The following is a 72089-nucleotide window of genomic DNA, read 5'->3' as shown; positions in this document are numbered from 1 at the left end:
CGACCTGTGGCACACACATGTGGGTGTGTACTGGAGCTGTCGATAAATTATGACAGCTATCCTGACTTCAGATCGGAGATGAACAGTGTGTTGGAATCAAATGTGTGGGTTATGGACATTATCTAAAGGTTTGATTCACGGACAATGGCTTAAAAGCCATTGTTGTTTTACAACAGATTATATTTGAGTTGTGAACTAAGACTAAAGTGTTCCCATGTGAATGTCACAGCAAAGGTTTCAGGTGTTTAAAAACTGAGTTCCAAGAAAAAGTCTTTGGTGAAATACCACTGTAATGCAATTTGAGGTACTTCTTTGTGTTTCTGTGTTTTCCTATTACAACTGAGGCAATATTTTTCTAAACACTTGTGAAATGCATTTCTGCAGAGGTCTCAGAGTGGCAGTCTGGAGACCATTTATAAGCATTCCCATTTCCTCAGTCAGCATGTGTGCATGTGAACAATGAAAGCAGTTTTTCCACCTTTTATTCAATTTTTCTATTATTTGAATCCAAAATCAACTTTAAAAAATGCATTAGGTTAATTTTAATTTGTCAAATTTTATTAATTTAATGTCACAAGATGACATGTATTGTAGTGGTTGTGAGACCCCTGTTGTGGTCTCACAACAGCGGTTTGCAGATGTGTTCTCCCCCCTGCCAGGCCGAACGTCTCTCATTGAGCATAATTTTGTAACGCAGCCTGGCGTGACGGTGCGTTCACGGCCCTACAGGCTTTCTGAGCATAAACGGCAAATCGACCAGAGGGAATTGGCTGAAATGCTGAAAATGAGAGTGATAGAAGAGTCGCACAGCGCCTGGTGTAGCCCCATCGTTCTTGTGGTGAAGAAGGATGGGTCTATACGGTTCTGTGTCGACTATCGCAAGGTGAATGAAGTGTCACGTTTTGATGCTTATCCCATGCCCCGGGTCGACGAGCTCCTGGATCGGCTGGGCACGGCCCGTTTTTTCACGACACTGGATTTAACCAAGGGCTACTGGCAGATTCCCTTGTCTGCCGAGTCCAAGGAGAAAACGGCCTTCTCCACTCCGTACGGGTTGTACCAATTCGTTACGCTTCCGTTCGGCTTGTTCCGAGCCCCTGCCACCTTTCAGCGCCTCATGGACCGGGTGCTGCGTCCGCACGCTGCATATGCTGCTGCCTACCTGGATGACGTGATCATCCACAGCGACACCTGGGCGGAGCATGTGCAGCGGGTGGCCACGGTCCTGGAGTCCCTGAGGAGGGCGGGGCTCACGGCCAACCCGAAGAAGTGTGCGGTTGGACGGAGGGAGGTACAGTATCTGGGGTACCACTTGGGGGGCGGGCAGGTGCGTCCACAGGTGGAGAAGACGGCGGTTATCGCATCCTGCCCGCGCCCCAAGACTAAAAACGAGGTGAGACGGTTTCTGGGGCTGGCAGGTTACTATCGCCGTTTCGTGCCAGGGTTTGCGCAGCTGACCAGCCCCTTGACCGATCTCACCCGAAAGGGTGCTCCAGATCTGGTTCAGTGGACGGGGCCGTGCCAGGCGGCGTTTGTGCAGGTGAAAAAGTCTCTCTGTGGGGAGCCGCTGCTTCACACTCCTAACTTTTCCCTCCCTTTTGTTCTGCAGACTGACGCCTCGAACAGAGGGCTGGGGGCCGTTTTGTCCCAGCAGGTAAGGGGGGGCCGACCGTCCCGTTCTTTACATCAGCCGGAAGCTGGCAGAGTGCTTGGCTATCCGGTGGGCGGTCGACTCCCTTCGCTATTACCTCCTGGGGCGCTCATTCACCCTCTGCTCGGACCACGCCCCGCTGCAGTGGCTCCACCGCATGAAGGATGCCAACGCCTGGATCACCCGGTGGTATCTGGCTTTACAGCCCTTTAAGTTCAAGGTGGTCCATAGGCTGGGGGCGCAGATGGCGGTGGCCGATTTCCTCTCTCGCTCGCGGGGGGGTGGGGGGGGGGGGGGGGGAGTAGGTTCGGCAGGACAGCTCCCCGGCCTCAGTCGGGCGGTGGGGGTGTGTGGCGGAGGTGTGGTCCCGGGCGCGGCTGCAGGGGAGGAGTGGTGCAGTGAGCTCAACGGGGCGGTGCTGGAGATGCCGGTGAAAACAGCTGATGGCGATTTGGACTGATGGTTTTTTCCTTCCCTTTTTATAGTGAGACGGAGAGGAGCAGAGGGAGAGGGAAATCAGCTGGGACCAACAGCTGTCAGACTGTGTTCAGTCATAACGCAGGGAAAACTATAAATAAATGTGGAATCTGGTGATAAAGACCTGTGTGTAGTGCATTTCACACCCCCTTTTTCAAAACTGCATAGCCGATGGGGTAGTTATTTAAAAGATATTTTCCTATATTTCTGTTTTCATGTTTAGTAAAAGCACTACTTTTCACGTGTACTTTAATATATCTGATGTTTCTATAATATGCAATATACGCTTAAAACACTCAGCAATTTGTGAATTCATGATCCGTATCTGTAATACTGTTAGCATTTCTGTAGCATTTGTAGCTGAGGGCTTCAGCTTCCGGGTAACACGGAAATGACGTCATTCACATAGATTACTGATTGGCAGAGCTAACTCGAAATTTTGAGATATTTTCTCAAAGTTTCGAGTTATTTCTCTCATAATTTCGAGTTAAGTCGAAATTTCGAGTTGCTAAGTTGAAATTTCGAGTTGCTAGGTTGAAATTTTGAGAAAATAAGTCTAAATTTCGAGTTGCTAAGTTGAAATTTTGAGAAAATAAGTCGAAATTTCGAGAAAGATAACTCGAAATTTCAAGTTCAGTATCCGTTTGTTTTTTTTTAGTGGCGGAAACGGCCTTCCATAGTTTAGTTCTCTGGAATTGTACATATTAAAACTGGGGCATCAATATTGTAGGCATAGGATGATATAAGCAGTGATCAATCATCATATAATTAGCCAGTAGAACTTGGTTTGGATTGCAAATAGTTCTGTATACAAGTAGGAATGTTGAATCTTCTGAACTATTAAGTTGTTGTGCCTGGTCTATTTCAGGTTAACTTGAGGGTGAACCCATCAATAATACATTTACCAAACAGTTTTTTTCTCTAATTTTATTCTCAACCCCAGTGTACATTAGAAGGACTTTTTGAGTTTAATTTTGATGTTATATTGAAATAAGGTGAAATTCCTGTGTTATTATTAGTTAAGAATTAGTTGAGTTCTGGCCTAGTTATGTTTCATCTGTCACCTTGGTTATGTGTCTTGTCTTCTGTGTTTTACTTTTATGTCCATGCCCTCATTTCCCTAATCTGTTTCCTTGAGTCTCCCCATGTATTTATGCGTGTTCCGTGTTCTATTTGTCAAGCTCGTGTTGTCTTGACTGCGTCCCTTTCTTGTTTCTGTTTTACTGTGAAGAGTCTGGTGGTTCCATGTTCAGTTTGTTTTGTTGTACTTACCCTGTGGCATTCAGGTTCATTTGTGTCAGCTGTGTTTCCCCGGTGTTTCCACTTCCCTCTTTTCCTTTCTATGTATTTAAGTCCTCTGTCTTCGTCTGTTCAGTGTCTATTTATCTTCATGTCAAAGTCACAGAATTTCTGCTACTGCTCAGGTTCGTGCTCATGTTTAGACATTTTTCACTTTTATGTTTGCATGTCCCTGTTAAGTTTCATGTTCTTGTCTCTCGTTATTGTTTTCAATGTTAGTTTAGGTTTTCCGCAGTTAAGGTTTTAGTTTAGTTTCACCCTTGTTTCGCCTTGCCTTGCTTTTATGTTTTTGGACATCACCCTGAAATAAACAGCTTGTTTTTGTTTGTTTGTTTGTTTTTGTGTCCACTCCATAAACACACCAGCGATCCCTGCATTACATTTTCCTTGTTGTTCCAGTTTTAATATGATGTTTGTAACTCTTTGTCTAGTTTGTATATCTATGTGATGGTATTAGCAAATGTTTAAAAAGTGGTTGTTGTTAGACCACCTGTATGTATACAGTGTTTGATAACTGATTATGTAAAAAAAAAAAAGTGACAAAGCGCTGGACAATAACGTATTATACCTATTTCTTAATCTCTCTTTTCAGGTTAAGGCTGAAACTCCTTGCTGGTGTAGAAAGATACTATTTTGGTATGTTGATTGCTAAAAATAAGAAAAAAAACCCCATTGATAGCACTTCCACAGTTACTTTAAAAAAGTTTAAAAAAAAATCATACAATAGCGTTCAAATGCAAACTTTGTAATCTTATCTTTGGAAAACAGATAAAGGTGCTTGAGCACTATCGGTTACATCATAGGAATGTTTCCTCAGTCAGTCCTTTGCCATGTCCATATGATTGCTGTATCTGTACATTTCAGTCACTGAATGCTTTGAAAATTCATTTAACATGGATACATTCTCAGAAAGTTGTGCAAAGTAGAGATCAAAGTGCAGTATTTCTTTGCCCTCTTTGTGGTTGTAGCCAACCATTCAATGATAAAAATGTCCTTAGTCACTTAAGGACACATCTAAAACAGCATGAGACATTGGATTGCCCTTTCAAAAATTGTCACTACCGTAGTCAAAGGAGCTTGCAAAGAAAAGCGTCTGGACTTCTTTAAGTTACTTGAAGACGTTTCACCTCTCATCCGACAAGCTTCTTCAGTTCTAAGGTCAAATGGTGGAGAGTCCCAGATATAAACCTAGTGGGAGTAACCCCCCACAGAGGGACAAAAGGACCCCCTGATGATCCTCTAATCGTCTGAGCCAAGGTGTGAAACTGGGTGTGGGTCCCAATCAGCCAGAGTTTCGGGTGAGTTCATTGTGAAACCTGGCCCCACCTTATCATGCGAATTCCTGAGATCAGATGGCCCAGGATGTGAGTGGGCGTTAAGGCGTCTGGGAAGGGATCTCAAAACTGGATTATAGATGGCAGAGAGTTGGTGTCGTAAACCACCGCCTCTGTTCAAAGATGGTCGCTCACAGTGGACATAGATGCTTCTTTCACTCCTCTTTCAAACCATCTGTCCTCTCTGTCCAAAATGTGAACATTGGCATCCTCGAAAGAGTGTCCTTTATCCTTAAGATGCAGATGGACTGCTGAGTCTTGTCCTGTGGAGGTGGCTCTTCTATGTTGTGCCATGCGCTTGTGAAGTGGCTGTTTGGTCTCTCCAATGTAGAGGTCTGGGCATTCCTCGCTGCACTGTACAGCATACACCACATTGTTAAGTCTGTGTTTTGGCGTTTTGTCTTTCGGGTGAACCAAGCACGACATCCCAGTGTATTTCAGACCCAGCAACACGCTCAGACAAAAACTGGTTTACCCGAAAAACAAAACGCCAAAACTAGGTTTATATCTGGGACTCTCCACCATTTGACCTTAGAACTGAAGAAGCTTGTCGGATGAGAGGTGAAACGTCTTCAAGTAACTTAAAGAAATCCAGACGCCTTTCTTTGCAAGCTCCTTTGAATATTAGCTAGTTAGTGTTCAAGGAAATGGTTCTACTGGATTTTCCTTGAATAAACAAATTCTGAACTAGTTATATACAACTCAAATTCCTATGATGCACATACTTTGTGAACACATTTTGTACTTCTAAATTGTTAGTGGCATCGTTCATCACATCATCTATAATTAGCAAATTGTTCTTGTCTTTAGGCAGAAGGGTGTCATCAGCAAGAGATTCGGGTATACCGTTAACAAAGTTTATGTCTTTTATCTTAAGAAGCTGGTCATATAGTGGCTGCCAGCATGAGTATATATACACAATGTTATCAATGCTGTGTGATATAATCCTGGAAGAGTTTTCAATGACACTTTTAACAAAAAAAAGTCTTGCCGCAGTTACTGGGACTGCTGACCACCATGCTGAACCGGTGCTGCAACCGGGCTTCCGATGTGCAGCAATGGGCTGAAGGTGAGTCTCAATATAATGCACTCGTGTATAACAATAGGACCCACCATCGCCTCATTAAAGAACTTAAGGTAGAATTAAGATATTTCTGACAGTGCCAACAAACAATGAAAAATAAGCGTTGTAAAAGCAGAATTTATGGCAGAGTTGTTGCGTTTGATCAAATTGGATTGAACCTGGGTTGAAATGATGTTGTACTGTTTGGTTTTATAAACCTGAACACCAACATACTTGTTATCTAATGATAATGCAGCACATGAAGGCTACAGATGTCTTATAATGAATATCATCAAGTCAGTGATTACAGAGTCCACTGTAGTTTGGTGACTGTTACTCATCCTATATTCTGATTAATATTCCTCTCACTTAGAAACTGATCAAACTGATGGCAGCCTTGGAGCGTTGCAGGCACGAATAGAGGAGCTTGTCGTCATCATCAAAGTACGAACACAAAGTCTTTACAGACAAAATGGTACGTCCCAGTTTCTTTGAAATGGACCGTTTGATACTTAGTTTGTACAGCTACTTTGTAAACAGAATAAAATTAGATCCAGGTTTGTTTAAGATGGATGTGATGGGTGTTCTAGCAAACAAATTGATGAGTGTAGATTAAAATGTAAATATATACATTATGTGAAGGTGTGAATTTTTTATGAATATTTACAGATAGCAACAAGAGGCGACACAGAATTCGCAAGGTCATCTTAGTTGAGAAGAAACGCTTGGCGGCTGCTGTTGACGACTACAACAAGCTCGCTGAACCAACAAAGCAAATCGTATCCAGTGATGCCCTCATGCAGACCGATATTTGGCCCTGGCAGAGCACAAGTGAACGTAAGCTCTTGATTTATAAATATCCTTTTTAAACAAGCTCCCAGTATCTGAGCAGTAGTTGAATGTTTTGTTCTTGAATCATAATATGCTACTATGTTTTCCCATCTGATGTTGTTAAACTGTAGCTGCTGCAGACCTCCAGACAAAGAGGAAGGTCTTTGAGAAGGTGATGGCTGTGAGGCGCCTGAGAGAGGAGGAGATTATCCTTTGCAGGGAGATGCGGCATCACTGGACAGTGTTGCGAATGCAATCTGTGGTGTTGGGGACAATCTCCTCAGACATTATTTATTTATAAATTTTTTGATGAATCGATTGAAAATAAGAGCAGATGCTAAAGTCTTACTGGATCTTTTACCTATATCTAGGTTGGTGGCTAACACTGCTTTCTCCCTTTAAAAAAAAAAGTTTAATTACAGGATCCTAATTCCTTGTGTTTATGAGGTGTGACAAAGTGGGTGAGAAGACCATTTGTCTATATTCTTAACATTCTTGTTTTGATTTAACCATATTTCACATGTAATCTGCAATAGGCAAACATCTACTATCCCGGGTTTATGTTTTGCACTTTTACAGATTATATAATATAACATCTTGGTTTAAATCAATTCCTACAAGTTTGTTAAGTTAACATGTTCTTTATTTCAACTGTTAATTTGTATTGTTTAGAACTTACCTTACCTACCTGTCTTCCAGAAACAAAAGGAGGAAATGTAGTTTTACTTCCTGCTTTATACCTTCTGGGTTCATCTGAGGTCACAGGAAGAGACCAAGTGCAGAAGGGGAAGAACTCTTATAATTTAATAAAGTTGATTTTAGAGGGTTTGTGAAGACATAGATTTATTGTTGTAATATGTATTGATTACACCAGAGTTTATGTTGCCAGTAAAGAGGAGTAGTAGAGGTTTGAATATAATCATGTTCATCTTACCTACCTACTGAATGGAATAGTCCAGAGGAGGAATTGTTTGGTTAAGTGGACTATTTAAGCAGAAGAACGCAGGTGTTTTGGGAGAAAGGTTCAGGTTGGTGTAGCTGTGTGCAGTTTGACTTTAATTTCTGTTGATTTAAGTTCAGTTATGTTTATTTGAATTGAGTTAATTATAGAGTTGAGTTTCTTATTTGTTTCTTTGTAAATATTGTTTGGGCCACAAAATGGTGAATAAATCACTTGCTACACTGGACAGCATCGGTCTCCTGCACTTCTTTGACCGCTTAAGTCGAGTCCTACCACATGAGGTGAGGTTTTTTGTTTGTTTGTTTGTTTGTTTGTTTTTTTGCTTTACTCATATTTATTTGTTTTGTTCTTTTTACAGCCTCCCTTGTTGGCATGTCGGAGGATGCACAGAAGGGACTCCGTAGCCTGGTTTTAAAAAAACGAAATGAACTGAAAGCTGAAATGCTCAAAGTAAAGGACACGTAAAAGAGAATCCTCAGCCACCAACCACTCCTGGAAATGGACTCTGAGGAGGAGGAAGACATTCCAGACGATGCCACTGAGAGTGATTTGAGCACTTCTGATGAAGACTGATTGTGTCATCATTGATGTTATGTTTGGTAAAATAAAAGTTAATCACATCTGTTTAATCTGATTTTTACAATGTCTGTTTTAGAAATTGCTTATCATCAACAGACATTTTACATTTTAAGAAGAAAAATGGAAATTCCTTGGTGCAGTTTACCCTGAATCATTCTTTCCCATCTAATTTAATGACAACTGTACATGTTCACATACAATAACATAATTTAATTCATGGAATGCTTTCTGGACTGCTCAAATTATCACAAAATTTAAAAGCACCAGGCAGCACACTCATAAGGAAATTTTTTGTTCAGTGTTTTGTCGAAGAAATCAACAAGTACAATTGAGATGTTTGCTGTAGTGGTGTGTTTGTTAAGAAGCATGCCAGCACACTGGTGAACTGACAGTCCCAGAATGCACCCGAGCCAGTGACTCGCCCCAGAGCAAATGAAATTGCTTATCTAGAAAGACAACCGTCATCAAAGAATAAGTAAAAGAGTAGAAAACAAATGGTAAGGGAAGGTACTGTGGGGTAGGAAAGAAAGGCCAGAGCCGTGCAAAATGACCTCCAGCAGGCCACAAATGTGCACATGTCTGCTCAAGCGGTCAGAAACGGACTCCATGAGGGTGTTATGAGGGCCCGACGTCCACAGGTGGGGGTTGTGCTTACAGCCCAACACCGTGCAGGATGTTTGGCATTTGCCAGAGAACACAAAGATTGGCAACTTTGCCACTGGCGCCCTGTGCTCCTCACAGATGAAAGCAGGTTCACACTGAGGACTTGTGACAGAGTCTGGAGACGCCGTGGAGAACCTTCTGCGGCCTGCAACATCCTCCAGCATGACGATTTGGCAGTGGGTCAGTTTTGGTGTGGGGTGGCATTTCTTTGGGGACAACACAGTCCTCCATGTGTTCGGCAGAGGTAGCCTGTGTTGTGGAACTTTTCCAATTAAATAAAGCCTGTAGACGAGTGGTGAGCGGTAGCTAACATTCTTTAATCCAAACACACAAAGAACAGAGACAACCAAGCTTGTGGAGAGCCTACATGACCGCGGGGCAGGGTCAGCAGTCTCACTGAGCCTAGCATGGCTCTCAGTTAAATACCTTCTCCAGGAACAAAAGGCAGTACACAGCTGTTTCACACCTTAAGGTTGACACTCCCTTGCTACCTCCCAGAGTTCTCGAAGAGACAAAAGACTCTTCCTGTGGAGTGTTTGCTTCCCCCCCAACTTCCTTACTAGACTCCCACCATTTGTCTTACTGTATGAGTGTCAGACATGTTAAACTCCAGTGGCACCAAGGCATTATACAATAAAATAATGTGATTAATACATAAGTAAAAGAAATTGCTATACACCTGACTGCCATTAGGTGCTGAGATGCGATCCTCAGGTTCCTTGTGAGACCATATGCTGGTGCGGTTGGCCCCGGGTTCCTCCTAATGCAAGACAATGCTAGACCTCATGTGGCTGGAGTGTGTCAGCAGTTCCTGCAAGATGAAGGCATTGATGCTGTGAATTATATCCCCTGTCAAGAATATAATAGAATAGAATAATCCTTTAATTGTCCCACAAGGGGAAATTAAAGGATTGAAATGAAAACACAGTTCCGAAAGCAAACACAGTTGGTCGATGCTAAGAGTGTTCCTGTTGCTGAGGTTGGTGTCATCCTGTAATCTCTTACGGACTACCTCCAACGCTTCCGTGACTGGGATACAAGTGAAGAGAGATGTAATGTCGTATGAGACCATGGTTTTATCTGCCTCCATAATGACATCTCTCACCTTCTCAACGAAATCCAGGGTGTTCTGGATATGGTGTTCAGAGCTGCCCACCAGCGGGTTGAGGATTGAAGCCAGAAACTTGGAAATGTTACTTTCTTCCTGTAGCCACTTCCTGGGTCTCGTTTCATTGGCTCATAAGTATTTTCATCACTGAGTAGTGACAACATTTTCTCATGATAGTCTTTCTGGTTTAGCAATACTGTGCACCTACCCTTGTCTGCTGGAAGGATGATAATGTTGTTGTCATCACTAAGTGATGTGAGTGCCTTCCTCTCCTCCATGGTGATGTTGGATGCTGGGGGATTTGCATTGCTGAGACAGGCCGAAACTTTCGTCCGTAGTTGCTCTGCTTCCACTTCTGCAATATTGGTGTTACGAACTGTTGTTTCTGTGGCTGTGATCAGCATCACTAGCGGGATTTGTCTCGATGTGACAGCAAAATTCAACCCTATGTTCCTTCAGTGGGCTGGTTTCAGTCATTATGCAAATGTACTGTTTATAAAGGGGAAACTGCAGTCAGCCGAGACTGAAGAAGTCACTGGGATGAGTGATGAAACGTTTCTCCCACAAAACGCTTTGTCCAGATGAACAGAATCAACTTTTGGAGATTTGCTTTCCTGGAGAATTGAGAATGCATCAAGACGTTTCAGGATTTAAGTGTATATATTTATTTAGCATTAGTAGGAACAACTTAAAGTCAAATCCAGTTCATGAATAGTTGTAATGAATTTAATGATATCAGACCAATATGCTTACCTCAGCAGATTTGAAGAATGCCTGATGAACAAGAGCAAATAAACCTCAACATCCTTCCATATCACAGCGTCTGGAAACTCGTGCCGGGCAGTACAGCATGACTCATCCACAGCAGAAAGCCTTCACAAAGGCATTATTTTTAAATGAGTTGAATATTGGTTGAAACCTGACCCTGTCTATTGTGGAAAAGAAGAGTTTTCAGCAGTTTCTGAAAGTAGTTGACTGCAAATAGAATAATAATAATAATGGAGTGGATTTATATAGCGCTTTTCAAGGCACCCAAAGCGCTTTACAATGCCACTATTCATTCACTCTCACATTCACACACTGGTGAAGGCAAGCTGCAGTTGTAGCCACAGCTGCCCTGGGGCAGACTGACAGAAGCGAGGCTGCCATATCGCACCATCGGCCCCTCTGGCCAACACCAGTAGGCGGTAGGGTAAAGTTTCTTGCCCAAGGACACAACAACCAGGACAGAGAGCCCGGGGATCAAACCAGCGAACCACGGTGGCCCTAGAAAAATTACATCAAAAACAGAGAACTTGTTAAAAACCCAGCTGAGCGACACTGATCATGTTTCAGTCACTGTGGACTTCTGGTTGGACTGAAGGATGAGGGGTTACTTTGGTATCACTGTGCACTGGATACAGAAAGAGACATAGAGGATACGGCTGAAGTCCAAACTGCTTCATAGGCTTACACACAGGTGAGAGAATCTGTGAGAAATTTGAAGTTATATGTGACGAATACAAAAATAAACTATATTATTATTGACAATGTTGCCAATATGCCGAAAGCATTAACTCTGTGCTTCCACGCCGAGCAAGGTGAGACACATGATGATGATCATCTTGATGACCCAGAGCTCTGGCATGACTTAACCTTGGAAGATCATGTTAAGTCGTGGTGCTGCTATGACAAAGACAGCACCAGCAGTGTTTTGGTGGTTTCTGGTGGTGAGAGATGGCTTGTCAGAGACCAAAGTGACATCTACTTCTCTTTCAAAGTTATCTAAGCTCAGCTCTTTACTGCACACAAGCACAACATTCATAGATGTGTTTGAAGCTTAATTTGAACAGAAAGCAATCCCAGCGGCTGTGATCACAAGATCGAATTCAACACTGAGACAAGAGAAGGCAGTTCTCCAATGTGAACATCTTCAACTCTGTGCTGTTCTCAAAATGGCTGGGCAAAATGAGTTATTATTCACAGCACAAGAGTGGAACCTGCTGAAGGAGATAGCAGACATCTGGAAGCCTTTCAGAGAAGCAACAGATTTGACACATAGTGAGAAAACAGTCACGATCAGTAGTGTTGTTCCATCCGTGCTGTCTCTCAATTACCACCTTGAGAAACTGACACCTCAAGTCCGTTTCCTGAATGGCCTGGTCAGGAGTCTCCAAGCATCATTCTATGTCTCATCGTGCACAAATGACTGCCAGACTTTTGGCCAGTTTGGTCTTTTGGAAATGCAATGAAATAACATAAAGTGCACATTATGTTCATTGTTTAATTCATATTTATTTATTTATTTATTTTCGCTGTCACTCACACTTGGACACATACAAACACATGTTCACACAGAGACTAGATAAGACAGACGGGACATGCTAATCACACTGCACTAAATTTACTGTGATGGTTCTTTGCTTTGTACAATCTCAGCACTTTTTGTCTGAAGAGAAAGTTCTGCTTTTGCATTTTTCATTGAATGTTTCTTCTGTGACTATTCTTGCAGCTAAGTTTCATTGAGCTGTACATTATAGAGGTACAATTTCAGAATTACTTGGTGTATATTTTGTAAGTTCACTTGTTTCATTATGTGTTGAGATACATACAGATTAAGAAAGAGAAAACATGATCTATTATTTACATTTAATATGTACCTGCAACATTGTTTAAAAAAGACTTGAAAGAAATTCAAAGTTTAGGGCTTGAGAATTGAGGATAAAGATTGGAGACTTACTTGAGTCTTGGAAAACAATGACTTTGTCCCACATATGGCTCGTAACCACAAAGATCTTGAATTTTCTTACACACTGCTGGGGTAGCATTATACGATCTCCCAGTATCAGACCACACAGTATCAGACCACATGGTATCAGACCACACACTAGCCACTTGTTCTCTCTCAGAGCTCTGAGCACTGAACCCCAGACTGACTGAGGCCTTCTCCCATAGTATGACTGTCCGCTGTCACAGATTTTATCAATCTTCTGCAGCAGCTCTTTGACCTGATCCCTGTTTTCCATCTTGTTGTTGAATACGTGGTACACACCGCTGCAGCTTTGCAGGAGCTGCTGGATGTTTCTGTCCTCTCTGGTGAACATCTCAATGTCCATGTCGGTGTCTTCCAGTCGGTCTCCGTAGGTGAAAAGCAACATGGTGTGTTTGGAGACATTAGCGCTAAGCATCTTCTGCAGAGCTTTCAGTCCTTCCTGCTCCTGTGGAGTGAATCTTCCGAGCTGGAGGACGAGGATGAAGACGTGAGGACCTGGGGCCCGTTCTTCGTACGTCGCTCACTACATCCAAGATCAAATGACACATCCAAGATCAAACCATCGCGCTAACTGTGAGCTCGCTAATCCGGTTCTCCGAACACACCTTCCGTTGACGATTAGTACAGCTGGACGCAGTAATGTGACATCACTGGGTGTCGTAAAAGGGGCTACGCATCGATAGTAGAAACATTGATCGGCAACCCTCTGATTGGTCGGCGAAAATGTCGAAGGAGCGCGCTCGGCTCGGTATTTTTCGGCAGCAGAGCAAGAACTCCTGAGTGAGGGATTTCAGGAGTTTCAGAGTTTAATCAGAACGCAAGGGAACACTGCAAAGGCTGCAAAAGCAAGGAGAGAGGGCTGGCAGAAAGTTGCTGACAAATTAAACTCGTAAGTAATTTAATAATAATAATAATAATATATTGGATTTATATAGCGCTTTTCAAGGCACCCAAAGCGCTTTACAATGCCACTATTCATTCACTCTCACATTCACACACTGGTGGAGGCAGCTACGGTTGTAGCCACAGCTGCCCTGGGGCAGACTGACAGAAGCGAGGCTGCCATATCGCGCCATCGGCCCCTCTGGCCAACACCAGTAGGCGGTAGGGTAGATTTATCATATCACACTATATTATCCAATATTATATTACATTATATTATATTGTTATATTATATCCTCTTTCACATTAGAGCCACAACAGGACCCACTAGAACATGGGAACAAGTAAAAGTGAAATATAAGAATATTCTATAGAATGGTAATATTTATCACTTATATTGCTTTTCGTCTCTTGGAAAGAGACCCTGAAATAATCTGTTTGTTTGTTTATAACAGCAACCAAGAAAAGGGCAGAGCAAAAAAAGACAGGTGGTGGTCCTGCACCCCCTCGTCAACAAGTTGGTTAAGTAAATAATATCCTCACCGGAAAATCGATATCTCTCAATGAGCACACTGTCGCGCTGAGCTAAAGGATCCTGTCTGTCCCGCAATATATGCTGAATTCTGAGGACTCTCCTTATCAATCTTGCACCTTCCGCAATGGGTTGCTCGCGTAAACGGACAGGACATGGCTGCGACAGGCTTCCCAAATCCACCTTCGCTTTTATAGCCGTGGTCTCTCATCTTGATTACACGAAGTAATTTACAATTACTACTCTGAAATATGAATTACATCTGTAATAATCACATACATGTAATAGGATGTTAATGGTACATTTCCCTTTTTTAGGAAATGACCTGTATGTATCTGTGTGACATCAATAAAAGGATCAAGTGCTGCATTATCTTCAGTTACATTGATGTTATTTATTTATCGCTGTTGCTTTCGTATAAATGAAGCGGACATACCTGCGTGGCCGCGATCTAATCCTGTTTACATAAAGTAAACCTGCTCCCGAGCAGGTTTACGCTTACGGCTCTGTTGCTATGACAGCAAGTCCCGGATGAGCTTCGGGGAACCGAACGATCCAAGATCACGCGAAATCGTCAACAATCTAATCCAGCTAACTTACTTAGCGAGGTACGAAGAACAGGCCCCTGGAGAGCTTAGCTGGAGAGCTTTTTCCAGCTCTGCTTTCACCTCGTCTGCAGATAGCCGAGTGCTGAAGAGTCCGGGGGTGTCGACCACAGAGACTCTATGATCGTCAATATCAACTTGTTTCTTCTCACTGCTCAAAGTCAGAGGGCTCAAACTGATCCTACAGTTAAACTCCTTCTTTCCCAGGATGGTGTTTCCTGCTGAGCTCTTCCCCACTCTCTCCTGACCCACCAGCACCACCCTCAGGTCAGAGCCTGAAACAACACACGGCATCAGCAAGGAGGTATGGATTGAATAGTGTGCATCAGCATTAGTGCAACCAAAAAAATGGCAAAATTGGAATTTAGTTTCTTTAAATAAGTTCAGCTTTATTTTTATTGCACCACCTCACAATTGCAGTCCTCTCAATTTAGAGACTCCACAGCATTAGAGAGAAACCCCAAAATCACATCATCACCTATGAGTGGCAATTGGTAACAGTGGGAAGGAAAACTCCCTTTCAACAGGAGGTAACCTCCAAGAGAACAAGGCTCAGGGAAGGGCAGCCATCATAGAGACCCATTGGAGAAAAAGGAGAGCACAGAGAAACAAGACAAAGTTATGAGAGAGAACACAAAATGAAATGAGTGGTGTATGAACACCAGAGGAAACTCTCAGAGCGTCATGGGAATCCCCCAGCAGCCTGGGATTCAGGCAAGGGCGTAGATTTGGCATGGACGGAAGGGACATGTCAGCATCAATAATTTGATTTCTTAGAGTAAAGAAAAACAAACCCGATAGTAAGAAAAAAACAATCTGTCAACGTCTCATTCACCCAGCGGTGCAGAAAGGGTTAAATTACGTTCTCTACTGGAGTCCTACGTCATATGAAAAATATGGCCAATGTGATTGGCTGTGCTTTTCAGGGAGCTCTGTTTAGTTTTAGCAGAAGCAAGCCTGATCTGCGAGGAGGAGAGGAGGATGGCAGCACAAAGGAAGAAACTGGATCTAAGAAAGTATTTTTCAAAGAAACCTGTAAGTCACTTAAAGTCAATTTCACTCAACAAATGTGTGGCTATGGTAGGCTTTGGCCCACATCAGTCTAAAATTGTATGTAACCATGAATAACTGGTTGGGAAACTAACTGCACAACAGGCAGCACTATTAGTTCTCTCAGTCTCCTAGAGTAGCATTTCTAATTTTGATTGAAACTGTCAGAGAAAACAGCAGCCTTGAGCAAGTCAGGATATTAGTTTACAGAGGCTGTTAAAATTATACGTCTAACGTTAAAATGTTGGTGACACAATAATTTCATCCTAATGGTACTGACATATTCATAGGGTTAATTCTTGAGACAAAATTTCACAGAGTAGTCATGATTTTGCAAATATTCCACCTTGTGGTGTAGTTTGCACAAATTGTTTTAAAAATGCACTCCCCCTACAAACATTACTGATGAGCAGTGTTGGGTAAGTTACTTTAAAATAGTAACTTAGTTACATTACTAGTTACTTCACTCAAAAGTAACTCAGTTACTTCAAGTTACTTGTTACTTTCAAAGTAACTAGTTACTAGGGAAAGTAACTTTGGTTTTACTCAGAATTCTCTTGTTAATGTGTTTCTTCCATAACTTTGCCAGTCTTCTAGCTTGCTTACTTGCCACAAGTGCACTGTGCCACCTACCAACAGAAAGGAAAAGATAATGTGCATATTTCCACGAGAGAAATCCCACGCCTGGACCGTCATTGACTGCTGCCATGATTCTAGCCTACGTCACAGCATCATGTGCGCCTTTTACATCCAACACAAAAACTGCAGTCGTGGTGCTTTCGATTGTACTCAGAACTCGGAAATTCTGCCTTCTGAATAGGAAGATGTAGGTAACACCAGACTGCAGATGAGCTGCATACAGAGCTGGACTGGGACAGAAAATTGGCCCGGACATTTTGACTAGAGACTGGCCCACCATTATAGGAAAAATCATAAAGCCTTTGAATGAAAATAAACACTGTTGTGACAGTGATGTACACTGTTTTGATGGTATATATGCATCAATCTATCAATCGTTTGTTGTAAGATTCAGATAATTATTTTTTTAAAAGCTAGACATTTTTTTTTTTTTTTTTTGCCTGTCCCGTTTGGCTCTTTTGCCATCAGAATTATTGTCTAAAGGCAAAGGAAGATGCCCAACGGATTTACTTTACCAAATTGACCATCCCAGCCTTGCCATAATGGTCCATTTGATTCACCTTTTATTGTTTATTTTATTTTCACTTGCTGAATACGGGACAGACTTGACTGGAGGAAAGAAGGGGAGAAAGAAAGAGGGAAAGAGAAACAGCTGAGAAGAGGGACGGGGGAGAAGGGCAAAAAACAAAAACCAACAGAATGGGCAGCAAAAAAAAAGAAGAAAAAAAAAGCATATATCGATCACCTGGATCACCTGTTGAGAAAGAAAAAAGAAAACTAGAAAGCGAAAATTTCTGAAGAAATTTTAAGTGTGCCTATGCCGCCGCTAATCAGTATAGTTTGCCATTCAAACAGCTACAGAGAGCAAAACTCAGCAGAGCAGCCATTCTCCACCATGAACTATGGTAAAACCAAACACCGCTCGCGCCTCACAGATGACAGCTTACAGTTTTGTGTAAAGATGAGGTGACTTCGTACAGCCCCAATTTGTAGACGCTGTGCGCAGAGGTTCATAAGCAGACCCGACAATGTTTGCATGAACACACTTTGAAGCATTACGTTATGGACCACTTTTCACACATAGTTGCTGTACCCACACAGCCGGCTGTAGCTTTTCATCTCATAGCCCGACACATACACAAAAAAAAAAAAAAAAAAGCAGAGAGAGCACAGACTTTACACCTGAGAGGCGTGATTGCAGATGCCGCTGAGGTGGGTCCACCTCCCCTGCAGCGGCACTGCAGACCACGCCCTGCCACACACATCAAACACGTAAAATAAATATTTATGCACTTTTCATTCACTTTTTGTTTTTTGTTATTTTTACACAGTGTTCTGAATGATTAACAATGGTCTACAGCCAATCTTGTGTATTATTATACAAACTTTGGTTGTAAGATTCAGATAACTATTTAATAAAAGCTAAATATTTTATATGAGAGTAAGAAAGAAAAGTATATCTTTGTCTCATACTCTCATCAGACAATACATGAACCTCTCAATAAACAAAATATATGCTCGGCTTAAATGACAAACCGCTATTTTACACAGTGGAACACTTATTTTTAAACAAAACCAATGCAGTTCGCCACTGACAGTGCTTACCTTTGCACATCACAGTAAACACTGAACCAAGATGGCGCCCACGCGAACGAGAAATCTGAACTACAGTGTCCTGCAGAGGACAAATGGTCAAAATTGCTAAAATTTACAACATATATGCAGCTCAACAGCGACACCTTGTGACTTATTCCAGTCACTACCTTACATATACATAACGTCTTACCTGACATTCAGTTCACCGGACACTCATACTGAATCACCAGCCCATATAAATGAAAAATAAGTCCAGCAGCCAACCAAGAGTCATCACGAAAGACTAGGGGTGACACGACAGCGTGAGCGGGCCTGGGTGTCAGCCAGCCCAGCCTGGGTGTCAGCCAGCCCGACCTGGGTGGCAGCCAAGCCGCGCTAGCCAGCTAGCCGGCTAGCTGCCATGCGGCGGTGAAACGAGAGCCCGGCCTAGGTGTCAGCCAAGCCGCCCTAGCCAGCTAGCTGCCATGCGGCGCTAGCAGTAACATCGTGAGAGATATGGGACTTCTTGATAAAATATGGGACTTCTTGATAAAATTAAGTGTGCCTTTGCATAGGCACGCTTAACGAGCAGATATTTGAAGTTTACACCCCTACATTCTCGCCTGAAAATAGGGGAGGCTGTCATAAAGTTCAAAATCAGTAACTTAGCGCGCACAGCTGTATAGAAACTCCGTCGTGCTAGCTAGCACGCAGTACAGTTATTGTAACTGTCAGCACAACGAAAATAAACTACACCTAAACTCGGTTTATATCTGACCCAAATAGAGTGCAGTTAATAACGTCTTACCTGAAATTCAGTTCACCAGCCGCCTGCTTCTCCTGCATTGGGTTTCCCTTATCCACGATTGAGCTCCGCGTTAGCCACCACCAGTCGATCGGTGTTTCTTTCCCCGCATACGAGGGGAAGAGACATATACCGGTGGCTAACGCGGAGCTAGCTAGCCACCGGTATATGAACAACTCAGTTATTTTTTCCACATCGACCAGCATCATCGGCCCATATAAACGAAAAATAAGTCCAGCTAAGACAAAGACTGTTTGCGGAGCGATCGGGGGTGAAAGGAGTTAGAGACGCCTCACTGAAAGCCAAGCCTGGGTGCTTTTGAGCGAAGCGGCGCTAGCTAGCCGGCTAGCCGGCCGGCCGAACTAGCTAGCCGGCTAGCAGCAACATCGTGAGAAATCTGTTGCTAATATGGGGTGTTTTGACAAAACGAGCAGATATTTGACGTTTACACACCTACATTCTCACCTGAAAACCGGTCGATCGGCGGCCGCCTCACATGTTTCTTTCCCAACATATGAGGGGAAAGAGACACATACCGGTGGCTAGCTAGCTCTGCGTTAGCCACCACCAAACAACTCAGTTAGTTTTTCCTCATCGACCAGCATCATCGGCCCATATAAACGAAAAATAAGTCCAGCTAAGACAAAGACTGTTTGCGGAGCTATCGGGGATGAAAGGAGTTAGAGACGCCTCACTGAAAGCCAAGCCTGGGTGCTTTTGAGTGAAGCGGTGCTAGCCGGCTAGCTAGCCGCGCTAGCTAGCCAACATCGTGAAAAATCTGTTTCCAATATGGGATGTTTTGACAAAACGAGCAGATATTTGACGTTTACACACCTACATTCTCACCTGAAAATATCTTAAAAGTTTACTTTGTGACCTAGAAACACAAATAAGAGGAATATATTAAACCAAGTGGCAGCCGCCATTGTTTGACTGGTAGAGGCGTGCTTTGAATTGTGGGATATGCAGTTTTCCACCAAGCATACACCCTTGCCGTTACCGTAACTATTCAATGCTTCGTGCAACCTTAAGAATTCCAATGGTTCCTGAAAGCACCGACGCTGTGCGCGCCATTCATATTGTTGTCATTATGGTAATCCAAATACGGGGACATACCACTAGAGTGAGCCAACACACCACAAATTAAGTGAGTGAGCAAACACACCACAAAGTAAGTAAAGTTTCACTTTCGTTCGTTCCCATTCATTTGAATGGGCAAAAACTTGCATTAAAATATTCATATTTAAAAAACTATAGAAGTAATAAACACCAAAAGTCATAGCACACCATTCCTGATCCAGCCGCACAAAATGATATAACATATATGAAGCTTGTGTCAAAACTGTGGGATGAGTTACGCGCGGAAATTTCAGGCTGAAAAAGGAAAATAATAATAATAACTAGAAAGCGAAAATTTCTGAAGAAATTTTAAGTGTGCCTATGCCGCCGCTAATCAGTATAGTTTGCCATTCAAACGGCTACAGAGAGAAAAACTCAGCAGAGCAGCCATTCTCCACCATGAACTATGGTAAAACCAAACACCGCTCGCGCCTCACAGATGACAGCTTACGGTTTTGTGTAAAGATGAGGTGACTTCGTACAGCCCCAATTTGTAGACGCTGTGCGCAGAGGTTCATAAGCAGACCCGACAATGTTTGCATGAACACACTTTGAAGCATTACGTTATGGACCACTTTTCACACATAGTTGCTGTACCCACACAGCCGGCTGTAGCTTTTCATCTCACAGCCCGACACATACACAAAAAAAAAAAAAAAAAAAAAAAAAAAAAAAAAAGCAGAGAGAGCACAGACTTTACACCTGAGAGGCGTGATTGCAGATGCCGCTGAGGTGGGTCCACCTCCCCTGCAGCGGCACTGCAGACCACGCCCTGCCACACACATCAAACACGTAAAATAAATATTTATGCACTTTTCATTCACTTTTTGTTTTTTGTTATTTTTACACAGTGTTCTGAATGATTAACAATGGTCTACAGCCAATCTTGTGTATTATTATACAAACTTTGGTTGTAAGATTCAGATAACTATTTAATAAAAGCTAAATATTTTATATGAGAGTAAGAAAGAAAAGTATATCTTTGTCTCATACTCTCATCAGACAATACATGAACCTCTCAATAAACAAAATATATGCTCGGCTTAAATGACAAACCGCTATTTTACACAGTGGAACACTTATTTTTAAACAAAACCAATGCAGTTCGCCACTGACAGTGCTTACCTTTGCACATCACAGTAAACACTGAACCAAGATGGCGCCCACGCGAACGAGAAATCTGAACTACGGTGTCCTGCAGAGGACAAATGGTCAAAATTGCTAAAATTTACAACATATATGCAGCTCAACAGCGACACCTTGTGACTTATTCCAGTCACTACCTTACATATACATAACGTCTTACCTGACATTCAGTTCACCGGACACTCATACTGAATCACCAGCCCATATAAATGAAAAATAAGTCCAGCAGCCAACCAAGAGTCATCACGAAAGACTAGGGGTGACACGACAGCGTGAGCGGGCCTGGGTGTCAGCCAGCCCAGCCTGGGTGTCAGCCAGCCCGACCTGGGTGGCAGCCAAGCCGCGCTAGCCAGCTAGCCGCCATGCGGCGGTGAAACGAGAGCGTGAGCCGGCCTGGGTATCAGTCAGCCCGGCCTAGGTGTCAGCCAAGCCGCCCTAGCCAGCTAGCTGCCATGCGGCGCTAGCAGTAACATCGTGAGAGATATGGGACTTCTTGATAAAATATGGGACTTCTTGATAAAACGAGCAGATATTTGAAGTTTACACCCCTACATTCTCGCCTGAAAATAGGGGAGGCTGTCATAAAGTTCAAAATCAGTAACTTAGCGCGCACAGCTGTATAGAAACTCCGTCGTGCTAGCTAGCACGCAGTACAGTTATTGTAACTGTCAGCACAACGAAAATAAACTACACCTAAACTCGGTTTATATCTGACCCAAATAGAGTGCAGTTAATAACGTCTTACCTGAAATTCAGTTCACCAGCCGCCTGCTTCTCCTGCATTGGGTTTCCCTTATCCACGATTGAGCTCCGCGTTAGCCACCACCGGTCGATCGGTGTTTCTTTCCCCGCATACGAGGGGAAGAGACATATACCGGTGGCTAACGCGGAGCTAGCTAGCCACCGGTATATGAACAACTCAGTTATTTTTTCCACATCGACCAGCATCATCGGCCCATATAAACGAAAAATAAGTCCAGCTAAGACAAAGACTGTTTGCGGAGCGATCGGGGGTGAAAGGAGTTAGAGACGCCTCACTGAAAGCCAAGCCTGGGTGCTTTTGAGCGAAGCGGCGCTAGCTAGCCGAGCTAGCTAGCCGGCTGGCCAAACTAGCTAGCCGGCTAGCAGCAACATCGTGAGAAATCTGTTGCTAATATGGGATGTTTTGACAAAACGAGCAGATATTTGACGTTTACACACCTACATTCTCACCTGAAAACCGGTCGATCGGCGGCCGCCTCACATGTTTCTTTCCCCACATATGAGGGGAAAGAGACACATACCGGTGGCTAGCTAGCTCCGCGTTAGCCACCACCAAACAACTCAGTTAGTTTTTCCTCATCGACCAGCATCATCGGCCCATATAAACGAAAAATAAGTCCAGTGTGAAACAGTCGCTTGGCGAGCGATCGGGTGGTTTAGCGAGTGTCAGCCTCTTAAGTTTAAGACAAGCCCGGCTGCTTTTTAAGCGACGCGGCGCTAGCTACCCAGCTAGCGTCAGTACACAGGAACTACTTCCGGTAGTTATACAAAATAAAAGCGTCCACAGGGACACAGCGGCCGCCTCGCATTACTCCCGACATACCACTAGAGTGAGCCAGCACACCACAAATGAAGTTTTCTTGTTCTCCATTCATTTCAATGGGAAAAAACTTGCATTAAAATATTCATATTTAAAAAACTATAGAAGTAATAAACACCAAAAGTCATAGCAACTCATTCCAGCTCCAGCCGCACACAATGATATATCATATGTGAACCTTGTCTCAAAACTGTGGGGCGAGTTAAGGTCCAAAATTTCAGGCGGAAAAAGAATAATAACTAGAAAAATTTGCATTTCCTGCGAAAATGCAGTGTGGATGCTTAAAGCTGAAGCTGTATGCAAAAACTAGCTGAAAAAGCTGAAAAGTTGCAGAAATTGTAAAAACTTTGCAGAAGCAAAAGAACTTTGCTAAAATGGAATAACTTAGCAGAACTGCAATATCTTAGAGGAAACATAATACTTGGCAGAAATACAATAGCATAGCAGAACTTCGCAGAAATATTGTAACTTACCAGAAACATGATAACTTCTCAAAAATACAAGAATTTAGGAGAAATAGTATAAGATAACAGAAAGAATATATTTAGCCAAAAATACTTAAACATTACAGAAACACTATGATTTAGAAAAATAGTACAACATAGCAGAAATACTGTGATTTACCAGAGACACTGTGATGAACTATGAATATTGTAATTTTAAATTAATACTATGTTTTAGCACAAATACTATAATTTGACAGAAATACTATCATTTGGCAGAAATACTATATTAAGCACAAATCCTATAAAAAGCAGAAATGGTATGAATAAGCACAAATACTACATTTAGTAGAAATACTTTGTTTTAGCACAAATCCCATAAAAAGCAGAAATACTGTACTATGATTTAGTAGAAAAACTATAATTAATCAGAAATACTACATTTAGCAGAAATACTATATTAAGCACAAATCCTATAAAAGCAGAAATAGTATATTAAGCACAAATCTTATAAAATAGCAGAAATAGTATGATTTAGCACAATAGTAATAAGTTAAACAGAAAAATTGGAAAAGCAAAATGGACAGCTGAAAAAATGCTGAACATGCTGAGGGTCCCTCAAATATACTTGTTAAATGACAAAAATCTGCAAAAAAAATTTATTACAGCCACACAATCACAAATATGTACACATGAGGAAACACACATGCACAGAGAGACCCACACACAAGATCCAATTCAGTCAACCAGTCTAAATATATTGAATTTAAATCTTAGAATGAGATCATCCCATTAAAAGCCTTTCTCTCTCTCTCTCTCTCTGTCTCTCTCTGTCACACACACACACACACACACACACACACACACACACACACACACACACACACACAGGGAGAGAGAAGTAAGTTTCTAGGTCAGCCTGGGAGCTGGTGAATTTGAATCCACCAATCAGAGAGGCTGTGCACTTTTCCCCACCAAAACAGGTGCATCTGTTTACACACGCAGCAGCACAGAGAGACACAGGATTTTTGCAGTCTATTTCTCATAGTGACGACTCCCCTCAAACAAATGTCCGTAATTTCCTAACCGTAGGGGCTAGAACGGTCATTCTTACACCGTTTTGTTCAGAAGAGATGGGGGAATCTTCAAGTGTTGGCAATTTAATATTAAAATATGAATTTTTAGAGATATATGACATGGATGACTTGTTGACTTAGAAGCCACGAATTCCCCAATATGCAAATTTGAATGCCTGAGACCACATATGTGATTGGCTGGCTGGGAAGCTGTGCAGGCCCTGATTTGTGGATTTGAATTCCTCAGCCCTCAGATATGATTGGCTGGCTTAGAAGCCAGGAAGGCCCCAATATGCAAATTTGAATGCCTCAGGACACTTATTTGATTGGCTGGGAAACTGTGCAGGCCCTGATTTGAAAATTTGAATGTCTCAGTCCTCACAGAGGATTGGCTGCCTGGGGACCTGGCAGAAATATATAGAAATACTATTATTAAGCATAAATACTACATTTAGTAGAAATACTATGTTTTAGCACAAATATTATAAAAAGAAGAAAAACTATAATTTAGCAGAAATACTATATTAAGCACAAATCCTATAAAAAGCAGAAATACTATAATTTAGAACAAATAGTATAAAAAGCAGAAATACTATAATTTAGCAGAAATACTATGTTAGGCACAAATCCTATAAAAAGCAGAAATACTATAATTTAGCAGAAATACTATGTTAGGCACAAATCCTATAAAAAGCAGAAATACTATAATTTAGCAGAAATACTGTGTTTAGCACAAGTACCGAAAAGTACCAGAAATACTATGATTTAGCAGAATAGTAATAACTTATTGAAACACAAATGCACAGAGGGACACACAAACACAGGCTCTAATCCAGTCAACCAGTCTAACTATGTTCAATTTAAATCCTACAATGACATGCTGTCAAATAAGGGCAGGGTCCTCTCTCTCCCACTAAACACACACACACACACACACACACACACACACACACACACACACACACACACACACACACACACACACACACACACACACAGGGAGAGAGGAATAAGTTTCTAGGTCAGCCTGGGAGCTGCTGAATTTGAATCCACCAATCAGAGAGGCTGTTTACGTTTTCCCGCCAAAACAGGTGCATCTTTTTACACACGCAGCACAGAGACATAGACCTGCTTCTTTCAGTTTATTTCACATAGTGAGGATTCCCCTCAAACAAATGACCATAATTTCCTAACCATAGGGGCTAGAGTGGTCATTCTTACACCGTTTTGTTCAGAAGAGATGGGGGAATCTTCAAGTGTTGACAATTTATCATTAAAATATGAATTTTTAGAGATATATGACATGGATGACTTGTTGACTTAGAAGCCACGAATTCCCCAATATGCAAATTTGAATACCTGGAGCCCACATACATGATTGGCTGGCTGGGAAGCTGTGCAGTTCCTGATTTGTGGATTTGAATTCCTCAGCCCTCAGATATGATTGGCTGGCTTAGAAGCCATGAAGGCCCCAATATGCAAATTTGAATGCCTCAGGACACATATATGATTGGCTGGGAAGCCGTGCAGGCCCTGATTTGAAAATTTGAATTTCTCAGTCCTCACAGAGGATTGGCTGCCTGGGGACCTGGCAGAAATATATAGAAATACTATGATTAAGCATAAATACTACATTTAGTAGAAATACTATGTTTTAGCACAAATACTATAAAAAGCAGAAATACTATAATTTAGCAGAAATACTATATTAAGCACAAATCCTATAAAAAGCAGAAATAGGATGATTAAGCATAAACACTACATTTAGTAGAAATACTATGTTTGAGCAAAAATCCTATAAAAAGCAGAAATACTATATTAGGCACAAATCCCATAAAAAGCAGAAATAGTATGATTAAGCATAAATACTACATTTAGTAGAAATACTATGTTTTAGCACAAATACTATAAAAAGCAGAAATACTATAATTTAGCAGAAATACTATATTAAGCACAAATCCCATAAAAAGCAGAAATAGGATGATTAAGCATAAACATTACATTTAGCAGAAATACTATGTTTGAGCACAAATAGTATAAAAAGCAGAAATATTGTAATTTAGCAGAAATACTATATTAGGCACAAATCTTATAAAATAGCAGAAATAGTATTATTTAGCACAATAGTAATAAGTTAAACAGAAAAATTGGAAAAGCAAAATGGACAGCTGAAAAAATGCTGAACATGCTGAGGGTCCCTCAAATATACTTGTTAAATGAAAAAAATCAGCAACAAAATGCACAGGGAGAGAGAAGTACGTTTCTAGGTCAGCCTGGGAGCTGCTGAATTTGAATCCACCAATCAGAGAGCCTGTGTACTTTTTCCCGCCAAAACATGTGCCTCTTTTTACACACGCAGCACAGAGAGGCACAGGATTATTGCAGCCTATTTCTCATAGTGACGACTACCCTCAAACAAATGACCATAATTTCCAAACCGTAGGGGCTAGAGCGGTCATTCTTACACCGTTTTGTTCAGAAGAGATGGGGGGATCTTCCAGTGTTTACAATTTATCATTAAAATATGAATTATTAAAGATATTTGACTTCTAATGCACCATAACTGAGTAGAGCGAAGCAAAAACTGCCTTGACTTGCCCTCAAACAACGCTTTGTAACTTGAAATCTATTTGGAGTATCGATATCATTCTTTCACCGTAAGAGACAGCAGGCTTTGGTGAACAATCATGGAAATTTTCAGGTCTCTGTGGAAATCCAACAAAAAGTTATGACGAGAGAAAAAAGTGGTTCATTTCCACAGTTTGAAATCTGAAGAAATCTGAGCGAAGGACGAATTTCCTACCCTCAAACAAGTCCAACTCATTTCAGAACGGTAATAGGTGAGAAAGAAATTCTTGAATTGTGAGCGTCAGGGGTGTCTGAAGATATTCGGGGACAAGCCTCATGTCTTAACTTTGCTTCGTTAAGGAGATATGACGATTCGAATATGCCTCTCATTACAGAAATCCAGCGGTGATTTTGAACAAGCTCTCCATTCACTTTATATGGAGAGTTTTCTGACCTTGTGTTAGTCTGAGGAGATTTGCAAAAATTCTATAAATCCCACAACAATGATGGTGACATTTTCTGAAAGCCAGCAAAAATACCTACGTTTTGATGTATAATTTGTGGAAGTTGAGTGAAAATTGAGCAAGTAGCAGGAAGTTGTTCGGACATGAAGTGAAAATTGCAAAACCTTCAGTGGAACACTGGAAGCCAAGAGCATAGCAACCATAACAACACATGTATTTTGTGAAAAATCACAATTTTGCAACTCAAAACTTTAAGAGGCATAAAAGTAAAACAGTAAAAGATTTGAAAAAGCTGAATCATACCTGAATAGCCCAATAATTTGTGAACATTTTAAAGTTTGAATGGTTGTTCTAGGTGAAAATATGAGGAAGTAGTTAAGTTTCAAAAACAAGCAAATTTTAGCAGAATTGCTGAAGTTTCCCATTCATTTCAATGGGACAAATTAAAGGAAAAAAGTGGAATATTTTAAAAAGTATAATAGTTAAAAATAGCAAAAATCATAGCGTAAATTAGCAGAAATAGCAGAATAGTTTAAAATTTGAACGGTGAAAATCGGCTGAAAATTGTGGAAGTAGTTAAGTGCCAAAAAGTGTACGGAAGCAACTAGAATAATAACTAGAAAAATTTGCATTTCCTGCGAAAATGCAGTGTGGATGCTTAAAGCTGAAGCTGTATGCAAAAAGTAGCTGAAAAAGCTGAAAAGTTGCAGAAATTGTAAAAACTTTGCAGAAGCAAAAGAACTTTGCTAAAATGGAATAACTTAGCAGAACTGCAATATCTTAGAGGAAACATAATACTTGGCAGAAATACAATAGCATAGCAGAATTTAGCAGAAATATTGTAACTTACCAGAAACATGATAACTTCTCAAAAATACAAGAATTTAGGAGAAATAGTATAAGATAACAGAAAGAATATATTTAGCCAAAAATACTTAAACATTACAGAAACACTATGATTTAGAAAAATAGTACAACAGAGCAGAAATATTGTGATTTACCAGAGACACTGTGATGAACTATGAATATTGTAATTTTAAATTAAGACTATGTTTTAGCACAAATATTATAATTTGGCAGAAATACTATAATTTAGCAGAAATAGTATATTAAGCACAAATCCTATAAAAAGCAGAAATGGTATGATTAAGCATAAATACTACATTTAGTAGAAATACTTTGTTTTAGCACAAATCCCATAAAAAGCAGAAATACTGTACTATGATTTAGTAGAAAGACTATAATTAATCAGAAATACTAAATTTAGCAGAAATACTATATTAAGCACAAATCCTATGAAAAGCAGAAATAGTATGATTAAGCATAAATACTACATTTAGCAGAAATACTATATTAAGCACAAATCTTATAAAAAGCAGAAATACTATATTAAGCACAAATCCTATAAAAGCAGAAATAGTATATTAAGCACAAATCTTATAAAATAGCAGAAATAGTGTGATTTAGCACAATAGTAATAAGTTAAACAGAAAAATTGGAAAAGCAAAATGGACAGCTGAAAAAATGCTGAACATGCTGAGGTTCCCTCAAATATACTTGTTAAATGACAAAAATCAGCAAAAAAAATTATGACTGCCACACAATTACAAATATGTACACATGAGGAAACACACATGCACAGAGAGACACACACACAAGATCCAATTCAGTCAACCAGTCTAAATATATTGAATTTGAATCTTACAATGGGATCATCCCATTAAAAGGCTTTCTCTCTCTCTCTCTCTCTGTCACACACACACACACAAACACACACACACACACACACACACACACACACAGGGAGAGAGAAGTAAGTTTCTAGGTCAGCCTGGGAGCTGGTGAATTTGAATCCACCAATCAGAGAGGCTGTGCACTTTTCCCCACCAAAACAGGTGCATCTGTTTACACACGCAGCAGCACAGAGAGACACAGGATTTTTGCAGTCTATTTCTCATAGTGACGACTCCCCTCAAACAAATGACCGTAATTTCCTAACCGTAGGGGCTAGAACGGTCATTCTTACACCGTTTTGTTCAGAAGAGATGGGGGAATCTTCAAGTGTTGACAATTTAATATTAAAATATGAATTTTTAGAGATATATGACATGGATGACTTGTTGACTTAGAAGCCACGAATTCCCCAATATGCAAATATGAATGCCTGAGACCACATATGTGATTGGCTGGCTGGGAAGCCGTGCAGGCCCTGATTTGTGGATTTGAATTCCTCAGCCCTCAGATATGATTGGCTGGCTTAGAAGCCACGAAGGCCCCAATATGCAAATTTGAATGCCTCAGGACACTTATTTGATTGGCTGGGAAACTGTGCAGGCCCTGATTTGAAAATTTGAATGTCTCAGTCCTCACAGAGGATTGGCTGCCTGGGGACCTGGCAGAAATATATAGAAATACTATTATTAAGCATAAATACTACATTTAATAGAAATACTATGTTTTAGCACAAATACTATAAAAAGAAGAAAAACTATAATTTAGCAGAAATACTATATTAAGCACAAATCCTATAAAAAGCAGAAATACTATAATTTAGAACAAATAGTATAAAAAGCAGAAATACTATAATTTAGCAGAAATACTATGTTAGGCACAAATCCTATAAAAAGCAGAAATACTATAATTTAGCAGAAATACTATGTTAGGCACAAATCCTATAAAAAGCAGAAATACTATAATTTAGCAGAAATACTATATTAGGCATAAATCCTATGAAAAGCAGAAATAGTATGATTTAGCAGAAATACTGTATTTAGCACAAGTACCGAAAAGTACCAGAAATACTATGATTTAGCAGAATAGTAATAACTTATTGAAACACAAATGCACAGAGGGACACACAAACACAGGCTCTAATCCAGTCAACCAGTCTAACTATGTTCAATTTAAATCCTACAATGACATGCTGCCAAATAAGGGCAGGGTCCTCTCTCTCCCACTAAACACACACACACACACACACACACACACACACACACACACACACACACACACACACACACACAGGGAGAGAGGACTAAGTTTCTAGGTCAGCCTGGGAGCTGCTGAATTTGAATCCACCAATCAGAGAGGCTGTTTACGTTTTCCCGCCAAAACAGGTGCATCTTTTTACACACGCAGCACAGAGACATAGACCTGCTTCTTTCAGTTTATTTCACATAGTGAGGATTCCCCTCAAACAAATGACCATAATTTCCTAACCATAGGGGCTAGAGCGGTCATTCTTACACCGTTTTGTTCAGAAGAGATGGGGGAATCTTCAAGTGTTGACAATTTATCATTAAAATATGAATTTTTAGAGATATATGACATGGATGACTTGTTGACTTAGAAGCCACGAATTCCCCAATATGCAAATTTGAATACCTGGAGCCCACATACATGATTGGCTGGCTGGGAAGCTGTGCAGGCCCTGATTTGTGGATTTGAATTCCTCAGCCCTCAGATATGATTGGCTGGCTTAGAAGCCATGAAGGCCCCAATATGCAAATTTGAATGCCTCAGGACACATATATGATTGGCTGGCAAACCGTGCAGGCCCTGATTTGAAAATTTGAATGTCTAAGTCCTCACAGAGGATTGGCTGCCTGGGGACCTGGCAGAAATATATAGAAATACTATGATTAAGCATAAATACTACATTTAGTAGAAATACTATGTTTTAGCACAAATACTATAAAAAGCAGAAATACTATAATTTAGCAGAAATACTATATTAAGCACAAATCTTATAAAAAGCAGAAATAGGATGATTAAGCATAAACACTACATTTAGCAGAAATACTATGTTTGAGCAAAAATCCTATAAAAAGCAGAAATACTATATTAGGCACAAATCCCATAAAAAGCAGAAATAGTATGATTAAGCATAAATACTACATTTAGTAGAAATACTATGTTTTAGCACAAACAGTATAAAAAGCAGAAATATTGTAATTTAGCAGAAATACTATATTAGGCACAAATCTTATAAAATAGCAGAAATAGTATTATTTAGCACAATAGTAATAAGTTAAACAGAAAAATTGGAAAAGCAAAATGGACAGCTGAAAAAATGCTGAACATGCTGAGGGTCCCTCAAATATACTTGTTAAATGAAAAAATCAGCAAAAAAATGCACAGGGAGAGAGAAGTAAGTTTCTAGGTCAGCCTGGGAGCTGCTGAATTTGAATCCACCAATCAGAGAGCCTGTGTACTTTTTCCCGCCAAAACATGTGCCTCTTTTTACACACGCAGCACAGAGAGGCACAGGATTATTGCAGCCTATTTCTCATAGTGAGGACTCCCCTCAAACAAATGACCATAATTTCCAAACCGTAGGGGCTAGAGCGGTCATTCTTACACCGTTTTGTTCAGAAGAGATGGGGGAATCTTCCAGTGTTTACAATTTATCATTAAAATATGAATTATTAAAGATATTTGACTTGTAATGCACCATAACTGAGTAGAGCGAAGCAAAAACTGCCTTGACTTGCCCTCAAACAACGCTTTCTAACTCGAAATCTATTTGGAGTATCGATATCATTCTTTCACCGTAAGAGACAGCAGGCTTTGGTGAACAATCATGGAAATTTTCAGGTCTCTGTGGAAATCCAACAAAAAGTTATGACGAGAGAAAAAAGTGGTTCATTTCCACAGTTTGAAATCTGAAGAAATCTGAGCGAAGGACGAATTTCCTACCCTCAAACAAGTCCAACTCATTTCAGAACGGTAATAGGTGAGAAAGAAATTCTTGAATTGTGAGCGTCAGGGGTGTCTGAAGATATTCGGGGACAAGCCTCATGTCTTAACTTTGCTTCGTTAAGGAGATATGACGATTCGAATATGCCTCTCATTACAGAAATCCAGCGGTGATTTTGAACAAGCTCTCCATTCACTTTATATGGAGAGTTTTCTGACCTTGTGTTAGTCTGAGGAGATTTGCAAAAATTCTATAAATCCCACAACAATGATGGTGACATTTTCTGAAAGCCAGCAAAAATACCTACGTTTTGATGTATAATTTGTGGAAGTTGAGTGAAAATTGAGCAAGTAGCAGGAAGTTGTTCGGACATGAAGTGAAAATTGCAAAACCTTCAGTGGCACACTGGAAGCCAAGAGCATAGCAACCATAACAACACATGTATTTTGTGAAAAATCACAATTTTGCAACTCAAAACTTTAAGAGGCATAAAAGTAAAACAGTAAAAGATTTGAAAAAGCTGAATCATACCTGAATAGCCCAATAATTTGTGAACATTTTAAAGTTTGAATGGTTGTTCTAGGTGAAAATATGAGGAAGTAGTTAAGTTTCAAAAACAAGCAAATTTTAGCAGAATTGCTGAAGTTTCCCATTCATTTCAATGGGACAAATTAAAGGAAAAAAGCTTAATATTTTAAAAAGTATAATAGTTAAAAATAGCAAAAGTCATAGCGCACATTAGCAGAAATAGCAGAATAGTTTAAAATTTGAACGGTGAAAATCGGCTGAAAATTGTGGAAGTAGTTAAGTGCCAAAAAGTGTACGGAAGCAACTAGAATAATAATAAAGAACTAGAAAAATTTGCATTTCCTGCGAAAATGCAGTGTGGATGCTTAAAGCTGAAGCTGTATGCAAAAAGTAGCTGAAAAAGCTGAAAAGTTGCAGAAATTGTAAAAACTTTGCAGAAGCAAAAGAAGTTTGCTAAAATGGAATAACTTAGCAGAACTGCAATATCTTAGAAGAAACATAATACTTGGCAGAAATACAATAGCATAGCAGAATTTAGCAGAAATATTGTAACTTACCAGAAACATGATAACTTCTCAAAAATACAAGAATTTAGGAGAAATAGTATAAGATAACAGAAAGAATATATTTAGCCAAAAATACTTAAACATTACAGAAACACTATGATTTAGAAAAATAGTACAACAGAGCAGAAATATTGTGATTTACCAGAGACACTGTGATGAACTATGAATATTGTAATTTTAAATTGAGACTATGTTTTAGCACAAATATTATAATTTGGCAGAAATACTATAATTTAGCAGAAATACTATATTAAGCACAAATCCTATAAAAAGCAGAAATGGTATGATTAAGCACAAATACTACATTTAGTAGAAATACTTTGTTTTAGCACAAATCCCATAAAAAGCAGAAATACTGTACTATGATTTAGTAGAAAAACTATAATTAATCAGAAATACTAAATTTAGCAGAAATACTATATTAAGCACAAATACTATGAAAAGCAGAAATAGTATGATTAAGCATAAATACTACATTTAGCAGAAATACTATATTAAGCACAAATCCTATAAAAGCAGAAATAGTATATTAAGCACAAATCTTATAAAATAGCAGAAATAGTATGATTTAGCACAATAGTAATAAGTTAAACAGAAAAATTGGAAAAGCAAAATGGACAGCTGAAAAAATGCTGAACATGCTGAGGGTCCCTCAAATATACTTGTTAAATGACAAAAATCTGCAAAAAAATTTATTACAGCCACACAATCACAAATATGTACACATGAGGAAACACACATGCACAGAGAGACCCACACACAAGATCCAATTCAGTCAACCAGTCTAAATATATTGAATTTAAATCTTAGAATGAGATCATCCCATTAAAGGCCTTTCTCTCTCTCTCTTTCTCTCTCTCTCTCTCTCTCTCTCTCTCTCTCTCTGTCACACACACACACACACACACACACACACACACACACACACACACACACAGGGAGAGAGAAGTAAGTTTCTAGGTCAGCCTGGGAGCTGGTGAATTTGAATCCACCAATCAGAGAGGCTGTGCACTTTTCCCCACCAAAACAGGTGCATCTGTTTACACACGCAGCAGCACAGAGAGACACAGGATTTTTGCAGTCTATTTCTCATAGTGACGACTCCCCTCAAACAAATGACCGTAATTTCCTAACCGTAGGGGCTAGAACGGTCATTCTTACACCGTTTTGTTCAGAAGAGATGGGGGAATCTTCAAGTGTTGACAATTTAATATTAAAATATGAATTTTTAGAGATATATGACATGGATGACTTGTTGACTTAGAAGCCACGAATTCCCCAATATGCAAATTTGAATGCCTGAGACCACATATGTGATTGGCTGGCTGGGAAGCCGTGCAGGCCCTGATTTGTGGATTTGAATTCCTCAGCCCTTAGATATGATTGGCTGGCTTAGAAGCCACGAAGGCCCCAATATGCAAATTTGAATGCCTCAGGACACTTCTTTGATTGGCTGGGAAACTGTGCAGGCCCTGATTTGAAAATTTGAATGTCTCAGTCCTCACAGAGGATTGGCTGCCTGGGGACCTGGCAGAAATATATAGAAATACTATTATTAAGCATAAATACTACATTTAGTAGAAATACTATGTTTTAGCACAAATACTATAAAAAGAAGAAAAACTAATTTAGCAGAAATACTATATTAAGCACAAATCCTATAAAAAGCAGAAATACTATAATTTAGAACAAATAGTATAAAAAGCAGAAATACTATAATTTAGCAGAAATACTATGTTAGGCACAAATCCTATAAAAAGCAGAAATACTATAATTTAGCAGAAATACTATGTTAGGCACAAATCTTATAAAAAGCAGAAATACTATAATTTAGCAGAAATACTATATTAGGCATAAATCCTATGAAAAGCAGAAATAGTATGATTTAGCAGAAATACTGTATTTAGCACAAGTACCGAAAAGTACCAGAAATACTATGATTTAGCAGAATAGTAATAACTTATTGAAACACAAATGCACAGAGGGACACACAAACACAGGCTCTAATCCAGTCAACCAGTCTAACTATGTTCAATTTAAATCCTACAATGACATGCTGCCAAATAAGGGCAGGGTCCTCTCTCTCCCACTAAACACACACACACACACACACACACACACACACACACACACACACAGGGAGAGAGGACTAAGTTTCTAGGTCAGCCTGGGAGCTGCTGAATTTGAATCCACCAATCAGAGAGGCTGTTTACGTTTTCCCGCCAAAACATTTGCATCTTTTTACACACGCAGCACAGAGACATAGACCTGCTTCTTTCAGTTTATTTCACATAGTGAGGATTCCCCTCAAACAAATGACCATAATTTCCTAACCATAGGGGCTAGAGCGGTCATTCTTACACCGTTTTGTTCAGAAGAGATGGGGGAATCTTCAAGTGTTGACAATTTATCATTAAAATATGAATTTTTAGAGATATATGACATGGATGACTTGTTGACTTAGAAGCCACGAATTCCCCAATATGCAAATTTGAATACCTGGAGCCCACATACATGATTGGCTGGCTGGGAAGCTGTGCAGGCCCTGATTTGTGGATTTGAATTCCTCAGCCCTCAGATATGATTGGCTGGCTTAGAAGCCATGAAGGCCCCAATATGCAAATTTGAATGCCTCAGGACACATATATGATTGGCTGGGAAACCGTGCAGGCCCTGATTTGAAAATTTGAATGTCTAAGTCCTCACAGAGGATTGGCTGCCTGGGGACCTGGCAGAAATATATAGAAATACTATGATTAAGCATAAATACTACATTTAGTAGAAATACTATGTTTTAGCACAAATACTATAAAAAGCAGAAATACTATAATTTAGCAGAAATACTATATTAGGCACAAATCCTATAAAAAGCAGAAATAGGATGATTAAGCATAAACACTACATTTAGTAGAAATATTATGTTTGAGCGAAAATCCTATAAAAAGCAGAAATACTATATTAGGCACAAATAGTATAAAAAGCAGAAATACTATAATTTAGCAGAAATACTATGTTTGGCACAAATCCTATAAAAATAATAAATACTATAATTTAGCAGAAATACTATATTAGGCACAAATCCCATAAAAAGCAGAAATAGTATGATTAAGCATAAATACTACATTTAGTAGAAATACTATGTTTTAGCACAAATAGTATAAAAAGCAGAAATATTGTAATTTAGCAGAAATACTATATTAGGCACAAATCTTATAAAATAGCAGAAATAGTATTATTTAGCACAATAGTAATAAGTTAAACAGAAAAATTGGAAAAGCAAAATGGACAGCTGAAAAAATGCTGAACATGCTGAGGGTCCCTCAAATATACTTGTTAAATGAAAAAATCAGCAAAAAAATGCACAGGGAGAGAGAAGTAAGTTTCTAGGTCAGCCTGGGAGCTGCTGAATTTGAATCCACCAATCAGAGAGCCTGTGTACTTTTTCCCGCCAAAACATGTGCCTCTTTTTACACACGCAGCACAGAGAGGCACAGGATTATTGCAGCCTATTTCTCATAGTGAGGACTCCCCTCAAACAAATGACCATAATTTCCAAACCGTAGGGGCTAGAGCGGTCATTCTTACACCGTTTTGTTCAGAAGAGATGGGGGAATCTTCCAGTGTTTACAATTTATCATTAAAATATGAATTATTAAAGATATTTGACTTCTAATGCACCATAACTGAGTAGAGCGAAGCAAAAACTGCCTTGACTTGCCCTCAAACAACGCTTTGTGACTTGAAATCTATTTGGAGTATCGATATCATTCTTTCACCGTAAGAGACAGCAGGCTTTGGTGAACAGTCATGGAAATTTTCAGGTCTCTGTGGAAATCCAACAAAAAGTTATGACGAGAGAAAAAAGTGCTTCATTTCCACAGTTTGAAATCTGAAGAAATCTGAGCGAAGGACGAATTTCCTACCCTCAAACAAGTCCAACTCATTTCAGAACGGTAATAGGTGAGAAAGAAATTCTTGAATTGTGAGTGTCAGGGGTGTCTGAAGATATTCGGGGACAAGCCTCATGTCTTAACTTTGCTTCGTTAAGGAGATATGACGATTCGAATATGCCTCTCATTACAGAAATCCAGCGGTGATTTTGAACAAGCTCTCCATTGACTTTATATGGAGAGTTTTCTGACATTGTGTTGGTCTGAGGAGATTTGCGAAAATTCTATAAATCCCACAACAATGATAGTGACATTTCCTGAAAGCCAGCAAAAATACCTACGTTTTGATGTATAATTTGTGGAAGTTGAGTGAAAATTGAGCAAGTAGCAAACAGTTGTTCGGACATGAAGAGAAGACTGCAAAACCTTCAGTGACACACTGGAAGCCAAGAGCATAGCAACCATAACAACGCATGTATTTTGTGAAAAATCACAATTTTGCAACTCAAAACTTTAAGAGGCATAAAAGTAAAACAGTAGAAGATTTGAAAAAGCTGAATCATACCTGAATAGCCCAATAATTTGTGAACATTTTAAAATTTGAATGGTTGTTCTAGGTGAAAATATGAGGAAGTAGTTAAGTTTCAAAAACAAGCAAATTTTAGCAGAATTGCAGAAGTTTCCCATTCATTTCAATGGGACAAATTAAAGGAAAAAAGCTTAATATTTTAAAAAGTATAATAGCAAAAAATACCAAAAGTCATAGCGCACATTAGCAGAAATAGCAGAATAGTTTAAAATTTGAACGGTGAAAATCGGCTGAAAATTGTGGAAGTAGTTAAGTGCCAAAAAGTGTACGGAAGCAACTAGAATAATAAAGAATAAAGAGAAACAGGAACTCAATAGTGTGGATGCTTAAAGCATCCACACAATAAAGAGAAACAGGAACTCAATAGTGTGGATGCTTAAGCATCCACACAATAATAACTAGAAAAATTTGCATTTCCTGCGAAAATGCAGTGTGGATGCTTAAAGCTGAAGCTGTATGCAAAAAGTAGCTGAAAAAGCTGAAAAGTTGCAGAAATTGTAAAAACTTTGCAGAAGCAAAAGAACTTTGCTAAAATGTAATAACTTAGCAGAACTGCAATCACTTAGAGGAAACTGTAAAGCTGAAGCTGTCTGCTGAAAATAGTTGAAAATAGCTGAAGAAGCTGAAGAAATCAAAGTCAGTGTTTAAAAAGTTGCTGAAATTTTAATAACTTTGCAGAACAATATCAAGTTAAGAAAAATGTAATAACTTAGCAGAAATGCAATAATTTAGAATAACATAACTTAACATAACATAACAAACAAAAGTAGTGTAACCTAGCAGAAATAATATAATTTAGTAGAAAATTAAAAACTTGGCAGAAATATTACAACTTATCAGAACTGCTAGAAATTTGCAGAAATGTAATAATTAGGCAAAACTGTCAACAGATAACAGCTGAAAATGCTGAAGTAACCTCAAAGTTACTTGTTTAACTGTGAAAAATTACCAAAAACATTAGAAAAGGAAGAAAACGTGCCGGCAGATAAACTAATGTGGAACAAAACCAAGGTAAAATTGCGAGTTTGCACAGCTGGTGAAATCTAAAAATGGCAAAAAAACATAACAAAGGCAAGACCCACACAAACAACATTTAGGTAATAAATGCACAAGATGCTGCGGTCAGAGATTAAAACACCCAAAAATAATGTTATTGAAATGCCAAAAAGTGGCAGAAAGTTTAGAAAGTAGAAAACCAGTAGTAGAAAAGTAGAACATTCAAATATTTTTAGAAACATATGATACAAAATATTTACTCAGTTGTTTCCAATTATTACAATAATGGCATAAAGAAATAAAAATACCATTTGGGACAAATAGAAAAATATTAATAGAAAATGCAAATCAAATTGATCTAAAATCTATACAAACAATTGAAGCATCTGTTGGAATTGTGAACATATCCTTGTTTGCCATGTTTATGTTTATGGCCCTAAGATGCGCAGACACATGATAGGCTATTAACTGCAAAAATATACACATATATAGCAAGTGAGAGACAAAAATATATCCTCTGATTTGCTGGAGTTTTGTGTAAATACCATTTGGCAAGGATAAACAACATGTTCCTATGCCACATTAAAATTTTCATAAGCTTAATTTTTTCAATTAGTTTACAGTTTCCTGATTTGATGATAAATATGGTACCAATCTACAAAATACTGTCAAAATGAAGTCCACATTGTGATATATTTGAGGTGTGGAGAGTCACACAGCTGAACAATCGATTTGCATATTTAAAGAAACAAGGATCAAATAAAGAACATCGTTGTGGAATAAATTACAGTGAAAAATAATCACTGCTTTGCGTTAGAGAGTGACTTATGATGAGGTATTAATTGGCTTAACTTTACCTCTAACAGCTTTTCACATAGTGCTGTGACCAGGGTGAAATCCATCATAAAGTAACTGTAAACAGTAGAACCATTAGCATGAATGTTATGGTTCTACTCTGATCAAAACTCAAGTCAGCTGTTTGACCTGATATAAAATGATAAAGAGGAACACATATAAATGACCTTTATGAACTTTTCAAAATGACTTTATATGTCTGACCCATTATCTATATATATTACAGCAGCGGTCCCCAACCCCCGGGCCTCGGACCGGTACCGGTCCGTGAGTCGTTTGGTACCGGGCCGCGAGAGATGAGGCTCAGGTGTGAAATGTATAGTTTTCAGGGTTTTTATCGGTTTTCAGCGTTATTTTGTTATCGTTTTTATCGTTTACTTGGTTTTCCTGGGTCTTTTCACGTGTGTTATGAATAAATTTTCTTTTTTTCAGTACCGGTACTAGTTTTATTTTGTTGTATTTATCCGCGACACCTTAAAGGCCGGTCCATGAAAATATTGTCGGGCATAAACCGGTCCGTGGCGCAACAAAGGTTGGGGACTGCTGTATTAGAGCAGATGTGGAAAACCACTGTTAGACCTACTCTATACTAATGTAGTTACTGACACCCCATACTAAGGCAGGATTCATACAAACACACATTATTTATTCTCTTAAACACTTTCTTTTTTCACATTTTGAGATTGTGTAATTTCTAAAAAGAATACATGTAATGGTTCAATAGATATAGTTATTTAAATGTCCATAATAATCACATGATCATTTTTGTACATCCTACAATCCAGGATTTAGAGCTGTGTGTCTGTATGAATTCAGCTTGCTATACTTATAGACTTAGATATATTAATCCACTATTTACCCAAACAAGTTACATTGTTTGGGTAAATAGATTGGGTTTGTTCTACAAAATAATTATTCAACAATAAAAAAAAAACACAAAAAAAATCTGCACATTAATCCAGAGTTCAGTTTCATATGTCTGATATTGTTAGTTAAATCTGATGACACAAACACAGTCAATAATTCATTGCTAGTGTGACATGTGGTCCTTTTTGCCTTTGACCAATGATATGCTGGGTACTTGGACCAGTTTAGTATTTGCTGTCACAGAGGAATGTTAACCAGAAATCCAGAAGATAAAACTTAAAAAAAATATGTTAATTGCAAACATGTTTTTGCTTAGTAAAAGGATTGAAATTACATGGAAACTGTCACCTTAAAGCCTCATTGTAAATATCATCACAAACAGATGTTTTCCACACAGTTAACAAAGCTCCACCACATCCGATCAGTGCACATAAATCTAAAAGAAAACAAAAACAAATAAAAAAAATAAAATTAACACAAGGGAAGACTTTTGACTTAATAACTACGCTTAAAATAAGTGTTACCTTTGAATATTTGTGGGAAAAATCTGATGCTACCCCAAGAATACAAAGCCACACTGGAAACGATGACAGGCTTGCAGCCCTCTGTCTTCCTGGAGTCAGGTGCCTGATCAGTAGTAGTGAGTTGACAGAAGTCGGTGTCTGTAAGAGTGGCCAAACACTGATACTCTGTCCACTTGAGTAGAGTCTAAGAAGCTGGAATGCAGGCACACTGGACGAGCTTGTTCTAAAAAATACAGAAAAAGGAACATTTTATTTGTGTTAAGGCCTAAAAACTACAAATAAGTTATGCAATGAACAATGTTGAAATACCTTATAGGTGCTGCAGGCCACATAACCAGAATCCAGAGCAATCTCACACTCACATGATGGTGAGGAAAGACATGAGCTCTGCAATGAGGTTTGAATGTCTCAGTTGGGACACTGAAGAACTCAGAAGACAGCAATACCTGCACAGAGAGACAGAGTAGAAAAAGCATAGATTTGTAATCCATAATGTGAATTAAAACTCAAAAAGTGTCAACAAGTATAATCATTTGAGTGTGGAATTATTTATGCACTAAACAGGATTTTAATTAATTAATTGAATTAAAAACACTGACATTTTTTATCAAAGATAAAGAATCATACCTCTCTCTGCTCTGAGGATCACTGAGCATCTCTGACAGGAAATACAGTTTCCTCAGTAGGAGTCATCATTCATGGTCTCAGAGGTGTGTAGTGTGGCAGCATGATGATGGTCTCCAGATCAGGCAGGAGGTCAGGTGATGGGTGTGTCATCTTCTCCATTGAAGACATACTGGTATGGCAGTTCATAAAACAGCAGTCTCTGTGTGGCATGTAGTTATCTGTGCAGTCCAGCACTGATGGATCAGGTTTGGCTCAGCAGTTCATGAAGATGGTGTTAAGATGTTGTTGTTTCAGCTGAGGATGGTGAAGTTTGAAGGTTTTCCCACAAAGGAAACAGGACTGTGTGTGCCCTGTCTGAAAAAAATACATCTACAAAACATAAAGTGCTTTTAACACCACCCACCCCCCCTCCCCACCCACCCATCTCAGCCCCCAAGTGTCTATATAATGCTGGTATGGGGTGTCAGTTACTAAATCTAATTAGTGCGTCAGAAAGCGGGGGCTACACCTAAAGCCCCCGCTTTCTGATGTCTTTGTTTATTAGCAGCTTTTTCCAGCTGCTCAGAGAATTCTGACTTGGCCTTTATCCACCCAAACCCAAACCCACCCGGATAAAGGCCAAGTCAGAAAATTGATGCAGAAACTTTCCATGTACTTCTAAATCAGTTTTTATACAAATTCTGTAAGCTGTGAAAATGTTTTTCTCTACATAATGTATCATTATAGACATCTCTGGTAGCCTAAAGATAGTTTAAAACTTTTAACATTTTTTACCTGTAAAACATGATAAGCAAAACCTCATTCATCCAAAAAACATTTGATTCTACAAAATTTACTATAATCAAGAAAATATAATTGTCTGTATTTATTCATGTGACCCATAATAAATACCTGCATTTATCTGTGATTTATTTATTTACTATTTCATATTTGAAAGCATCTTGGAGGGGAAGATCTCGTTTGTTGAGATACATACGTCAGAGTAAAAAAAGTATCAAAAAAGGAGATGACAATTAACATCCATGAAAAAATGTATAAGTAGATTTAGTCATTTAAAACATGAGAATAAAAAATAAATTATGTCCGTTTAATGCAGTATATTTCAGATCTGAGGTGCATGATAACAGAAAGCAGATCTCCCGGCTCTGCATGAAGTTCAGCCATGATTTGGTGACATGATTAATAACATTGCAATAAGAAAGGGTCTTCTTACAGACAGAGTAGGGAAGACAATTTTTTCCAATGAAAAATATTTTTCATACTCTACAATCAGTAAACTCTGTAACAAACATGATCTGTAATTGTTTCAAAACTCACCAGACGACTTCATGATTGGCTCGAGGACAGGACACAAAACACAGGGTTGTGGTAACTGTAGTATGATCTCAGAACACCGGAATGGAGACATTGATCTGGCTGAGAAATAAAAATGAGGTCAAGCAGGGTGTTCTTGTCTGTAGTGGCAGAAGTGATCAGCTGTGAATACCCTCTCGACTGAAACTGCTCCAGAATCTGTTTTCTTCCACTCTGCAACTGGTTCTCATTAAAATCTCCACACACAATGATTGGGTGACAGTCCATTATTTCAAGGGAATCTAAAAGACTTACCAGGTTTTGCATGAATGGTGTCAAACTGTAGTCAGGGGGTCTGTACACAACAGCAATGAGCGCAGGGAATGGAGCCTGAACCTTCAACACTAAAAACTCAAGATCAGTGACATTATGCAGATACTGTTTTACCTGAACCTGAAAATGATTCCTCAAATACACAACAACTCCACCACCACTTCTGCTGGCCATGTGAGGAAAGTTTGTGTAGGACACATGTCTGTTGCGTTTGAACATGGTGTAGCCATCCAAATTAAGACTGTCTGCAACAAAGGAGCCTTGAAGGTGAGACTCTGTGAGACACAAAACATCTGCTAAACACATTTCATGATGACTCTTGATGTCACTGATGTGAGATGGCAAACCCTCTGTATTGTGATGGATCAGTGTAAGAGTGTCAGGTCTGCTGGCTGTTTCTCTGACCTGAAGAAGAGGCATCATTTCCTCAACGCTGGCTTGTCTCATGGTTTGGAGTGCTGCAGTTACCTCGGGATTGGAGTAAATCTTTTTCTCATCCAAGTCCTGCAAATAGAGTCCACTGAGAGACGTCACCCTGCTGAGAGCAACATAAGCCATACCTGGTTCAAAGATGTTCTTCATTGAAACTACAGCTGTCTGTGTTGTAAGACCCTGAGTTTTGTGAATTGTGCAGGCGAATGCTAGCTTTACAGGAAACTGTCTGCGTACTGCTCCTTTAAACTTCAGACTCTCCTCTGCTCTCTCAATGTAAACCAGATCATCAGATGCTGCATTAGCACTGCGGTTGTGTCTCATAGGCTGCCGGTTGTCCATTCTGAGCCCCAGTTTGATTATGTGTCCATCATTTTCAGATCTCACCACCTTTACCAGTATACCAAAAGCACCGTTGACTAAACCGTTTAGTGTGTCCAAGTTTCTGGTCAGCATGACTCGAGCTCCTTCAGCAACATTCAGAGTGTCAGGTAAATCATTTCTCCCACCTGTAAATGGTTTGTCTCTTCGTTCCATTCTGCCTGTACGTTTATCCTTCTGGAAATCGTCTGCAGTGATGATTATGATGTTTGAATGAAGCTTCTTCAGGGTATCTGTGTTATGGGATTCCACATTCTTGTTGGTGGCATAAATGTGTAAGACCTCAGTTGGACATTCTTCTGGTGCAGTCACAGCCTGTGACAACAAATCTCTGTCGCACTGAGAAAGCTCATCCGTCTTTTCTTTCACTCTAATCCTGTTCAGCATCTCTGCAAAGGCCACATCATCTTTCTGACGCATGATCTCGGTTAGAGTGATCATCTGAAAATGTTCCTGCCATAGGTCAATCTGTTCTGGATCGTAAACGCAGAGAGGTTTAGACTGTCGCACTGGTGGCAGCTGGTAAAAATCTCCAACAGCTAAAACTGACATTCCACCAAAAGGTCTCTGAGTGCCTTTGATTTGTTTCAGTCTTGCATCCACATAGGCAAAAAGGGGTTTTGAAACCATTGAAATCTCATCAATAACAATAATTTCTGCATTCATCAGCTCAGATCTGACTTCATCCAGTTGGTTACCAAGTCTTTGAATGGGTGGTTTCAGACTCCTGGGTAGTTTCAGTAGAGAATGTAATGTAGAGCCATTGATAGAGAAAGCTGCTGTCCCGGTAAATGAAGTAAGTAAAACAGTTGGATTTGATATGTCAGCTTCTTCTGCATTAGCAGGCAGTCTGCTCAGGATCTTTGATGCTTCAGAGTGAATACATTTAATCAGATGTGACTTTCCAGTTCCTGCACCACCGTTGATATAGAAGAAAAATGGATCTGGGTTCAAACCACAAACTCGCTGAATACACCAGTCTCTTATAGTATAGAACACGCAGGCCTGCTTCTGGTTCAGATTCTGATACATTACACGTACCACGGCTGGATCGACTGCAGGTTGTTCTCTGATGGCTCTGATCTCTGTTACAGCATCAGACTGACGACTGTAGTCGGGGACATTCTCCTGTTCGTTCTCATCATCAGAATGTCTCTCAGGAAGATTCTCATCACATTGCAGCCTCACAACTTCAGATTCAGGAGCAAGATTACACCATTCATCGATCACAACATCCCTATTTTGTTCAAACTCTTCCAGTGCACTCTCAATATCCTCAGAGTTCTTCTCATACTTGTCTTTATTTCTCTTCACAATCCGTTTCACAGACTCACTGTGGTCTGAACATGGAAGTCGCACAAAACCTGAGTTGTAGAAGGACTGATAGGTTTGGAAACATTGTGGTTTCAGTTCCTGCTCTGATCTGTGTGGAAGGTAAAGTCTCAACAGTCGACCATAATATTGCTCAGGATCTTTTTCCTGTGAACAGTGGTAATACCTGATTATAGCTGGTTTATCATTCTTTCGCCTTTGTACAAATCCAAGCTGGTTTAGAAGAGGAAGCACATCTTTTCCTTCATTTGGACCACTCACCAACCGGCACAGGGCAGCAAAATCAGCCAGCGACATTTCCTCATATTCTGGGGTCTCAGGTCTGCATTTGTATTTATCACTCAAACTTGTCATCCAAATATTACAGCTGTCATGTGTTGTGCTTTCCAGGAAGCTCATGGGCCGACTCATTTTTACTGGGTTATCATCTGTTGGTACAAATACAACACTGCGGGAACATTTTTTCATTTTTAGGCCACAGACTCGAGTCACACACTCCTGTGCGCTGATCTCTCTCTTTTTTGAGTAAGCCTGCATCACAGCTCTCATTTCATCACATTCATTGACGGTGTTCTTATCAGAGTTATCGATAACTGTCTTCAGGTATTCAGAGAGGCCAGATTCTTTCTTTGTTATATATTTACAGAGGTATTCTACACATGAATAGGCATTCAAAATGAATGAGACATCTAAATTAGAGTTCCAGGCTTCAAGCAGATCTGGGTTGTAATTGTTGATCCAACAGTCCTTTGGGTCACGTTTCAGAATCAGAGCTGTTTTCTTGTTTATGTTCTGGAGGCATTGTTCATACTCATTCATTGTCAAGTTGCATCGTGACAGAATCTGCTCTATGGTGAGGGAAGCAGCTTCAGGTTCCTTCAGCAGGTTCAACAAAGGTCTGAGTTTGGCTTTTGCAGCTTCAGTGTCTGAATCCTCATCCTGTCTCACAATCATTGTTCTTGTGGATGGTGGTTTTGGAAACCCAAATCTACAACCAGAGTTCACACTCTTAAAGCATGTCTTTGTGTGGTTCTTGCTGTGCTTTTGTAGTTCAGAGACTTTTTTGTGCAGTTCAGGTTGTTTTTCTGGATCAGGGAGTTGAGCTGAGATGTATCTGTCCACAAAGTCACAGACAGTTTGGTCATCATCCACATCTGCTTCTACCTTTTCTCGAATCCACAGCAACATGTGTATATGCGGACTACCTCTGTGCTGGAACTCAACTCTGTAAAAGTAATCAATGATCTCACCAAGGGGCTGTGCAGGAGAAAAAAGCAAATCTCTGAACAAAGCCTCAACACGCTTATCAAACATCCGCATGGTGGTTACTGGATTTGATCTTAGAATTTCACACTTTTCTGACCAGTCCAGGGCTTCAAAATCAACCTCTTCACCTTGCTGTCTCTTTATTGCTTGAATCACTTCAGGCCATCTCATCTCAGCAGCAGAGAAAGTGACAAAGAACTGAGGTGTTCCTATTTGACGAATCATACTGAATAAATCTTTGGTAGTTTTCTGCCAGTAAGCTGGAGTTCCTCTGAGTGGCTGCATAAATCTGATTGCATCTTTATTTCTTACCAGCTTCTCTACTTCTGTCTTACTTTGTAACATTCCCGATGTGATTTTGCGTCCATCTTTGGTCATAGTTTTACCTTTCCTTAGCTGTATTGTCATGCTGGAATTAGCCAAATGTATTTCAGTGACAAACTGTGAGAAAAACAGGTAATTTGTGTCTTTAGCAAATCTTGCATCAATGTTGAAAAGCCTTGACTTGAAGTAAGCACTTGGTGTGAGTTTAAGAAGTCTCTTTTCATCCAGTGTATTCTGACCGGTAGGAAACTGCACAGGAAATGCCATGGCTTCCAAATGAGGAGTTCTGAAGAAGCTAACAGGATTGTTTCTTTCTGCAGGAGCCACACAATATGTGTTATCAGTGAAACAGAGAATCTCTTCTGAAATGTCAACAGGCTGCAGACAACTTTCTAGAGCAAAACCTCCATTGTTCAAATCACTTTCTGGTTCATCTGGATTTTGTTCCTCTGGTTGTTCATCACAGGATTGCATATTAATAGCTTGGTCACTTTCAGACTCACTTTCGCACAAAAGGGCATCTTTTTCATAGTTGTCAATTTCCATTAAATCTGCTTCATCATAATCATCACTTCCCATGCTGGCTTCATCACTGCTGTCATCATCAGGTAACGTTGGATCACAAAGCAATGCATCATCTCTGATAATAATATCTGTGTACTGTGGATGAATTTGTTTGAGTTTACGCAGGGCTTGAATGAGTTTAGACCAGGTGACAGTCTGGAACAGCTGATGGCCTTTGTAGCACAGTCGTCTTTTCAGCTTTATCCTCATGATCTGTGATTGGCTTCTGATCCTCGGTAAACTGTCAACTGTTTGTTGGACCTCAGATGGTACACACACCACATTACCACGTATGAGTCTCTGTCTGCCCTTTGGAAGAGGAATAATCTTAGCAAATGGTATGCATTTGGCAATCAGATGTCTCTCCAGAATGTTGAGATCACACAGTTCAGCTGGAATATCCTGCAGTTCTAAACCGTTGACAGCAGCAAGTCTTGGCATGCGTCCACTTTTGAGGGAACTGTGACACGTGTGACAGATATACTCCTTTTTTCTCTCAACAGGAAAGCTGCAGTGATCATGACATGCTTCATCACACACATGAACAAATTTACCAGTTAGACACTGCTGAGCTACAATTTGGTGTTTTGAGTAATTTTCTCTTTTGCAGATTTTCACCTGATTAGGAAAAGAAGCTTTTAGACAAACAGTACAAACATAAGATGGTGCTGACTTAATGTTGGATCTGAAACGAGATATGGCCTCATTCATTAAAGTGTTCTCTGGATGACACTGTAAACTGTCAGCTGGTCGATGCATCTGACGATATTTTCTTTTTATTTTCATTGCACATCTGATATTATGCATCTGTCTAAAAGAAATACTGTTCCAATATTTTACTCTCATTCGTTCTCTCATATTGTCCTTGTGTTGCTGCTGAAATTGTCTCTCTTCTCCATAACGTTTAGTGATGTAACATTTTTTTTTCTGTCTAAATTCTACACTTTCTTTATATAGGTTAGAAACATATGACCTCATGTAAGCTTTATGTTTCTCTCTGAATCCAGCACAAGTTCTGTAATTTCTTCTTATACGTTCCTTCTGCTGTTCTTTGAATATAGGAGATTGTCTATAAGATTCTTTATATGTTTTTCTCATACGTTCCTTCTGCTTTTCTCGAAAAATGGGAGATTCTCTATATGTTCTTGTTATACGTTCCTTCTGCTTTTCTCGAAAAATGGGAGACTCTCTATATGTTCTTGTTATACGTTCCTTCTGCTTTTCTCGAAAAATGGGAGACTCTCTATATGTTCTTGTTATACGTTCCTTCTGCTTTTCTCGAAAAATGGGAGATTCTCTATATGTTCTTGTTATACGTTCCTTCTGCTTTTCTCTGAATAAAGAATCTTCTTTATACATCCTTATGACACGTTCTCTTTTTCTCTCTCTAATTTTAGCACTATCTCTATAGATTTTTCTAAAATGTTCTCTCTGTTTCTCTCTATATGTAGCATTGAGTTTACACAGATTATTTTTGTACACACTCTTCTTCTGTCTGTGATCAGGATCATGAGACTTTCTGCTAGAATCTTTTTTCTTTGCCTTAAAGCTTTCATCAAAAGCGTACATCTGTCTTTCTTTCTTTTTCTGATTTTCCCTTCTCTGTGGTAGTTTTTCTTGGACCAACAGTCGTCTCCTAATCTTTCTCCTTTGCTGTTTATTATGCTTCAACAGTTTATGTGAGAGTTCATCTGTTGTCATAGTTAAACAGGAGGCAGTGTTTAAATCATTCAGAGGAACAGAATCTTTTGTTACCTGAGTGTCTCTTACAGAAGATGCAGAGGTTTCTATTTCTAAATAATCAGAATTGTTCAGCTCAGCAGCTGGCTCATTTGAATAATCCACTCTGGATGACATCACTTCAGTAGCTAAAGTGTCGGCCACAGTTTTCTGTGTTTTCTCAGTGGATTTGGGGGTTTCAAATTTAGGTTCATTTAAAGCTGGTGCTGGAACAGTTGTAGCTGTTTGTCTGTTTTCATCAGCATTTCTTTGGTCAGCAACGTTTTCACTGTGGAACTCAACAGGCTGTAGTTCATAAGTGCAGCTTGGTGCGATGCTGAACATTCTGTACAAACGTTTGATCCTGTCAATCATGTCGTTAAGACGTGTGAATTTTAACATAACTGCAGTTCCACCACTTACACTTAGCGACAATGGCATTCCTGTAGACTTACGTGGGTGAGGATCAAAATATGCGTATTCACCTGAAGTCAGCCTGGAAACTGCAATGGCTGTTCCTCCCATGACTAGCAAAGCATAGCAAATGTCTGAAGCCAAACACTGTAGTCCCTGTTCAAGGCTCGGAAGATGATCTGTACCGTCAAATGTGCCATAAAGAGCAAACTGAGACATGTCGACTTGATACTCGTGTCTGCGGCTGATGATCACAGTGGGAAGTTCATCACAGGCTAGAAACACGCTGTTCACAAACCTCTTTCTGGCATCTGAATACACGGCATGGCCTTTGTCCAACACACGGTTAAGATCTGCTCTGGTAATGAATTCATCCTCGTGTAAGAATGACAGGAAAACCAAACTGTTCGCCATGCATTGCTGATTCCGGTACTTTCCATACTTAGCATTGGCCTGGCTTCGGGATGCACAGATGCTACTCACTCGTGGACGACTTTCACTGTTTGTAACCTGTACATGAGACGGTCCTGGAGCTTCTCCATCATGCTGCGTTTGCACAGATAGCTGGGGTTCAGTCTGGATTACCTGTTGTTCTTTAGCATTTGGCACAGATGATGAGCAAACACCTCTCTTTACCACATCTGCATAAGACACTGCGGCCGTCTGAACGCTGAGCTGCACTTCTGGACTGGGAATACTTGTAACAGACACCTTTACCTGCTCACCGGTCTGAGAAAGATTTACCTGTTCCTTCTGCTTTTGCCATCTAAGCTTCTGGGACTGTGACCTTTGACCTTTCCTTGGCATTTTGTGCAAGTACAAACTGGACCTTATATGTATTTATACACAAATGTATACAAAACTCAACCTGTAAACACTGAAAAACTCCTCAAGTTTCTATTAAATGGATCAACTATACAAATGGTAAAGTGTTCTTATGACCGTTTAATTGATGTAAAAGGCTGGCTTAAATACAAACTCAATATAAAAGTTATTGAAAGATCCTTAAAAACGTTTTATTGTAGCTTTTTCAACAACTGTATATTATTACTTCTTTTTTTTAACCAGACTGGTTAATGAATAGGTCTATACTTCTGTGAAGTAATATGCAGAATAAATCTCAACAATCAACAGGCTATAATAAAACTCTTAGCTTTGAAGTAGACTTTGTGTAAATCTTTGAGATATCTAAAATCTAAAGCAAATATAAGGAGCTGTGGTGGTGTGGTGATCAGATGACAGGCGATGAGGATTCTTCAGCTGGATGTTCTGCAGCAGTCAGGAAACAGGAAGTCTGGGTCCTCAGGGCAGCTTCTCAATGACAATTGTAACTCAATACTTACACTGAGTAATAGAAATGGGTTTGTCCTTAAATAATATTAGTATAAACTTACTGTAGTCAAATGTTATACTCAATGAAACAGACTTGAAAAATGTATTTGAATCTAATTTAATATTTATGTAAATAGAGCAGTCTGAATGTATATATTACAAAATAACCAGATTGTCTTATTACAAATAAACCTTTAAGAGGTGTATATTTTATATAATTTATCAAAGCAATTGCACCTGTAAGCCAATCAATGTTTATTCCAAAGTGTAATGCAAAATTAAAATGACAAATGTAGGGCTGTGTAAGTAGTTTCTACAGTGACTTCTACTGTACTGTATATTCAACTTCTTACTTGTAATTTCCAGTAAAATGAGTGGATATGAGAGAGTTTAACGACAGGAAAGAAGGAGCAGTGAGAGCAGAGATCTCTCAGATTTCTGAAAACAGATCGTCGAAGTTGCGGTAACTTCAATTTCCAAAAACTTGGTTTGTTGTCAACCTTGGTTTGTTGTCAAACTTGGTTTCTTGTCAAACTAGGGCTTATGCTTGTCAAAATTAGATAGAGTACATGGCGGAGAATGGATAGAAGATAGAATGGCTTGTCAAAAAAGATGGAGCAGGGAGAGGGAGAGTGATAGGACAGACTGAATTTGCTTGTTAATGGCTTGTTAATGATAGAGGGAGAGGGTTTTCTGCAGCAGGTCACCTGTAAGACAGAAAGAAAGTGGAATTAGACACACTTCCAATAAACCTGGCTTTACCGTATTTTTCAGACTATAAGGCACATTTAAAAGCCTTTAATTTTCTCAAAAATAGACAGTGCACCTTCTGTATGGTTGTGCTTACTGATTTCAAACCAATTCTATGTGGTACACGGCACTCTGTCAAATGTTTTAGTATGACTTTGGTAAGCTACAAAGCAGCACCACTTGATGTATTGTCGGAGCATGGCTTTTCTTTTTTTTTTTCTTCTTTTTTTCTAAGGAGCATGGCTAACATAGTCAGCACCCTCATAGAGTAATTCGTACTGTGCTTCAACATAATATGGTGTGTGTGTGTATAAGGGCCTGGCACCTGTTGAGAGCCATGCTTATGAAGCAGATTTCAAACTGATCAATCCACATTCATCAGTCCATAAATCCTGAAAAGTGAGTGTATTGTTCTGTATTTTATGTCTTACAACTGAACAATTTTGAGAGTTATTGTAAATGAGTTGAATAAAGTTTGACTTATCTGTTTTGTTTGGCTTAATGTGCCTTAGAATTTAGTGCGCCTTACAGTCCGAAAAATACAGAACATATATATCATTACACACTGAAGAGTCGTACAGTACATTATTAGATTCAACTGAATGAAAATGTTTATCATATGGTGGTGGAACATTTCTAAGGACATTTTTGCATTCTATTAACACAATAAAAACAAACACAGTCTGTAAACCAAGATGTGGTGCTACAGTAACTTACTATAAACATTATATGGTCAAGCTAAACCCACACAATGAAGTCAGAGCAGACAGTTTCAGACCACCTGCTTTAAACACTTCACAGCACTCAACTCACATGATCCTAAATGCCCAAAGGTCTCAAATTCCCGTTTCTGTGTGTACTTACCTGGTTCAACAGTATATCATAATGTCTGGGGAGCCGTTAACATAAAAGTAAAAAATAATTTACTCAGTATGACTTTTGGCAAAATGAAAAATTTGGAGACAGATGACTCCTAAACAGCAGTTTCTACATTTTTCAGTCAAATATGGGGCATGTTTAATACACACTCCACTAAATCTACAATAAACTTAGCATGGCCGATATTAGGGCCTAATTAAAAATGTACTATGATGATAAGAGAGATCTGTAAGTCTGGAAATGTTTACACAGACTTTTCTACGATCTGATTATTCCCAAGAGCTGTGCTGACTCACTCCACTAAACTGAATGTCCTATAATGAGAAACATTTCCCAGCACTGTACCTCAGACAAACCTTTACTTACCAGACTGGAGACGATCAGATCAGCAGTCTAGAGAAAGGAAACAATTCATCAGATCACTGTTTGATGATTCAGACTGTTGAGCCTCTTCACACACAATCCAATTTACTGTGACATAAATTAACTAGTAAAATTCTTAATTTATTTAAGGCTTTATGAGCTTACTGTAGTCTAAAGAGGAGATAAATGAACTGCAGCGTCTCACATGGCTGTAGCAAGTGTAATAAAAGCATTCATTACTACAGAAATATAAAGAATAGCCACCAATATTTGTTGGCACAAGTGCAGGATATACCAAATATTTCCTACACAGAAGCTTTGTGGCTCCAACATTTTCTACAACAGGTCAGTACTACTAAAGTGTGAAAGCCAAAACTTTTAAAAATGTTAGATACAAAATAATTATATAAATCAGAAGCAACAGAAAACCTCGTCATGTCTGATATGAATATGTAAATCTTAAAATAGTTTTAAATATTGACATGTTACAATAGCAGAGGTGCACCATGTTTTGTAATTAAAATTAAATGTCTTAAATTTTTACACTAAAAAGTCCTTTCATTATACCTGTTGCTAGGAATATTTATGTATTTTGCAGTGTACCTTTTTGGCAACTTTTCTATTAAATTTTAAAACACATTATATTCACCAAATAAGTGATAAACTAATTAGACACACTGGCTGTAATGTACCTAACAATGTCCACTCACACCTCTGGTTTTCTTAGTTTTTCATTATTGCTTAACTGTACAAAATACTTCTACAGTGTTCTGACTTTAATGTAACACATCAGCAGAATTTGAGAGACAATATGAATCAATACCTGTGCAGCTCTTAAGTGTTTGAGCAACCACTTATACTGACTCCCCTAAAACACTTTCATTGTTTTGTCTGCTACTTAAATCCACAAACATAAGGAGAAAATGAACAACTGACATTTAGCTATGTTTGGATTCAATAAGCCATAAGAAATTTAAATCATACATAAATGGGCTATTAAACTTCAGGGACATTTTCAGGGACAGTCAGAGGTCCTGTGTGAGGGCTTTGCTGCTACAGGTAATAAATCCTGACTTTGTGTTTTTGCCCATCAGTAAATGGAAACATATCACAAAAAGTCAAACTACTGTATGTAAGTTGCCAAATGTGCTACGCAATGCCAGGTTCATACTGCCTCAGTTACAATCACTGTTTACTTACCAGCAAAGGCAAAACCAAAGATCTCTTTCACTCTGTGTAACAAAAGACAAAGCACAAAAATACAGAATGAGACAACTCAAATCAGCATCACAGTCAATACTGCATCACTCTGTGTAGTACAAAAGATTCAGTACATTCTTTGTTTACCACAGCAACAAACAACTCACCTTTTTCTACACCTTATTAAAGATTACTGTCTTCATTAAGGTAAAATATGGTTTCATCCATTTGTAATAAGCCACACACGTCTCTTAGTTATGTGATAGCTCTATTAGTTTGGTGCTATTAGATAACACAGTAGATTTAATAAGCAATGATTTGCTACACCTAGCTCTGCACACTTTATCAAATTCTGACATCACAATTTCAAAGCATGAACAATCATAAATGAAAGCTTGGATGATATTTTTGTAGGCTTCAACATTTGAGTTCGTCTGCATTCAAATTCTGCTTCCTAAAAATATTATCACCTGCACACAGTATCATTTAATATGCTGTTGTTTTAAATATCTACATATCATATTTATAATATTAATGGTGCACTGCTGCATTTTATTTATTTGAAGGTGGACTTTTTTATATTTCGTTAGTTTTTCACAAAGTGAGAAGTTAAACAGAGCTGCAGGTGTAGGTTTCATTAAAAAAAAAAAAAAAACCTGCACAAACAAGTGTTTGTTAAACAGTTCTTAAAATTTAACTAAAAAACTAAAATTACCTAATTAAAAAAAAAACTTCTTGTTAAGAGATGTTATTATTCTTATATTATGTGTTTCATCCTCACTCTCTCTCTCCCTTCTGTTAATTAACCCACAGCACAAAAACACACCGGTACAGGCACGTGACTCTTTTTCTCCCGGCTTTCAGTCAGAAGCTGTGTCCCAAAATGTCGGCTGCATCCTCCGGAGGCCGCATTTGAAGGCCGATTATGTCACAGCCAGTCGTCTCAAATGCGGCCGACAAATGAGTCCTTCATTTCCCTGAATAAACTTTTAACATATTTTTAGGCGAGAAAGTAGCGGTGTAAATTGCAAATATCTGCTTGGTTTATCAAGACATCGCATATTTGCAAAAGTGTGCCGACGTTTTCAGAGACGTCTGTCACCCACCGGCTCGATGGCAAGCTGGGAGGGGGGTTCAGACCCCCGCTCTTTCGCTACTCAGGTTAAACATGATATACAAGTCACTCTGATAACTTAAAAATGTAATTGTTTGCCTTTTTCTGTGTTTTATTTGTTCTGGAGTAAATCGGTTTGGCTGAGATCAAAGTTATTAGATTATTAGATTAAATAAAGCTTTATTAATCAATCCGGTGGGTTCCTCCGGGATTTTCACACAGCTCAATAAACGTTAAACGGTCGAGAATTTACGCCAGTGTCCTGTTATATTTTAAATAGCAAGGAGCAGACGGCCGAGTTTATTAAACTCCAGCGAGACAGCGGTGACGCAAATCTGAAGGCTAGACCGTCCAGTTTCACAGCCTTCTTGGTCCACGTAGACCGCGAAGGCTGGGTCCTCCGAAAGATGCAGCCGACGTTTTGGGACACAGCTAATGGCGGTAAAATGGCTCCTTTGAAGTTGCCGACCCTGCTGCTTCAGCAGCTAATCAGTGGTTCTAAAATGACGGCTCATTACCTTACAACCGAAAGAATGAGGCCGTTTTTAACTGACTGATTTGTGAAGAGAATTAACTTCAGCTTCCCTAACAGACTCAGAAACACTAACACACCGAATGAACCAAATACAACACAATAACTGTAATAAACAATCAAATGAACCATATTAATTTCACACTGGGCCTATAGCAGCTAGGCTAGGCGTTAGCACTTAGTGCTAGCATACCAAACACTCCTTTTAAATAGTAAAATTACAACGTTTCACTAAAAAAGCAGCCATTGTGTTACTTTAACATGACTTATACTTCGACTGGCTTCATAAGTCACTAACAACAACTGGGTAAATCCCTCATACAGCTTATAGACATTTCATTTCAGAAAAGAGAGACAGAGAAGCAGCGCTTACCGGTGGGGATCGAGCTGAGAGTGGACGGAGATTCAGGAGTCAGGCAGAGACGTTAAAAAAAGAGGCATTCACGGGTAGTGGGAAACTCCGCAATTACACAAAATTGGCATGGAAAACGTGAAAAATATATGTAAATTTAAATATTATTATACTAGATTTTTTTGCAACAAAAAGCAACTAGCAGAAATTTAATTCTATAAGTTTAATAAATGTTTCAAACAGGATTCTTTGAATTTGAAATAATGGTTAAAAGACATAAATAAACATAAGGTCATTATGTTAAAATGTACTTTATTATGATAGATTTATTTAACTGACTGCAGTAATAAGAACAGTCTTCTGCTGAACACCAACACCAAGGAGCTGGTGTTGGTGATCGCCTAAGCATCCTCACAGTAGGAGCTGCAGAGGTTCATCTCACTCCACTGCAGGACTCAAGAGGTTCAGGAGGTCCCTTAACCCCACTGCTATGAGACTTTTTAACAGCGACTCCTGATATGTTCATTGCACATTTGTTTCTTTTATTCTACTACATATTGGTTGTAATCATGAATTCTGAATTGCTTTAAAGCTGAAGCTGTCTGCTAAAACTAGCTGAAAAAGCTGAAAAGTTGCAGAAATTGTAAAAACTTTGCAGAAGCAAAGGAACTTTGCTAAAATGGAATAACTTAGCAGAACTGCAATATCTTAGAGGAAACATAATACTTGGCAGAAATACAATAGCATAGCAGAACTTAACAGAAATATTGTAACTTACCAGAAACATGATAACTTCTCAAAAATACAAGAATTTAGGAGAAATAGTATAAGATAACAGAAAGAATATATTTAGCCAAAAATACATAAACATTACAGAAACATTATGATTTAGAAAAATAGTACAACATAGCAGGAATACTGTGATTTACCAGAAATACAATTATGGAGGACTAATACTTTAAAATGGGAGACATATTGATACACACACACATACACAGAGCCTAAAGGGAAGAGTATTTGTGCCATGGAGTCTTAACAAGAATGTGAGGTCCATATTAGAAAAGCTGGTAAAATCATAAAAGTTTGCAGAATTGTAATAAATGATGAATATGAATTACTGGTCTGTGACAGTGTATTAATTTGTAGGGAAAAAAACATGTTGACCAAGGTGGAATCGAACCCACGATCTTTGGCTTGCAGACCCATGTCATTACCAACTGCGCCACTGGGAAAGAGAGGAGCCGTTTTGAAAAACAGGGTAATGAGGAGTCAGAATTAGATCGCGGCGAGAGGCGAAAAACGCCGTTTTTTGGAGTTACAAAACGTTGTGTAACTCAAAACCTAGGTGGACTAGAAGCATATTTCTTGTACTGGGTGAATCAGCGGACTTTGGTGTACTTTGACTGCGATTTTCATTGCTCTATGTACATCCGTCGCTGAGATATGACGAGAGAGGAAACGGAAAACCTCAGATATGATTGGCTGGCTGGGAGGCCGTGCAGGCCCTGATATGTGATATGTGTCTGAGTCCTCACAGAGGATTGGCTGCCTGGCAGAAATATATAGAAATAGTATGATTAAGCATAAATACTACATTTAGCAGAAATACTATATTAAGCACAAATCCTATAAAAAGCAGAAATACTATATTAAGCACAAATCCTATTAAAAGCAGAAATAGTATGATTTAGCACAATAGTAATAAGTTAAACAGAAAAATCGGAAAAGCAAAATGGACAGCTAAAAAAATGCTGAACATGCTGAGGGTCCCTCAAATATACTTGTTAAATGAAAAAAATCAGCAAAAAAAATATATAACAGCCACACAATCAGAAATATGTACACATAAGGAAACACACATGCACAGAGAGACACACACACAAGATCCAATTCAGTCAACCAGTCTAAATATATTGAATTTGAAGCTTAGAATGAGGTCATCCCATTAAAAAAGCCTTTCTCTCTCTCTCTCTCTCTCTGTCACACACACACACACACACACACACACACACACACACACACAGAGGGAGAGAGAAGTAAGTTTCTAGGTCAGCCTGGGAGCAGCTGAATTTGAATCCACCAATCAGAGAGGCTGTGCACTCTTTCCCGCCAAAACAGGTGCTTCTGTTTACACACGCAGCACAGAGACACACAGGATTTTTGCAGTCTATTTCTCATAGTGACGACTCCCCTCAAACAAATGACCGTAATTTCCTAACCGTAGGGGCTAGAAGGGTCATTCTTACACCGTTTTGTTCAGAAGAGATGGGGGAATCTTCAAGTGTTGACAATTTATCATTAAAATATGAATTTTTAGAGATATATGACATGGATGACTTGTTGACTTAGAAGCCACGAATTCCCCAATATGCAAATTTGAATACCTGGAGCCCACATACATGATTGGCTGGCTGGGAAGCCGTGCAGGCCCTGATTTGTGGATTTGAATTCCTCAGCCCTGATATGATTGGCTGGCTTAGAAGCCATGAAGGCCCCAATATGCAAATTTGAATGCCTCAGGACACATATATGATTGGCTGGGAAACCGTGCAGGCCCTGATTTGAAAATTTGAATGTCTAAGTCCTCACAGAGGATTGGCTGCCTGGGGACCTGGCAGAAATATATAGAAATACTATGATTAAGCATAAATACTACATTTAGTAAAAATACTATATTTTAGCACAAATACTATAGAAAGCAGAAATACTATAATTTAGCAGAAATACTATATTAAGCACAAATCCTATAAAAAGCAGAAATAGGATGATTAAGCATAAACACTACATTTAGTATAAATACTATGTTTGAGCAAAAATCCTATAAAAAGCAGAAATACTATATTAGGCACAAATCCCATAAAAAGCAGAAATAGTATGATTAAGCATAAATACTACATTTAGTAGAAATACTATGTTTTAGCACAAATAGTATAAAAAGCAGAAATACTGTAATTTAGCAGAAATACTATATTAGGCACAAATCTTATAAAATAGCAGAAATAGTGTGATTTAGCACAATAGTAATAAGTTAAACAGAAAAATTGGAAAAGCAAAATGGACAGCTGAAAAAATGCTGAACATGCTGAGGGTCCCTCAAATATACTTGTTAAATGAAAAAATCAGCAAAAAAATGCACAGGGAGAGAGAAGTAAGTTTCTAGGTCAGCCTGGGAGCTGCTGAATTTGAATCCACCAATCAGAGAGCCTGTGTACTTTTTCCCGCCAAAACATGTGCATCTTTTTACACACGCAGCACAGAGAGGCACAGGATTATTGCAGCCTATTTCTCATAGTGAGGACTCCCCTCAAACAAATGACCATAATTTCCAAACTGTAGGGGCTAGAGCGGTCATTCTTACACTGTTTTGTTCAGAAGAGATGGGGGAATCTTCCAGTGTTAACAATTTATCATTAAAATGTGAATTTTTAGAGATATATGACATGGATGACTTGTTGACTTAGAAGCCACGAATTCCCCAATATGCAAATATGAATGCCTGAGACCACATATATGATTGGCTGGCTGGGAAGCCGTGCAGGCCCTGATTTGTGGATTTGAATTCCTCAGCCCTCAGATATGATTGGCTGGCTTAGAAGCCATGAAGGCCCCAATATGCAAATTTGAATGCCTCAGGACACATATATGATTGGCTGGGAAGCTGTGCAGGCCCTGATTTGAAAATTTGAATTTCTCAGTCCTCACAGAGGATTGGCTGCCTGGGGACCTGGCAGAAATATATAGAAATACTATGATTAAGCATAAATACTACATTTAGTAGAAATACTATGTTTTAGCACAAATACTATAAAAAGCAGAAATACTATATTAGGTACAAATCCTATAAAAAGCAGAAATACTATATTAGGCACAAATCTTATAAAAAGCAGAAATACTATATTAGGCACAAATAGTATAAAAAGCAGAAATACTATAATTTAGCAGAAATACTATGTTAGGCACAAATCTTATAAAAAGAATAAATACTATAATTTAGCAGAAATACTATATTAGGCACAAATCTTATGAAAAGCAGAAATAGTATGATTTAGCAGAATAGTAATAACTTACAAAATTACAAATATGGAGGCATATTGAAACACAAATGCACAGAGGGACACACAAACACAGGCTCTAATCCAGTCAACCAGTCTAACTATGTTCAATTTAAATCCTACAATGACATGCTGCCAAATAAGGGCAGGGTCCTCTCTCTCCCACTAAACACACACACACACACACACACACACACACACACACACAGAGAGGGAGAGAGCTGCCGAATTTAAATCCACCAATCAGAGTGGCTGTTTACGTTTTCCCGCCAAAACAGGTGCATCTTTTCAGCACAGAGAGGCACAGGATTATTGCAGCCTATTTCTCATAGTGAGGACTCCCCTCAAACAAATGACCATAATTTCCTAACCGTAGGGGCTAGAGCGGTCATTCTTACACCGTTTTGTTCAGAAGAGATGGGGGAATCTTCCAGTGTTAACAATTTATCATTAAAATATGAATTATTAAAGATATTAGACTTCTAATGCACCATAACTGAGCAGAGCGAAGCAAAAACTGCCTTGACTTGCCCTCAAACAACGCTTTCTAACTCTAAATCTATTTGGAGTATCGATATCATTCTTTCACCGTAAGAGACAGCAGGCGTTGGTGAACAGTCATGGAAATTTTCAGGTCTCTGTGGAAATCCAACAAAAAGTTATGACGAGAGAAAAAAGTGGTTCATTTCCACAGTTTGAAATCTGAAGAAATCTGAGCGAAGGACGAATTTCCTACCCTCAAACAAGTCCAACTCATTTCAGAACGGTAATAGGTGAGAAAGAAATTCTTGAATTGTGAGCGTCAGGAGTGTCTGAAGATATACCGGGACAAGCCTCATGTCTTAAAGTCGCTTCGTTAAGGAGATATGACGATTCGAATATGCCTCTCATTATAGAAATCCAGCGATGATTTTGAACAAGCTCTCCATTGACTTTATATGGAGAGTTTTGAGACCTTGTGTTGGTCTGAGGAGATTTGCAAAAATTCTATAAATCCCACAACAATGATAGTGACATTTTCTGAAAGCCAGCAAAAATACCTACGTTTTGATGTATAATTTGTGGAAATTGAGTGAAAATTGAGCAAGTAGCAAGAAGTTGTTCGGACATGAAGTGAAAATTGCAAAACCTTCAGTGGCACACTGGAAGCCAAGAGCATAGCAACCATAACAACGCATGTATTTTGTGAAAAATCACAATTTTGCAACTCAAAACTTTAAGAGGCATAAAAGTAAAACAGTAAAACATTTGAAAAAGCTGAATCATACCTGAATAGCCCAATAATTTGTGAACATTTTAAAGTTTGAATGGTTGTTCTAGGTGAAAATATGAGGAAGTAGTTAAGTTTCAAAAACAAGCAAATTTTAGCAGAATTGCAGAAGTTTCCCATTCATTTCAATGGGACAAATTAAAGGAAAAAAGTGGAATATTTTAAAAAGTATAATAGTTAAAAATAGCAAAAAATCATAGCAAGAAAGAGCAAAAATAGCAGAATAGTTTAAAATTTGAACGGTGAAAATCGGCTGAAAATTGTGGAAGTAGTTAAGTGCCAAAAAGTGTACGGAAGCAACTGGAATAATAATAATAATAAAGTATAAAGAATAAAGAGAAACAGGAACTCAATAGTGTGGATGCTTAAAGCATCCACACAATAACTAGAAAAATTTGCATTTCCTGCGAAAATGCAGTGTGGATGCTTAAAGCTGAAGCTGTATGCAAAAAGTAGCTGAAAAAGCTGAAAAGTTGCAGAAATTGTAAAAACTTTGCAGAAGCAAAAGAAGTTTGCTAAAATGGAATAACTTAGCAGAACTGCAATATCTTAGAGGAAACATAATACTTGGCAGAAATACAATAGCATAGCAGAATTTAGCAGAAATATTGTAACTTACCAGAAACATGATAACTTCTCAAAAATACAAGAATTTAGGAGAAATAGTATAAGATAACAGAAAGAATATATTTAGCCAAAAATACTTAAACATTACAGAAACACTATGATTTAGAAAAATAGTACAACAGAGCAGAAATATTGTGATTTACCAGAGACACTGTGATGAACTATGAATATTGTAATTTTAAATTGAGACTATGTTTTAGCACAAATATTATAATTTGGCAGAAATACTATAATTTAGCAGAAATACTATATTAAGCACAAATCCTATAAAAAGCAGAAATGGCATGATTAAGCACAAATACTACATTTAGTAGAAATACTTTGTTTTAGCACAAATCCCATAAAAAGCAGAAATACTGTACTATGATTTAGTAGAAAAACTATAATTAATCAGAAATACTAAATTTAGCAGAAATACTATATTAAGCACAAATACTATGAAAAGCAGAAATAGTATATTAAGCACAAATCTTATAAAATAGCAGAAATGCTATGATTTAGCACAATAGTAATAAGTTAAACAGAAAAATTGGAAAAGCAAAATGGACAGCTGAAAAAATGCTGAACATGCTGAGGGTCCCTCAAATATACTTGTTAAATGACAAAAATCTGCAAAAAAATTTATTACAGCCACACAATCACAAATATGTACACATGAGGAAACACACATGCACAGAGAGACCCACACACAAGATCCAATTCAGTCAACCAGTCTAAATATATTGAATTTAAATCTTAGAAAGAGATCATCCCATTAAAAGCCTTTCTCTCTCTCTCTCTCTCTCTCTGTCACACACACACACACACACACACACACACACACACACACACACACACACAGGGAGAGAGAAGTAAGTTTCTAGGTCAGCCTGGGAGCTGGTGAATTTGAATCCACCAATCAGAGAGGCTGTGCACTTTTCCCCACCAAAACAGGTGCATCTGTTTACACACGCAGCAGCACAGAGAGACACAGGATTTTTGCAGTCTATTTCTCATAGTGACGACTCCCCTCAAACAAATGACCGTAATTTCCTAACCGTAGGGGCTAGAACGGTCATTCTTACACCGTTTTGTTCAGAAGAGATGGGGGAATCTTCAAGTGTTGACAATTTAATATTAAAATATGAATTTTTAGAGATATATGACATGGATGACTTGTTGACTTAGAAGCCACGAATTCCCCAATATGCAAATTTGAATGCCTGAGACCACATATGTGATTGGCTGGCTGGGAAGCCGTGCAGGCCCTGATTTGTGGATTTGAATTCCTCAGCCCTCAGATATGATTGGCTGGCTTAGAAGCCACGAAGGCCCCAATATGCAAATTTGAATGCCTCAGGACACTTATTTGATTGGCTGGGAAACTGTGCAGGCCCTGATTTGAAAATTTGAATGTCTCAGTCCTCACAGAGGATTGGCTGCCTGGGGACCTGGCAGAAATATATAGAAATACTATTATTAAGCATAAATACTACATTTAGTAGAAATACTATAGGGTTAGGGTTAGGGGTTAGGGTTAGGGGGTTAGGGTTAGGGGTTAGGATGAGTGTTTGGGCCCCTCCTCCAATTGGAGGCGGGCGGTGCACGGGCCATCCCTCGGTAAGGGGCCTGGACCTTGGATTGTCCACGGCGTCCGCCATGGCGCACCAGGGTCCAGTCAGAAGTCCATCCAACCATGGTGAGTTGGATGGAGGCAAGTGTTTTTTTTAATTGGTTTTTCTACCAAAGTTTAAATTAAATTTTTAAAGTAAATTTTTAAAGCTTTAACTTAAATATGTAATTTTTAACTTAAATTTTTAAAGAAATAAAATAAAAAAATGAATTGGTTTTGAAAAAAACCTTTTAGTTATTAAAGAAAAAAGAAATCAAATTTTAATAGGCCAAATAAATGAATTTGTGTGCCTATGTGGCAACGTTTCGACCTGTGAAGGTCTTCTTCAGGCCAGGCACACAGAAAAACAAATGAAAAACAGGCTTGCTCTCAGAGGTCTGCTCTGTCCGATGGCTTGGAATGAAATGAGCAGCGAGTGCCTTCCCCTTCTATTTATACCCTCCCACTTTTTTTTCAGTTTGAATTTAGTTTTAGAAAGCCAAATTAGTGTTTTTACCCTTTCGCTTTTAATTTTTCGAATAGAATTTTTACAAATGTATTTTTTAATCACTCCTCACTGGCGAAAACATATTTTTAGAAAGATTCTAACTTTTTAACCATGTAAATAATTTATAATCGTAGAAACAATTTTTTAACCACATTTAACCATGTCTACTGTATTTTTTTATTATTGTGTATGTAGTATTTTGTTGTAAGTCATGAATTGAGTGTTTTTAATTAATTGTAAATAATTTTTATCCAGTAATTAGGGTTAGGGCCAAATCAAAAAATATTTAATTATGAATTATGAACCCAATTAATTAGGGTTAAGGCCAGAACATCAAGTGGTTAGGGTTTGTCACGTGGGTTGGGGCTAAAGTAAGGAATAGGGTTGGGGCCAGATTAAGGTTAATTAGGTTAGGGTTAGGGTTGGGTTAGGGTTAGGGGTTAGGGTTAGGGGGTTAGGGTTAGGGTTAGGGTTAGGGGAAGATAAAGTTGGGAGACCGGTCCCCGAAGGGGGCCGGGCTCCAATGCACTGTCCATACCTGCTCCCATCCCGGGCGGCAAGGTCCCCCAGGGGTTCTTCCTCTTTATTATAATCCTTATTTTATTGTATTATCCTATTATTGTCTCATTAAATTGACATTATTGTATATTTTAATTATTTTTAAGGTAATATTTAAGGACACATCATCAGTAGTGGACCCTGGAATCATCGGATGTTTCGGCCATTAACACTAGACATCCTCATCCAAGGAAGGCCCTCCCAAGGTTGATCACGCCTTGGAGTGTGTCATCAATTAGATAAGATAATAGTAATTAATTAATGCCTTTCTGGGCTTTAATTTTTAAAGGTCAGGTTCAATCGCCTTTTAGAGAGTTAATTAGGCCCTATTTGGGTTCATGGCAATCTAATGTATGTCCGTGACTTTGAGAATTTCACTCAAGAGCCACCCCGGGCGGTCTGCGCTTGGGGGGACGAAGGCAGTGTCCAAAGGTCGCCTGCGAATGCCCCAGCCGCGGAGACGTGGAGGTCTCCGATTGATTGCATGTCTGCACTTGGGGGGACGAAGGCAGTGCCCGAAGGCCGCCTGCGACTACCCCAGCCACGGAGACGCGGAGGTCTCCGATTGATTGCATGATCCATATGTCCTGCTCAACTCACAATTATTAGCTTTTAGCTTCTGCAGGTTTAAAGTACTAATATCATCAGGTTCAATCACATTTTAGAGAGCTAATGAGGCCCTATTTGGGTTTATAATTTCACTCATTAACTCACAATTATTGACTTTTAGCTTCTGCAAGTTTAGAGTATTAATATCATCTCATAAATGCTTCTCCTTCAGTCGTTTCCTATATTTTTTATCATGTATTCTCACATACCTGCACCTTGTCCTTCGAATGAGGTTTCCTCCCTGGTCTGTCTGCCACCTGCTCCCTGTGCTCCATGTGCTCTGCCTGGTCTGACTTCCTGGTTCCCATCATGCACTTGATCGATCTCCAGGGCAACCACTGTTGTGTCCCTGAACTGTCATCATTAGCTTTAGCCATAGCATAATGTTAGCTTCCATATTAGCATCCATGAAACTCAATATAAAGATGACTAGTCCCATGTACAAATTGTACTTTATCATGTGTCACTGTCATACAATTATTAGCATTAGCTTAGCACCTTGGCTTTCTTGTTAGCATTAGCTCAGCACTTTAGCTTTCTTTGTTTTTATCGTTTTAATGGCACCCCCTTCTCACATTCCTTTTTTGGTTTTCTTTGTTTTTATTGTTTTAATGGCACCCCCTCATCATATTTCCTTTCCAGCATCAGCTAAGCACATTGGCTTTCTTGTTAGCACTGGCTTAGCACTCTAGCTTTCTTTGTTTTTGTTATTTTAATGGCACCCCCATCTCACATTCCTTTTTTGGTTTTCTTTGTTTTTATTGTTTTAATGGCACCCCCTCATCATATTTCCTTTCCAGCATCAGCTAAGCACCTTGGCTTTCTTGTTAGCACTGGCTTAGCACTCTAGCTTTCTTTGTTTGTTTTTATTGTTTTTGTTGTTTTAATGGCACCCCCATCTCACATTCCTTTTTTGGTTTTCTTTGTTTTTATTGTTTTAATGGCACCCCCTCATCATATTTCCTTTCCAGCATTTGTCTTTCTCAAGTGGTTAGGTTTAGGATTGGGAGGGGGTCGGGACACCCCCAGCCCAGTGAAGGAAGCCCCCAGGGAACCCCACACTACCCAGGCGGGTGGTCAGGCGGCACTGGCTGGTTAGGGGAAGATAAAGTTGGGAGACCGGTCCCCGAAGGGGGCCGGGCTCCAATGCACTGTCCATACCTGCTCCCATCCCGGGCGGCAAGGTCCCCCAGGGGTTCTTCCTCTTTATTATAATCCTTATTTTATTGTATTATCCTATTATTGTCTCATTAAATTGACATTATTGTATATTTTAATTATTTTTAAGGTAATATTTAAGGACACATCATCAGTAGTGGACCCTGGAATCATCGGATGTTTCGGCCATTAACACTAGACATCCTCATCCAAGGAAGGCCCTCCCAAGGTTGATCACGCCTTGGAGTGTGTCATCAATTAGATAAGATAATAGTAATTAATTAATGCCTTTCTGGGCTTTAATTTTTAAAGGTCAGGTTCAATCGCCTTTTAGAGAGTTAATTAGGCCCTATTTGGGTTCATGGCAATCTAACGTATGTCCGTGACTTTGAGAATTTCACTCAAGAGCCACCCCGGGCGGTCTGCGCTTGGGGGGACGAAGGCAGTGTCCAAAGGTCGCCTGCGAATGCCCCAGCCGCGGAGACGTGGAGGTCTCCGATTGATTGCATGTCTGCACTTGGGGGGACGAAGGCAGTGCCCGAAGGCCGCCTGCGACTACCCCAGCCACGGAGACGCGGAGGTCTCCGATTGATTGCATGATCCATATGTCCTGCTCAACTCACAATTATTAGCTTTTAGCTTCTGCAGGTTTAAAGTACTAATATCATCAGGTTCAATCACATTTTAGAGAGCTAATGAGGCCCTATTTGGGTTTATAATTTCACTCATTAACTCACAATTATTGACTTTTAGCTTCTGCAAGTTTAGAGTATTAATATCATCTCATAAATGCTTCTCCTTCAGTCGTTTCCTATATTTTTTATCATGTATTCTCACATACCTGCACCTTGTCCTTCGAATGAGGTTTCCTCCCTGGTCTGTCTGCCACCTGCTCCCTGTGCTCCATGTGCTCTGCCTGGTCTGACTTCCTGGTTCCCATCATGCACTTGATCGATCTCCAGGGCAACCACTGTTGTGTCCCTGAACTGTCATCATTAGCTTTAGCCATAGCATAATGTTAGCTTCCATATTAGCATCCATGAAACTCAATATAAAGATGACTAGTCCCATGTACAAATTGTACTTTATCATGTGTCACTGTCATACAATTATTAGCATTAGCTTAGCACCTTGGCTTTCTTGTTAGCATTAGCTCAGCACTTTAGCTTTCTTTGTTTTTATCGTTTTAATGGCACCCCCTTCTCACATTCCTTTTTTGGTTTTCTTTGTTTTTATTGTTTTAATGGCACCCCCTCATCATATTTCCTTTCCAGCATCAGCTAAGCACATTGGCTTTCTTGTTAGCACTGGCTTAGCACTCTAGCTTTCTTTGTTTTTGTTATTTTAATGGCACCCCCATCTCACATTCCTTTTTTGGTTTTCTTTGTTTTTATTGTTTTAATGGCACCCCCTCATCATATTTCCTTTCCAGCATCAGCTAAGCACCTTGGCTTTCTTGTTAGCACTGGCTTAGCACTCTAGCTTTCTTTGTTTGTTTTTATTGTTTTTGTTGTTTTAATGGCACCCCCATCTCACATTCCTTTTTTGGTTTTCTTTGTTTTTATTGTTTTAATGGCACCCCCTCATCATATTTCCTTTCCAGCATTTGTCTTTCTCAAGTGGTTAGGTTTAGGATTGGGAGGGGGTCGGGACACCCCCAGCCCAGTGAAGGAAGCCCCCAGGGAACCCCACACTACCCAGGCGGGTGGTCAGGCGGCACTGGCTGGTTAGGGGAAGATAAAGTTGGGAGACCGGTCCCCGAAGGGGGCCGGGCTCCAATGCACTGTCCATACCTGCTCCCATCCCGGGCGGCAAGGTCCCCCAGGGGTTCTTCCTCTTTATTATAATCCTTATTTTATTGTATTATCCTATTATTGTCTCATTAAATTGACATTATTGTATATTTTAATTATTTTTAAGGTAATATTTAAGGACACATCATCAGTAGTGGACCCTGGAATCATCGGATGTTTCGGCCATTAACACTAGACATCCTCATCCAAGGAAGGCCCTCCCAAGGTTGATCACGCCTTGGAGTGTGTCATCAATTAGATAAGATAATAGTAATTAATTAATGCCTTTCTGGGCTTTAATTTTTAAAGGTCAGGTTCAATCGCCTTTTAGAGAGTTAATTAGGCCCTATTTGGGTTCATGGCAATCTAACGTATGTCCGTGACTTTGAGAATTTCACTCAAGAGCCACCCCGGGCGGTCTGCGCTTGGGGGGACGAAGGCAGTGTCCAAAGGTCGCCTGCGAATGCCCCAGCCGCGGAGACGTGGAGGTCTCCGATTGATTGCATGTCTGCACTTGGGGGGACGAAGGCAGTGCCCGAAGGCCGCCTGCGACTACCCCAGCCACGGAGACGCGGAGGTCTCCGATTGATTGCATGATCCATATGTCCTGCTCAACTCACAATTATTAGCTTTTAGCTTCTGCAGGTTTAAAGTACTAATATCATCAGGTTCAATCACATTTTAGAGAGCTAATGAGGCCCTATTTGGGTTTATAATTTCACTCATTAACTCACAATTATTGACTTTTAGCTTCTGCAAGTTTAGAGTATTAATATCATCTCATAAATGCTTCTCCTTCAGTCGTTTCCTATATTTTTTATCATGTATTCTCACATACCTGCACCTTGTCCTTCGAATGAGGTTTCCTCCCTGGTCTGTCTGCCACCTGCTCCCTGTGCTCCATGTGCTCTGCCTGGTCTGACTTCCTGGTTCCCATCATGCACTTGATCGATCTCCAGGGCAACCACTGTTGTGTCCCTGAACTGTCATCATTAGCTTTAGCCATAGCATAATGTTAGCTTCCATATTAGCATCCATGAAACTCAATATAAAGATGACTAGTCCCATGTACAAATTGTACTTTATCATGTGTCACTGTCATACAATTATTAGCATTAGCTTAGCACCTTGGCTTTCTTGTTAGCATTAGCTCAGCACTTTAGCTTTCTTTGTTTTTATCGTTTTAATGGCACCCCCTTCTCACATTCCTTTTTTGGTTTTCTTTGTTTTTATTGTTTTAATGGCACCCCCTCATCATATTTCCTTTCCAGCATCAGCTAAGCACATTGGCTTTCTTGTTAGCACTGGCTTAGCACTCTAGCTTTCTTTGTTTTTGTTATTTTAATGGCACCCCCATCTCACATTCCTTTTTTGGTTTTCTTTGTTTTTATTGTTTTAATGGCACCCCCTCATCATATTTCCTTTCCAGCATCAGCTAAGCACCTTGGCTTTCTTGTTAGCACTGGCTTAGCACTCTAGCTTTCTTTGTTTGTTTTTATTGTTTTTGTTGTTTTAATGGCACCCCCATCTCACATTCCTTTTTTGGTTTTCTTTGTTTTTATTGTTTTAATGGCACCCCCTCATCATATTTCCTTTCCAGCATTTGTCTTTCTCAAGTGGTTAGGTTTAGGATTGGGAGGGGGTCGGGACACCCCCAGCCCAGTGAAGGAAGCCCCCAGGGAACCCCACACTACCCAGGCGGGTGGTCAGGCGGCACTGGCTGGTTAGGGGAAGATAAAGTTGGGAGACCGGTCCCCGAAGGGGGCCGGGCTCCAATGCACTGTCCATACCTGCTCCCATCCCGGGCGGCAAGGTCCCCCAGGGGTTCTTCCTCTTTATTATAATCCTTATTTTATTGTATTATCCTATTATTGTCTCATTAAATTGACATTATTGTATATTTTAATTATTTTTAAGGTAATATTTAAGGACACATCATCAGTAGTGGACCCTGGAATCATCGGATGTTTCGGCCATTAACACTAGACATCCTCATCCAAGGAAGGCCCTCCCAAGGTTGATCACGCCTTGGAGTGTGTCATCAATTAGATAAGATAATAGTAATTAATTAATGCCTTTCTGGGCTTTAATTTTTAAAGGTCAGGTTCAATCGCCTTTTAGAGAGTTAATTAGGCCCTATTTGGGTTCATGGCAATCTAACGTATGTCCGTGACTTTGAGAATTTCACTCAAGAGCCACCCCGGGCGGTCTGCGCTTGGGGGGACGAAGGCAGTGTCCAAAGGTCGCCTGCGAATGCCCCAGCCGCGGAGACGTGGAGGTCTCCGATTGATTGCATGTCTGCACTTGGGGGGACGAAGGCAGTGCCCGAAGGCCGCCTGCGACTACCCCAGCCACGGAGACGCGGAGGTCTCCGATTGATTGCATGATCCATATGTCCTGCTCAACTCACAATTATTAGCTTTTAGCTTCTGCAGGTTTAAAGTACTAATATCATCAGGTTCAATCACATTTTAGAGAGCTAATGAGGCCCTATTTGGGTTTATAATTTCACTCATTAACTCACAATTATTGACTTTTAGCTTCTGCAAGTTTAGAGTATTAATATCATCTCATAAATGCTTCTCCTTCAGTCGTTTCCTATATTTTTTATCATGTATTCTCACATACCTGCACCTTGTCCTTCGAATGAGGTTTCCTCCCTGGTCTGTCTGCCACCTGCTCCCTGTGCTCCATGTGCTCTGCCTGGTCTGACTTCCTGGTTCCCATCATGCACTTGATCGATCTCCAGGGCAACCACTGTTGTGTCCCTGAACTGTCATCATTAGCTTTAGCCATAGCATAATGTTAGCTTCCATATTAGCATCCATGAAACTCAATATAAAGATGACTAGTCCCATGTACAAATTGTACTTTATCATGTGTCACTGTCATACAATTATTAGCATTAGCTTAGCACCTTGGCTTTCTTGTTAGCATTAGCTCAGCACTTTAGCTTTCTTTGTTTTTATCGTTTTAATGGCACCCCCTTCTCACATTCCTTTTTTGGTTTTCTTTGTTTTTATTGTTTTAATGGCACCCCCTCATCATATTTCCTTTCCAGCATCAGCTAAGCACATTGGCTTTCTTGTTAGCACTGGCTTAGCACTCTAGCTTTCTTTGTTTTTGTTATTTTAATGGCACCCCCATCTCACATTCCTTTTTTGGTTTTCTTTGTTTTTATTGTTTTAATGGCACCCCCTCATCATATTTCCTTTCCAGCATCAGCTAAGCACCTTGGCTTTCTTGTTAGCACTGGCTTAGCACTCTAGCTTTCTTTGTTTGTTTTTATTGTTTTTGTTGTTTTAATGGCACCCCCATCTCACATTCCTTTTTTGGTTTTCTTTGTTTTTATTGTTTTAATGGCACCCCCTCATCATATTTCCTTTCCAGCATTTGTCTTTCTCAAGTGGTTAGGTTTAGGATTGGGAGGGGGTCGGGACACCCCCAGCCCAGTGAAGGAAGCCCCCAGGGAACCCCACACTACCCAGGCGGGTGGTCAGGCGGCACTGGCTGGTTAGGGGAAGATAAAGTTGGGAGACCGGTCCCCGAAGGGGGCCGGGCTCCAATGCACTGTCCATACCTGCTCCCATCCCGGGCGGCAAGGTCCCCCAGGGGTTCTTCCTCTTTATTATAATCCTTATTTTATTGTATTATCCTATTATTGTCTCATTAAATTGACATTATTGTATATTTTAATTATTTTTAAGGTAATATTTAAGGACACATCATCAGTAGTGGACCCTGGAATCATCGGATGTTTCGGCCATTAACACTAGACATCCTCATCCAAGGAAGGCCCTCCCAAGGTTGATCACGCCTTGGAGTGTGTCATCAATTAGATAAGATAATAGTAATTAATTAATGCCTTTCTGGGCTTTAATTTTTAAAGGTCAGGTTCAATCGCCTTTTAGAGAGTTAATTAGGCCCTATTTGGGTTCATGGCAATCTAACGTATGTCCGTGACTTTGAGAATTTCACTCAAGAGCCACCCCGGGCGG

The 72089-nt window shown here is 39.4% G+C and overlaps 1 protein-coding gene, 2 long non-coding RNA genes and 1 pseudogene across 4 annotated transcripts; 1 reads left to right on the top strand and 3 right to left on the bottom strand.

The window, feature by feature from the left end:
* The window catches only part of LOC146561825 (uncharacterized), a 2177-nt pseudogene extending 1926 nt beyond the window's left edge, over positions 1-251 (top strand).
* Positions 252-11297: 11046 nt separating this feature from the next.
* LOC146561824 (GTPase IMAP family member 2-like) lies at positions 11298-18219 on the bottom strand. Its single transcript, XM_085294680.1, has 4 exons — positions 18213-18219; positions 14752-15012; positions 12686-13213; positions 11298-11359 (listed from the first exon to the last, which is right to left on the bottom strand). Exons 1-4 carry the CDS (start codon positions 18217-18219, stop codon positions 11298-11300), a joined length of 858 nt encoding a protein of 285 aa, XP_085150806.1.
* Positions 18220-38085: 19866 nt separating this feature from the next.
* On the bottom strand, positions 38086-41729 carry LOC146561823 (uncharacterized). 2 transcript variants are annotated; one of them, XR_014894564.1, is made up of 4 exons: positions 41346-41729; positions 41028-41164; positions 40719-40941; positions 38086-40630 (listed from the first exon to the last, which is right to left on the bottom strand). It is a non-coding gene; the product is annotated as an uncharacterized LOC146561823 (long non-coding RNA). The 2 variants fall into 2 exon arrangements; XR_014894563.1 differs by having other exon boundaries at positions 38086-40941.
* A 9108-nt stretch (positions 41730-50837) lies between these two features.
* LOC146561822 (uncharacterized) lies at positions 50838-55991 on the bottom strand. The gene is made up of 4 exons (XR_014894562.1): positions 55947-55991; positions 53928-53959; positions 52731-52757; positions 50838-51442 (listed from the first exon to the last, which is right to left on the bottom strand). It is a non-coding gene; the product is annotated as an uncharacterized LOC146561822 (long non-coding RNA).
* Positions 55992-72089: the final 16098 nt, after the last annotated feature.

The sequence above is a fragment of the Mchenga conophoros genome, linkage group LG12, assembly GCF_057382185.1.
Source record: "Mchenga conophoros isolate Kocher_MC1m ecotype Shallow Benthic linkage group LG12, M_conophoros_male_GT1.1, whole genome shotgun sequence".
Lineage (NCBI taxonomy): Eukaryota > Metazoa > Chordata > Actinopteri > Cichliformes > Cichlidae > Mchenga > Mchenga conophoros.
Note: the sequence above shows the minus strand (reverse complement) of the source record. Positions and strands in the feature narration are given on the sequence as shown.

Coding starts and splice junctions, on each gene's coding strand:
- LOC146561824 (XM_085294680.1), bottom strand. Junction 13,214..14,751: donor GCTAAGCTCTCCAGGGGCCT/GTTCTTCGTACC, acceptor AACGGGCCCCAG/GTCCTCACGTCTTCATCCTC. Junction 11,360..12,685: donor CATTGTTTTCCAAGACTCAA/GTAAGTCTCCAA, acceptor TTCTGTATCCAG/TGCACAGTGATACCAAAGTA.